Source organism: Nelumbo lutea, chromosome 1 (genome assembly GCF_056320005.1).
Source record: "Nelumbo lutea isolate HS-2025 chromosome 1, American lotus-T2T, whole genome shotgun sequence".
NCBI classification, from domain to species: Eukaryota; Viridiplantae; Streptophyta; class Magnoliopsida; order Proteales; family Nelumbonaceae; genus Nelumbo; species Nelumbo lutea.
This window is the reverse complement of record NC_142684.1, coordinates 170,361,636-170,433,178: the sequence shown is the minus strand read 5'-3', so window position 1 is coordinate 170,433,178 and position 71,543 is coordinate 170,361,636. Positions and strand designations below refer to the sequence as shown.

The following is a 71,543-nucleotide window of genomic DNA, read 5'->3' as shown; positions in this document are numbered from 1 at the left end:
ATAACTAATCGAGCTTACGCTAAGGTTTGAACTCGATTTAAGCTCGATTAGAATCAAACACGAACCCAAACTATTCAGCTGCAACCTTATCTGCTAAAACATCATGCTTCATTTATTTATCTTTATCTCATGGGTTTTGATTAGAAACGTTTTTTGTTTTTATAAATGATTAAAAACTATTGTTGAAATTGCAATATTTACTCGTAATATATAAAGGCCTCTTGATTTTTATTGTAAATTTAGTTATATTTTTTTGCCTAAAAGGGTAAATTTTATAGATTGCATATAAGATAATTTTGGTTAAAACACTTGTTTTATTAACATAATCATTTTTAAGTAGAATAAAAAAATCATTAAAAAACAAAGTTTTATATTATTATCATCATACAATTATAGAGTATAAGCATAATAGAGACAGACCCAATTGTCCTGATTTTCTAGGTTTGTCAGATGGAGACATTGATAACATGTTCAGGACTAATCTGTCTTGACCCTACACATTGATAACTCTAACCACGACCTTGTTCTTTTACATATGATAAATACTAAATCACTGAATTTGATCCCCTATCTTTACTATTTTAATATCGAAGTGAAAGAAACAGGTCAATCAAAACCTACCCTAATCATAAATGGCACAGTAGTTGATATGGTCATTTCGCATCCCTCCAAGTAAGAGGTGTGCAATCAAAACCGCAGTTAGATTCAAAGTATTAATATAATATGTCGCATATCTAACCACCTACAAAAGCCTTTTAAGTATCTACGATAATTTTTGTGCGATTTGTCGATTCTTGGACCAAGGTCGATGGCCTAGGTAAATGAACTGTGGAAACTGGAAACCATTATCCTTCTGTTTCTTCAGTTTTACTTTGAGAAGTTAAAAACAAAGACCGTCAACTTGTCCTTTTTATCATACTCGGATGTTCTATATTTCTTATTTAAAAAAGCAATTAAGATTGATATTTGACAATTTAAGAATTTTTTTACAAAAAATATATATATATATATATATATAATAATAATATCAAGGGTAAATTACCTTTCTGGTTTAGTAAATGGACATAAACCTATTCCACTGTTTAAGAAATTATTTAATGTACCCCAAACATTTCTGGCAATAGACACAATCACCCTTTACCGTCAGTTTGCCATTAAAATCTGCTAGCATGTGATGCTACGTGATACTTTTATTTTTCAAAACTACCCTTTTATGGTCCAAAATACCCTTCCACTTTTGATGTCATCTTCTCGAAGACTTTAGATTGGGGCCATCTTTTCAATTGTGTTTTATTCTTGTTTTTATTATTAATAAATTCTGTAATTTCTTCAAATCTGTAAATTCTGTACTGGGGTTTTTTCAAATATGTAATTTCTTGAAACAAGAATAACAAAAAACCGCAATGGGGTTTCTTCAATATTACATTCTTCATACTTGTACTACTCGCCAAGAGTAGGTTCTGAGGGCATCTACTGCTATCGTTGTGAACCCTCCATCGAGTTTTAATTCAAACCCTAATGGCAAGGGTGGAGATTCGAATTATAATTCTACCCTTCCAGAGATCAGTGAACTCGAAAACTGAATTGATCAACCAATTCTGGAGTAGAATGCAGCGATTAAGGAGCTATGGAACTCTTGTTCTGCTGTTAAGGGTACTCAGATTGATTTGGTTTGATAAAAAATTCAGCAGCACCGGATTTGGGGCTTTCTGCCACATCAGTCATCTGCATATAAGCCATCTTCCGCCACCTTTCACACAGCATCAAATATCAAAGAACAGCGATACTATCAAGTCTTGATTGGGTTCTTGGCAGTTCTGATGCCATCGAATATCGCAAAGCAGCGATACCCAAGAACCATCAAGTCCCGATTTGGTTCTTGGCAGTTTTGATGGCGCCCATCTGTCAGCTAGAGTTGTGTCAGCCACCAATGCTGTTTGCGTCTATGTTGCTGCAACCAACATCTCAGAGTGAGAAAAACAGTGGCCACAACAATGGCACGTCAATCATGATCTGCAGCTTGCTCGTCCCAACCCTCGATCACAAGCCCTGTTTTTCATCACTGAGCTCCTGCCTCTCTACCTTTTAAATGCCTGAATGGTAGTAGCCATTGCAACAACATCTTCTACATATTTCTGCCATTAAAGTGAAACAAACGAGCCAAAGATCCTCTAATTTCTATTAATTCTTGTTGTAAGGTTTTTCCAATTGTACATCCTTCCAGTAGATTTGGTCTAAGCATTAAGTTGGTTAGAGATTTGTTATGGTTTTAGGAATACCTTATTATATTTATGATGTTTGGAGCCTTCAGAAGGGGAAAAATGATAACGCACTTTTCCTTCTCTATGGTTGCCGGGATTTGCAACAGTCACCAGAGATCTCAACAGTCACCCAAGATTTTGTTGGGATATGCAGCAGTCACTTTTTCTAGTGTGTGTTTTTTTTTTTCTCTTTAGATATATTTCATAATTTTTACTTCTTTACTTAACGGAAAGGCATCACGATCATTTTATCTTTTCTGTCAATATTTTAATGGTTTTGTCTATTGTCAGAAATGTTCAGAGTACTTTAAATAATTTCTTAAACAGTAGAATAGGTTTAAATATATAACCCTAATAATAATGGTTGGCTTAATATATATATATATATTTTGGGCACTTGACTCAATTAATTGCATTCTTGGAAACACTACGGGTTGGATTTTAAATGGACCGAATTAATTGGGGATCCAATTTGAATCAAATATCCTAATCCTACTTATTCCAATCAAACCCGGAAAGTGTCCACATCCGTTGACAGTGTTGTCATCATTTTCCTACCCATATTAATTATCACCCTAATTGAAAGATTAGAGTATGATAATGTGATATATAATTGAAACAATTCAACTTGCCTCTCCCATCTTTTTTTTATAATTTTAGGGTAAATTGGTGAAACCTCCCCGACAACCATTTTTATTAAATTTTTTGACACAATTGTAATTAGACCCAATGAAGATGTTCAAAATACTCATACAATTACTATTGAGACTGATTTCTATGGACAAAAAACAATATAAACTTTACAAACAAGAAAAAAATAGAGAATTTAAAGTTGTAGCTTTCCCTTTTGAGCATTTGATATAATGGGCAAATTTGAAAAATAAATCAATTTTAGAAAAAAAAAATGATTAGAAGGGTTTGAACCAGCAATTCATGTGAAGATAAAATTTGAAAACTAAATATTTTGGTCAAAAGTAATTGCATGGGTATTTTAGACATTTTCATATCTCTTTTTAGAGGATTCTAACAAAGGGGGTCTATTTGTAACTATTTCGGAAAGTTTAGGGAAAGTGGTTGCAAATAGCAAATCTCAAGGGAGGTATTAACAATAGTCAGAAACTTTAGGGGAGGTTTCAGAAATTTGCCCTTAATTTTATATTCAGCATTTAGGGTAAATTTCTAAAACATCCCCTGTAGTTTTTGGTTGTTGCTTAAACCTCCCTTGAAGTTTGATAATTGCAATCACCTCCCTAAACTTTCTAACATAGTTGCATGTAGATCCCCTTTGATAGAATCTTCTTAAAAGATGCATGAAAATGTCCATAATACCCATGTAGTTACTTTTGATCAAAATGTTTATTTTCTAAATTTTCTTCTCATATGAATCACTAGCCCAAACCTTTCCAATCTCTTTTCTGGAATTAATTTATTTTCCAAATTTTCCTTTCAAATCAATCATTCAAATGCAAAACTACAACTTTAAATTCTTTATTATTTTTGTTATTTATAAATTTTGTATAGTTTTTTCTGTAAAAACCAGTCTTAATAGTAATTGCATAGATATTTTGGACATTTTTGTGCCTCTTTTTAGAAGATTCTAACATATAGGGTTTGCATGCAACTGTATCAAAAAGTTAAAGAGAGATTATTGCAATTATCAAATTCCAGGGGAAATTTCAACAATGGTCAAACTTTTGGAGAAATTTTAACAATTTACCCTATTTTTTTATATACATGATGGTGCGCAATCCGGGCACTCCTAATTGGCTGTTGACTGGCTCTTTGTTGGACATATAGGGTTTGCATGCAACTATATCAAAAAGTTAAAGAGAGATTATTGCAATTATCAAATTCCAGGGGAAATTTCAACAATGGTCAAAAACTTCTGGAGAAATTTCAACAATGGTGCGCAATACGGGCACTCCTAATTGGCTGTTGACTGGCTCCTTGTTGGCGACGGGCGGCACCTGAGAAGATGGAAAAGAATGATTCCTGGGGATATACCCGGTGGGAATAATCCGATGCTTAAGTCAGAACGCTAGGGAAGGAAAAAGAAGAGTGTGAAAGGTAAGAGTGTAGGTTGCGCTTTTTCACTGTGCTTGAGAGATTACCTCGTGAGCAAATATAGATTTCACCTTCAAGTACGAGGGTGCGGAAATATTCAAATGTTTCGAAAGCCTTTTCCCTTCTACCTCAAGGGCTTTTATAGGGGCGTTCTTGTCAGATCGGGCGTAACCGCCACTAGGCCTATGCCACAGTCGTTACCTATTAGGGCTGCGCAGGTGGCCGTTGCGATGTACCCCTTGCTTGGATGGGTGACACGTCTCCAAAGGACAGGCACACCTTTGCCTGCTAAGAGATGTGGGTGCAGACTGTCGAAAGGACAGGGACTGCGCTGTTAGTCAAAGGACGTGGCGCAGTCTGATTGGTACCGTGTGTCAAATAGAAGATTCCTGAGAAACACTCGCGCTATTCACTTGTGAGCTTAGGAATACTTTAGGGTTACCCTTATTAGAATTGATCTTTGGAATGACTTATCTACTTAGGGGCTTGAGCGAGCTGGTTTCTCTAGCTCGCGAGATAAGGTAGCCTCGGAATATCTCCTTCGGGGTTGCTCGGGGAACCTGGAGCTCGTGTTGTAGCGAGCTCCTTCTTCAACGAGCTATGATATAGCGAGCTGCTTTATAGGTTTGTTACTCAGTCGTTACCAGGCTATGATGCTGAGTTGTTGCTTGTGCTGGGTCAGGTCCGCGTGTCATCGTTTCGTAGGTCGGGCCAAATCATCCTACATCAATTGCCCCCCACTCCTCGAGCTGAGAGCGTTGCCTTAGCGCAAGGAGTTCATGAAGTATGATGGACTAATTTGACCGAAATTTAAACTTCATTGATTACTCACATTAAATGCGTTCGCAGGAATCAGGAGAATTTTTTACTTTTCGAATTCCAAAAACGTGCTGAAGTGGCTCTTAACTTCGGATGTTGTGCAGCCGTCATTACCTCAATTATGGGAGACGTGTAGCCAATCGCCTTTCGGTTTTCATAAGGCGTGCAGTCAGTACACCTGTGAATCGTCGGATCTGCCTAAATCTGGGTCGTTGATTCGAAGGCGTGGAAGCTATAAATAGAAGGGCCCTCTGGGTCTCATTTTCCCTCATGCCATTTTGCTATCTTCGGATTCTGAGGTCGCGCATCTGTCAAGTCTACTCGAGTTCCTCAATTCACTTCGCCCCGTCCCTTCCGGTGAGTCTCGATCACTATGAGGTATGCCTGGGTACCCATACCACACTCGTCATCGGGGCGGTGACCAGGATGATGATGCTCCCACGAACTCGGGGGGAGCTTGGGAACGGGTCCCGGGGGCCCGAGAGACCTCCGGGGAAGGGAGCCCAATACTTTCGGCCCTTCCTCCATGACAGAGGGGGGAGACTTAGGTCTCTAATTAGCTATTTCCACCTTCCCAGGGACCTCATCTACTGCCTTCCCACCGGTAACTTTCCGTGGGAGCATGGTCCCAATGAGATAGTTATCTACCAGGAGCAGTTCGAGGCTGGTCTGCGTCTCCCCCTGCACCCCTTGATAGTGGAGGTGTTAAACCACTTTAACGTCACCATCGATCAGCTTCATCCCAACGCCATTCGAAACATGGTTGGGACTATATCCTTGTGTTGTGAATATTGTCTTCCCTTGAACCTCGACATCTTTTCTACTATCCTTTGTATAAAGAATGCCACTCCCGAGGCTCCACCGAAGAGGCGTCTCTACTACTTCTCTCTCCGTCGTGGCTACAAGCTCTTACACGAGCTTTCGAATAAAATTCCCGCCTGGAAGCGGGATTATTTTTTGGTCCGCAACCCTGAGGGGCGGCCCTTCCCTACTTCTTGGAGGGGTGCCATCTAGGACTCTGGAGTCGAGCTGGACCCCGACACTCAAAAAATGATGTTGTCCTGGGCATCTATTGGCTTCCTCTGTTCGGATTACTTGACCGAGGAGAAGCTCGTGTAGGCCGGCCTGAGCCCAGGTAGGTTGCCTCTTTAGGTCACGTAGTACCTTGTCACAATGTTGTGTATATACATGTACTTTGTTCTTACCGAACTGATACTTTATGGTTTCTTCTTGGCAGCCATAATGTCTGGTGTTGATTCGCGCTGCCTTCTGTCAAGCAACCAAAGGCGCAAAGTAAAGAGGTCGCGCCCCGACCAGACTCCCCCCTCTGGGGGTACTGAGTTCGAGTCTGCCAAGTCGGGCTTCACCTCTCCGCCACCCAAAGTTCCGTCGCCTCCACCCGAAGGGGGTGCCGGCGGGGTTAGCCTCGAGGAGGATGAGCTTCCGCAGCAAGAGGTAGTTCCCCTGGGTCCCTCTCGATCGTTTCTCTATCTGTGGCTCCTAGTGGGGAACTGGGTGGGCGTAAACAACTTCGTCGTGGCTCGCAGGAGGAGCCGAAGAGCGATCTGCAACGAGGAGGTCGCTAAGTGGGGAGTGATGGAGCCTAGGGATCTTGCCGCGCTCACTGCTTCTCACTGAATGGTGGTGAGTGGTCATTCTATCTTCCTTTGTCCTCCTTTCCTTTTTTGCTGTCTTTTTGACTCCTGTCTCTTGTCGGTAGGTAAATACCGCCATACACGCCATGGCCCTCCAGATGCACGTCCACTCCTGTGACGCTCATAACCAGAAGGTCAACATTTAGAAGCTTCAGGGCGAGCTCGACCGAACTCGGGGCGAGCTCCTTCACACTCGCAAGGGGAGCGAGTCTCAGGAGCTGCTCGTCCGAGACCAAGAGGCACAAATTGCCAGGCTTTCTGAAGAGAGCACGTGTTACAGGGAGGAGGAGTCAAGGGTGGCAGCTGAGAGGGAGCTCTTTTGCCAATAGGTTCGGGATTTTGAATCCACTCTATTGGATTGAACTCGAAATTTCGACAACATGGTGGAGGCCGAGCGAGAGAAAGCGGTCTGGGACTTCAAAGATTTCCATCATGACCTCCAGGTAGAGTACGGTTCAAAGTTCGTACCACTCCGGGTTCAAGCTCTACCGGTGGTTGGTTCGGAAGAAATTCTCCGGGCTCAACCTCGACGGCATCACTATGAAGGGCCTATCTCTCGAGACAGTGGACCAGGCGAAGGAAGAAGACTCTCCGGAGGACGAGGACAAGGAGGCGAATCCTTGAGGCTTCGGTGGTGTTTGTCTGGACTTCTGGTGGCCCCCGGGTGCCATAAAACCAGTCTTGAAAAGATCTTTTGCTGGGCAATTGTGCCCTCTCACCTTCTGTTGGACTTTCCCGAGCTATTTAGCTCAGTTATTGCTTTGTCATTTGCTATTTTTCTTTCGTGTATGTTTTTTTTTTTTGAAACAATGATGAATTTTCCTTTTTGCCAAAATGATATCATCGTTTCAAGTAACTCATAGCTACTTACTCGAAGTAGGATCCTTCGGCAATTGTTGTTCCGAGCCATCTTTTGACGTTTTAAGGTATCCCTATGGTGCCACGCATGCCCGAGCAACGTGTTTATTGCGTCGAGATCATGTTAGCCCGGCATTTTGGCCCTTAGGCTTTGAGAGTGACTCATGGTCTACTCAGTCGTTACAGGTAATATTGTCTTAAGTTCATAATATTCCATCCCCGAGGTACTTGTTTCCCTTCGAGGGTTTCGAGCTCGTATGTTCCTTTTCCGAAAACTCGTTTCACTTGGTAAGGACCTTCCCAATTCGGTCTGAACTTTCCAATGCCAGGTTCGGGTACCATAACTTTCTGAAAGACCAGGTTGATAATGCGGATGTTCCGCTTCTTGACCCTGGCATTATAGTATCGGGCCACTCTTTGTTGGTAAGTTGTAGTCCTAATATATGCGAGGTCCCTTACTTCTTCGAGTAGGTCGAGGTTGGTATGTATCTCGTCTTCATTTGTCTTGTTATCGTATGTTTCCAGTCATAACAAGGGAATCTCAATCTCGACTAGGATGACTGCTTCGGTGCCATAGGTGAGGTTGAAGAGAGTTTCTCCTATGGTGGTATTTTCTATAGTTTGGTAGGCCCATAAAACGTTGGTAGTTCGTTTGCCCACAGTCCTTTAGCTCGGTCTAGGCGTGCTTTCAGTCCGCGAAGAATAGCTCTGTTTGTAACCTCTGCTTGACACCAGTTCGCTTGAGGGTGTGCAACCGAAGTGAAATTCTGTTGTATTCCCATATCTTGACACCAGTTCTAGAATTTTATATCTTTGAATTGTTTGTCGTTGTCAGAGATTAACACTTGAGGTAGACCAAAGCGGTACACTATGTTCTTCCAAAAGAAGTTCTTGACATTTCGGGCTGTAATTGTTACGAGGGGTTTAGCTTCTACCCACTTGGCGAAATAATCTACCGCTACCACTAAGAACTTCCTCTAGCCTGTCGCTAATGGGAACAACCCAAGTATGTCGATACCCCATTGTGCGAAAGGCCACGGGCTGGTGAGGTTTTTAAGGTTGGTAGCGGGCTGATGGTGGATGTTGGCGTGCTTCTGGCATTTGTCACACTTTCTAATGAACTCAACGGCGTCCGCTTTCATCGTTGGACAGTAGTACCCCTATCGAAGTGCTTTTTGGGCAAGGGCCCTATCCCCCAAGTGTCCGCCGCACAGGCCTTCATGAGTGTCGTGGAGTACGAGCTCGGCTTCGGAAGGTCGCAGTCAGTGCAAGTAGGGGAGCGTATAGGATCTTCTGTACAACCGTCTGTCTATTATGACGTATTTGGCCGCTTGATGCTCTACCCTTCTGGCGACATTGCGGTCTGCAGGGAGGGTCTCGTGTAGCAGGAAGCTCGCGAGTGGGTCAATCTAGCTTGGCTCTACTTGAATGACGGGAGCGATCTTTTCTGCCCCCCCCCCTCCGAGAATGCTAGACTGAGGCAAGTCCTCTATGTACATGGTCCTCATGGTGGTATCGTTGGTGTTGGCTAACCGGGACAGAGCATCGGCCTCAGCATTCTCCGACCTCGGGATTTTCCTGATGAAGTGTGACTGGAAGTTGAGCAGAGCCTCTCTTACTTTGGCTAAGTAGGCAATCATGGTTGGTTCGTGAGCTTCGTAATCTCCTGTGACTTGGATGACTACAAGCTGAGAATCGCTGCAGATGACGATATGCTTGGCTTTTACTAAAGCTAGCCCAGCTATCAACGCTTCGTACTCCGCTTCATTGTTGGATGCTGCAAACTCGAAGCGTAGTGCGTACTCCAGTTTTGTGTTACTTGGGCTATGCAGAACTATTTCGACTCTGCTGCCATGCTGGTTCGATGAGCCATCTATGTGAAGGATCCAGGGCTCCTCATCCGAGTTCGCACTTGGCCTAACTAGGAGAGATGCCGCACTGGCTGCTACCTCACGGGGCTTGGACTTAGCTGGCCTGGGAGTTCCAGGCTTGCCTGAACTAAGGGCCGCGTGCTCAACCGGTCTAGGGACTTCGGAGCTGAAAGTGCACTCTGCAATAAAATCTGCTAAGGCTTAGGCCTTAATAGCAGTTTGCATCTTGAATTGGAGGTCGTACTCGCTGAGCTCAATGACCCACTTTGTTAGTCGACCAGAGACCTCGGGCTTAAGTAAGACTTGCCTCAAAGGTTTGTTGGTGAGGACGATAATAGTATGAGCTTGGAAGTACGAGCGAAGCTTTCGAGCTGTGATGACCAGTGTGTTGGCTAGCTTCTCTATCTCTGGGTATCTTGTCTCTGCTCCCTACAATACTTTACTAACATAGTAGATGGGTCGTTGGACCCAGTCTACTTCCTTTATCAGTACCAAGCTGACAACTTCGTCACTTGCCAAGAGGTACAACTCTAAAACATTGCCCTGTTCAGGTCGGGTTAAGATTGATACACTAGCGGGGTATTTTTTGAGCTCGTCAAACGCGAGCTGACAGTCTTGGGTCCATTCAAACCCTTTGCTTTTAATTGCCTTAAAGAAAGGCATGCAGCGGTCTGCCAACTTGGACATAAAGCGGCTCAGGGCGGTTATGCGGCCATTCAACCTTTGAACCTCCTTCAATTTATGGGGTGGTCTCATATCTAGGATGGCCTTAATTTTATCCAGGTTGGCCTCAATGCCGCGTCGGTTAACGATGTACCCTAGGAATTTGCCCAATGTAACACCGAAGACACACTTGTTTGGATTTAACTCCATATTAAATTGTCGCATAATTTGAAAGACAGAACGTAAGTATTGTGTTAATTCATGTGAGAATTGGGTTTTGAATCATGTCGTCTACATAACACTCTATTTTTCTACCAACTAATGGGTCAAATAGTTTATTTACAAGCCTTTGAATGGTTGTCCTAGCATTTTTCAATCCAAAGGGCATAACCTTGTAACAATACAGACCAAACTATGTTATGAAGGCAGTTTTTTCTTCATCCGTCGGGTCCATCCTGATTTGGTTGTAACCCGAATAGGTGTCTAAGAAACTCAGCAACTCGTGCCCCGATGTCGCGTCCATTAGGCGGTCGATTCTGGGAAGGGGGAAGCAGTCTTTTGGGCAAGCTCGATTCAGGTCGGTGTAGTCGACACACATGCGCCACTTGCCGTTAGCATTCTTTACCAGAACGGGGTTGGCTACCCAGCTCGGGTAATGGACTTCTCCTATGAAGTCGGCTACGAGGAGCTTCCCGACTTCCTCGTCAACTGCTTTCCATCGCTCTAGGGCTAGGTTGCATTTCTTCTGTCTAACGGGCCTAACTACAGGATCAGTATTGAGTTTGTGAGTTATGAGATTAGAGCATATGCCGAACATCTTTGTTGCGGACCATGCAAAAATATATAAATTTTGAAGTAGGAAACTTACTAGTTTGGATCGCAGGGGTTCTTGGACTGAAACATCGATCTGAACTGTCCGAGTTGGGTAATCCGCTGAAGCTGGAATAGCAAATGTTTCTTCCATGGGTGTAGCTCATTCTTCGCCTTGCTCCGTAAGTCGCTCCAGTTCGAGATTATTGGCCACCTTGGTCTTTACCTTGAGGGTGGCGACATAGCACTTGCGAGACTCAAGCCAGTCGCCCCGCGCTACCCCCACTCCGAAGTCTATAGGGAACTTCATTGCCAAATAATAAGTGGAGACCACCGCCCGTAGGGCAAGGGTGATCGACCGGCCTATTATGGCATTGTACGGGGAGGGAGTCGCGACCACTAATAAGTCATGGTTGAGCCTTCCTATACTGGGTCATGCGCCAACTTCCACAGGTACTGTTATTTTCCCAAGGGTCTGACTTCTTCTCCGCTAAAGCCTACCAAGGGAGTATTCGCAGGCCTCAAGTCACTTCCCTACAGTTGAAGCTGGTCTAACGCGACTTTGAAGAGGATATCCGTCGAGCTACCTGAGTCAACGAGGATGTGCCTGACCTCGAAATTATTGATCCTTACTTTTATGATGAGCGCATCGTCGTGGAGGTAGTGGACCCCGCGCGCATCGTCCTCCATGAAGAAGATCGGTTCCTCTGTCTTTGACCGCTTCAGAGGATTTTGTTCTTCTTTGGCAGCTTTGCGAACTGATGTTCGAACTGCCACCGAGGTACAGCCCGCGATGATCGAGCCTCCAACTATCATGTGGATGGTGCCCTGAACTAACCTCTCTTCCGGGGGGTGCCTCTGTGATTGCTCTGCCGGCCTGCTGCTGGACTCGGGAGCATCCTTATCGCGCTCCCCTTGTCGACCTGCTTTACTATTATCATTATTATTATTATTATTATTCTGTACAAAATTCCTTAGATATCCGCGATGAATGAGTTCCTCTATCTCGTCGTGGAGATTCTTACAGTTCTCGGTACTATAACCATAGTCTCTGTGAAAGCTACAATATAAATTTTTATTCCTTTCATTAGGATTCCCCCTCAGGCGGGGTGACCACTTCACATACGGGGCATCCTTGATTGCCATTAGGATTTCGGCCCGCTTAGCATTCAGTGGAGTATAGTCAGTTCAGTCCGCTATAGGGGCTCGGAATGGCTGACTCGACTTTGCCCCTCGAGCTATGTCCTTCTTCTTTCGGTTGTCTTCTTGGCTGGAAAGTTCCCCTTCTCTTTTTCTCTTTTCGGTTGCGCTCTCGCCCTTTTGGTTGATCTCCTCTTCCATGGCTAAGAACCTGTCTACGAGCTTAAGGAATTCAGTTATGGTCACTGGCTGGTTGACAACCATGTACCACTTGAATTCCTTGTGCGTCACGCCCTTCTTGGCTGCTGCAAGGCGCACTGCGGAGTCTAGGCATGGTATCTACATGTATGCATCATTGAACCGCTTGATGTAGCCCCGAATGGACTCTCTCTCTCTCTCTCTTTGCACTATACTGAGAAGACTTTCCTCAACTCGTGGACACCGCTTGCTGGTGACGAAGTGGGACGTGAAGGCTTGCGCGAACTATGCCCAGCTTCTCATGCAAGACTCACTGGCCATTGCCAGGTGCATCTGTGACTGGAAAGTGTCTATGTGATCATTTGGGTCGAACGACCCGTCATACTTATCGAGAGGGAAGAACTTGAGGTCTTTGGGCATTGGAATGGCCAGGAGCTCGGGAGACAGGGGGATGGAACAGAAAGGAGAGGAGCTTTTACTTCACCCGAGCTTACCTCTTCCCTGCCTCTGAGCTCGGGCAGGTCGTAGGTGGAAGTTCGGTGAGCTCGGCGGTGGCGTCTTTGCTTCTTGGTGGGCTCCGCGTTGGTGTTGCTCGCCTCCGTACTGTTAGGGATAGTTTTTGCAGGAAGCGACTTGGGCTGCTGGTGATGGCTACGGATGGAAGGGTCCTGCTTAGAGTCTACAGCCAGGATCTCAAACCGGTTCTCCAAAAGTGGGGCTTCGAACTTCAATCGCTGGGGCGACACAGGCCTGGCAAGTTGGGATCCTCTTGACCTGACTGCCCGCGGCAAGACTGTAGTGGCTAGTCTTTCCTTCCTGCAGCAGGAGGAGGCTTGGCTCTTAGGGGGGTTCTAGGAAGCCTCTTCTTGGCGAGAAGGGCGCTCATTTTGGCGACGAGGCCTAGTTTGTCGTGAGGCCGGGTGCCGAGGAGGGAGCTGAGGCTGAGGCTGAGGCAGCTAAGGGAACTATTGCTGATAGTGATATTGAGAGACTTGGTGCAGCACCTGCTGCTGGTAGAGCTGGAATTGCTGAAACTGCTTCCTCTGGGCTTGCATGGCCCGCATGGACTGCACCAGGTTGTTGAGTTGGCTCTGGCTTGTCGTCGGAGGGACGATGGAAGGCTCAGTGAAGGTTGTCTCGACTGAAAAAGGTAGGGGGACGCTCAAGGGTGTCGTTAATTGTGGCACGTTCAGGCTGGGGACTCCATCCGCGGAGAGGGGAATAGTGAACTTCCCAATGCAGACCACGAGAACCTGGAGTTGTTCCCCGGGATGTCCATCTCCATGCTGCATCCGACGTTTCTTGAAGAAGCCATGGGTGCTAAATCTTCAAAAGGGAGTTGTAGAAACTAAGGGGAGGCTTTTTGAAGTGATTCCCATAGACGACGCCAAATGATGGTGCGCAATTCAGGTACTCCTATCTGGCTATTGACTGGCTCCTTGTTAGCGATGAGCTGCACCTGAGAAGATGGAAAAGAAGGATTCTCGGGGATATACTCGGTGGGAATACTTCAGTGCTTAAGTCAGAACGTTGGGGAAGGAAAAAGAAGAGTGCGAAAGCTAAGAGTGGAGGTCGCGCTTTTTCACTGTACTCGAGAGATTAGCTCGCGAGCAAATATAGATTCCGCCTTCAAGTATGAGGGTGCAGAAATATTCAAAAGTCTTCGAGAGCCTTTATAGGGGCATTCTTGTCATATCGGGCGTAACCGCCACTAGGCCTCTGCCACGGCTGTTACCTACCAGGGCTACGCAGGTGGCCGTTGCAAGGTACCCCTTGCTCGGATGGGTGACACATCTCCAAAGGGCAGGCACACCTCCGCCTGCTGAGAGACGTGGGTGTAGACTGTCGAAAGGACAGGGACTGCACCATCAGTCAAAGGACGTGGCGCAGTCTGATTGATACGATCTGTTAGATAGAAGCTTCCTAAGAAATGCTCGCGTTGCTCACTTGCGAGCTATTTTGTAGCGAGCTTAGGAATACTTCAAGGTTACCCTTATTAGAATTGGTCTCTGGAATGACTTATCTGCTTAGGGGCTTGAGCGAGTTGGTTTTCCTAGTTCGCGAGTTAAGGTAGCCTCGGAATATCCCCTTCGGGGTAGCTCGAGAAACTCAAAGCTCGTATTATAACGAGCTCCTTCTTCAGCGAGTTATGATGCTGAGCTATTGCTTATGCTGGGTCAAATCCATGTATCATCATTTCGTAAATCAGGCCAAATCATCCTCCATCAAACACATTATTATTTCGTTTTTTGTTTAACTTTCACTCTTCCGATCAGCTCCTATCCGCCCAAGAGATCTTTAGCCAATAACCAAATACAATAATACATAATCCCATGATCATGCATATCTTCCTTCTATTTCAAATAGTAGAAAATAGTATATAAGAGAAAGAGAGAGCGCAAATGGCTGTCATTATCTGATAATGTTGTTTTCTTGACCCAACTGATACTCAATTGGGATGTATTAATATGATGGAGATATTTGGCCTAGAGTTATAAACTTTGCTTCTCTTATAAAGGACAAGGATAGAATGAGAAACTATACAAATGGCGGAGGTATTATGTACATGTAAAAATTTCAACATCAATTAAAGTTCAAATGGATAAAAATATGAATAATGATGCCAGAAAGTTATGATACGGAAAGAGCTTTGAGCAATCACAGCTTCAATTGTGCTGATTGATTTTCACTTTTATGATCCCCCTTGGTTGTTTATAACAATGTTTTTATAATCGAATCGGACCGCATGATAAGATTGAAAAAACTGGGAACCGGTCACTTAATGGGTTTCGTTTCATTCAAGAATCGCTTTTTTATTTTTGTCAAAAACCATTGATTTAATTCGTGAACTGTTGAATTGGACAATGGTTTTTATTTTATTTTTACTTTTTTTTGCCAGAATGGGTGGCCTGTTCGTTTTGAACGGTCACACCATTTGACTCAGGAACCGTATTCCAGAATGGTTCTCTGTCCGGTTTAGTTTTAAAAACCTCGGTTCATAAGTATATGCCTTTCCTTTCGGTATGGTAGAATTAAAAATTCTAAAAATATGAAGGGTATTTTTGTGAAAGTCTGGATATGGATTAAAATTCATATTTGATATGAAACTCTTTTTCCATAGGGGTTATGGATACAACCCTGAAGTTTGGTAATTGCAATTATCTCCTCTTAATTTTCTACTATAGTTGTAAGTAGACCCCTTTCGATAGAATTTTCTAAAGAAGGCATTAAAACATCCAAAATGCCCATACAATTACTTTTAAGAAAAATGTTTATTTTTCAAATTTTTTTTTCACATGAATCACTACCCGAAGCACTTCCAATCTCCTTTTTGGAATTGATTTATTTTTCAAAATTTCCCTTCATATTAATCACTCAAAGGTAAAGCTACAACTTTAAATTCTCTTTGTTTTGTTGTTCATAACGTTTGTATTGTTTTTCCATAGAAATTGATGCTACACAATTTGGTTGCTCCTATCTAGATGGCAGCTCGGACATTGATTGCCTAACCGGTTGGTTGAACTACGAGATAGAAAATATCAAAGAACCTGGGTTGACTAACCTAGCGTAGTTGCTCCGATGCTTAAATTAGTATTCTGACTGTATATACGAACTAAATGCTTAAACGTATGAAAGCTAGTATGATAGAAAATATCATAACGTTTCTCTCTTTTCTTGTTAGATTGGAGGTGAGGCCTTTTATATAGGCGTTGCTTGGCATGGGCTTCACGCATTGTATCCAAAATCTTAATGGAATTGAACCAAGTAAACCCAATTCTGAATTTATCTGCTACATTTTTGTCACTATTATTGGGCAAATGCTAGGGTGCAACCAAAAATATTGGGTATATGATAAACAAGAAGCAGAACTATTGGTCTATTACCGGATCAAATAGGCAGTTAGGCACACATCATGAACACACTGAATATTCAAAAATTTTTTGACACTTAATACCTCGCCCTACATTTGAAAAAGATTTAAATCAACTTTTGATACAGGTATAAAATATTTATTGTATGTTCATTCACTGCACTTACGATTCTGTGTCTACTAGATCTAAACTGAAACCTATAATGCCAAAAGATAGGATACCGAGAGACTTCAACCAATCAACCCTTCCCCCTGGGCCGGGGCTTGTATTTTGATGCCGACTTTTTTTGTATTTTTTTTCTTTTTTTTTCTGGGGAAAATCTATGATACGTAACAAATATGACATGGAAAGGCTTTTGACCAATCAAAATCCATTCATGAATTTTGATAAATAACACTTGATTCGCTATCACGTTTATGATTTCAGTTTATTGGTCAATTATTTTTCAGATATTATATTCTTTTCATATTATAGTTGAACCCTTTTTTCTGATATATCATAGTTCAAGCACCCATTCCAAAAGGTTGTACTGTTTGAATGGCTGGTTAAAGGGGTTTTGGATAGCGTGGTTGGTTTTGTTTTTGACAAAAACAAAACAAAACCGTTATGTTAGCAAAAACAATGCAATTTTATTTTATTGATGTAATAATTAAAATTTTCAATCAGTACCTTGTAATTTGGCTTGAGTGACAATTTGGTTTCCGAACTTTAAAATACGATAACCCAGTACTCGAACTTTCAATATGTGACAATCCAACACTTGTCGTTAACCAATCCATTAATTAGCCGTTAAGTGACATTTGAAAAGTCAAAATGCCCTTTAAATGCCATCTAATTCTCTTTATCAACCATCCAAACATTGACAAAAAACTGAATAACCCCAAATCCTAGCCTCTTCTATTCAAAAAAGTTATTAACTGTTTATAGAATGTAGAATTTGGGACTGTTTTATTTTATTATTAATGCTTGGATGGTTGATAAAAATGATTAGATGACATTTTTAACTTTTCAAGTGTCACTTAATAAACTAATTAATGAAAGATACTGAATTGTAACATTTTAAAAGTTTAAGTATTAAGTTGTCACATTTTGAAAGATACGAGACACAAACTTGGTTCAGTTCGTGAAAACGGTTAAATAAACGAGACGGTATTTTTCTAACGGGGTCCGAATCTGACAATATCAGTCATGATACGATCCATCACGTAATAATCAAATTACCAACTCGATGCATGATGCATCATCCACGACGGACCTTTTGACAGGATAACTCTTTAGCATTCCCATTTTGCCCAAACTGAGATAAGAGTTGAGAGTGCATTCATCAACATCAACTATTTTATTTATTATTACCCTCATCCAGTCCTATTCCCACTCTTACCCAAAAAAAAAAATCCTATTCCCACACATCTAATGTACACTACATTGTGCAACTACCTACGAGATTTCCACATCATTTACGCTTAGGTTGTGTTTTGTTTAAAGAAAAAAGTAAGGAAGGGTACAAGGTTTTTAAAGGTTTTCTTATATTCTCCTTTCTTTTCCTACCTTTTCCTTTTAAATCAAACATAACCTTAAAATCAAAATAATCAATTTATCAACCACTGGTTTAGAATATTTCAACACAGGGATTTAACATGGTTTTCAAAATTAGATCAGATTGGACGGTCGAACTAGAAAAACCAAGACCCAGTCACTTGACTGGTTCCGTTTTCCTCCAAAATTGCTTTTTTCCCCCAAATTCGTTGATTTTGATAAACAAACCACTTAATTAACTGGTTAATCGTTTGAATGGTTTTGACAATTTTCCAATTTTTTTCTTATCAAAATGGGCTGGTCATTTGGGTTGAACGGTCAGACCATTCGAATCGGTAATCGGACCCCAAACCGGTTCGATCACTAGTTCATTTTTAAAAACCATGAGATACAATAGGGTATTTAGAGGATCATCTGTTAAAGGTTGTTCCTAAGGCTTAACCCCCCAAATCTTATCGTCCACAATAAACTATAAGCTTGTGTCTTGAGGCAGGCAGTGGGCTTGTGGGCCCCTAATATAGTGGTATTTGGTCGATTCGCAAACTTGACATGAGGCATCAGCGGATGTATCTTAGCCATCCATCACCAATCAATGTCAACCGTTGCCATCTATTCCCAATTATTCCTCCTCTCAAGTGATTTCGACTATAACAATGGGCTCCTATATCGAGATAAACATACATTGGAATTCAAGTTCTAAGTCTCCTTTCTTGCTTTGTCCAACCCCTCATAGTGTTCACGGGTTGGGTTGGAACGGTTTATTGGTGTTTTTCCAACCGACCCAACTTGGTCGATTTACTTAGAAATGAAATTGAAATCGACCTGGTCGATTTGAATCGGGTTAGATCGGTTTAGGTCAGTTTTGTGAATGATTCTCTCAGTGTAAATGATAAGGAATTCATATTTAAGAAAGCAAAGGTTGGATGCCTAAAAATTAAAAATGATTTGATAGATTAAAACTGATATTTTATATATAATATATATATTTCTGAAATAAAGTTGAAATATATATATATATTTCCACAAATATATATCTGAAATATATATTATATATATAATATATATCTAAGTTAGTTCGGGTCAATTCGATTTCAATTTTCACACATGAAAACCGAAACCGAATCAAACCATCAATTTATGTTTTTTATAACCCGAAACCGACCAATATTGAAAAAAAACCGGCAAACTCGGATTGAATCAGACCAAATTGATCGATTTAGATCTTATTATTAATAGCCCTAGCGGCTAACTTGATCCTCAAAAATCTCTGCCAAGGCCTCTATCATCTTTCTCTCAGCTGAACCCTCGGCCTCAAATGCCTGAAATTATATTATTGCCCTCGGCTCCATATTTGACTTTGGGAATCGGTGATTTCCCAAAGTCATCTCTGATATAAAATATATTGGCAATAGCAATAAAAGGGTGATTTGGTCATTCGAGCCATATTAGGAAACCGGAAGATTCTCTCTCTCCTTTCTCTTTCTTCTGCTAAAAAACCATTTTTATTAATTTGTGTTTTACTAAAAAAACAACCGTCGATTTTTAATCAAACGCCTTTTCTCCGTTCAACGGAAGGAAGAGAAAAAAAGAAAAACAGCTCAGTATTACCAAACAAAGAAGGCGAAGTTCGAGAGTCGAGAGTATTCCTTTGGTTTCCTTGGCTTTCATCTGATCAAGTGCCGTTACATTCGTGATTTTCGGGACTTTGTTCTGAAATTTCTAGCAGGAAGAAGTGAGTCGTTTTGAATTTCTTTCTTTTTCCCCCTTTTGTTTGAGTTTTTCCTTGGATTACCACTTTTATCCCTCTTAATGAATCCAAAAAGGTTGGTGAGTCTCTGTTGTTGTTTCGGTTGCTATCTTTGTTGTTGTGAGATTTGGTTGGTTCTAATGTGGATTCGGTAGTGCTGGTGTTAGAGATCTTTGCGTAATCCTTAGCAGGTCACTGACTTTCTACTGATAAATTGCCATTTAGACTCTTAGAGACTTGGGCAATTTCTTCATGCTTGGGGAACCAAAAATAAATTGTAGAGTCTATGATTGCTCATATCCGTAGAACAGGAAAATACTATTACTAGCAGACTGGTTACAGAAAGATTCTTTTCCTAAGTGAAGGAAACCCAATATATCATTTTTTGTCTGATTGATACGTTCCTGATAGGGAGTCTTATTTTATTTCATTTTATTTATTGTGTTGTTTGGTGGGTTTGCAAAACTTCCTATTCAATTTGTGAGTGGTGTGAAAGGTGGTCTTTTTCTTCCAATCTTTTCTTTTTTCTTTTTTTTTTTTGTTGTTTTTCCTTTTCTTCCAACCCTCCTGTTTTGAGTGTTGGAGAGAAAATCTACTTAAACTTGTGGAGATCTGGGACTTGTTTTCATTCTTATGCCCCATGAAGAATCTATTTCTCTCTGAATCCTGCAAAGAAACACAAATACATGATCTCAATCCACAGTCATGGCTTGAAGTTGAAAGAGGGAAAGTATCCAAATTCTCCACACATTCCTCGTCTTCTATGTAAGTTCTCCTTCTTTGTGGTTTTACTGAACTAAATTGGGTTTGTTCTATTTTCATGAATCTGAGATCGTGCCATTTTTCTGTAGAGAATCTTTTATCAAAGTTCCCGAGCCACCCATTATCCCATTTTTTAAGCCTATCGATTATGTTGAAGTCCTAGCTCAAATTCATGAAGAACTTGAGTTTTGTCCTCCCAGTGAGAGGTCGAACCTTTACTTGCTACAGTTTCAGGTCTTTAGGGGCCTTGGTGAAGTCAAATTGCTACGCCGGAGTCTCCGTTCAGCATGGCAAAATGCCAGCACGGTTCATGAGAAACTCATCTTCGGGGCATGGTTGAAGTATGAGAAGCAGGGTGAAGAGCTTATTGCTGATTTGCTTGCTTCATGCGGGAAATGCGTACAGGAGTTTGTCCCATTAGACATTTCCTCTCAGCTTCCCGCTGATTTATTTGTAAATGCCCTTGAAACAATTGAAACTGTTCGAACTCATGTTTCCAGTACTGTCTTCTTCCATATTGGAGAAGAGAAGATAGCTTGTGATAGGCAGAAGATTGCAGCTCTATCAGCTCCATTCTATTCTATGCTTAATGGGTGTTTCATGGAATCACTTAAAGAAGACATTGATTTATCCGAGAATGGTATCTCCTCTTCTAGCATGAGGGCAATTAATGAGTTTAGCAGGACAGGCAGTCTAGAAGGAGTTTCTCCTAGTATCGTGTTGGAAATATTAATATTTGCCAACAAATTTTGTTGCGAAAGGCTTAAAGATGCCTGTGATCGGAAACTTGCATCTTTGGTTTCCTCAAGACAAGATGCGGTTGACCTCATGGAATATGCACTTGAGGAGAGCTCCCCAGTCCTTGCAGCTTCATGTTTGCAAGTATTTCTGCATCAACTTCCTGACTGTTTGAACGATGATAGGGTGATTAAGATATTCAGCAATACTAATAAGAAGCATAGATCAATCATGGTTGGACCTGCTTCATTCTCTCTCTATTGTCTATTAAGTGAAGTAGCCATGAACCGTGATCCCCGGTCAGATATAACAGCCTGTTTCCTTGAACAGTTGGTTGAGTCTGCAGTAACTAATAGGCAGAGACAGTTAGCCTTTCATCAATTGGGATGCGTGAGGCTTCTAAGGAAAGAGTACGATAAAGCTGAACAACTTTTTTATGCAGCATTCAATGAGGGCCATGCCTATTCTGTTGCAGGCTTAGCTAGGCTGGGTTTCCTCAAGGGCTATAAATTATGGTCGTATGAGAAACTCAGCTCTGTAATATCTTCACACACCCCTCTTGGGTGGATGTATCAAGAGAGGTCGCTATACTGTGAAGGTGACAAAAAGTGGGAAGACCTTGAGAAGGCAACAGAGTTGGACCCAACACTAAACTATCCATACATGTATCGGGCTGCGTCCTTGATGAGGAGGCAAAATGTTCAAGCTGCTCTAGGGGAAATCAATCGCATTCTTGGGTTCAAGATAGCATTGGAATGCTTGGAACTCCGGTTCTGTTTCTATCTGGCACTTGAGAATTATCAATCAGCCTTACGTGATGTTCAGGCAATTCTTACACTCTCTCCAGAATATAGGATGTTTGAGGGACAAGTGGCAGCTTGGCAACTCCGTACCCTTGTACGTGCACATGTAGAAAACTGGACTACGGCAGATTGTTGGCTGCAGTTGTATGATCGATGGTCTTCAGTTGATGATATTGGGTCTCTCTCGGTTATCTATCAGATGCTTGAATCTGATGCAGCAAAAGGTGTGCTATACTTCAGACAGTCTTTGCTTCTCCTTAGGTATATTCAAGTAACTCATTCCCTTTGTTTTCTTTTTTTTTTTTTCGTTTCCTTTAGTATTGTTGTTTGGTAGGATTATGCTTGTGCCAAGGCAGATAGCAATCCATGGTTGTGCTTGATCAGATTGAACTGTCCAGATGCTGCTATGAGAAGCCTACAATTGGCACACCAGCATGCATCAAGTGAACATGAGCGTTTGGTTTACGAGGGATGGATCTCATATGATATGGGTCATTGTGAAGAAGGGCTTCGCAAAGCAGAAGAGTCAATTCATCTTAAAAGATCTTTTGAGGCCTATTTCCTGAAAGCCTATGTGTTGGCAGACTCTAGCCAAGACCCATCATGCTCTTCAACTGTTGTCTCATTTCTAGAAGATGCATTGAAGTGCCCCTCAGATAGGCTTCGCAAAGGACAGGTATGTTTTATCTGTCACCCTACTTCCTACTTATTAACTTTAGGAGTTGCATGCTTTAAATAATCAAGTTTCACAATCCATTATTTACCTTTAGTATCAGTATGGCATGTTTTTGAGGGTGGGCTTTGGCACAATAGTTGAGTTACTCCATTGCGGCCTGGGTGACCAGGGTTCAAATCTTGGAAATAGCCTATCTGTATAGCTGTAAGGGTAAAAGGCTGTGTACATCTCTCCCTCCCCAGGCCCTGCATTGGTGGGAGCCTTGTGCACTGGGTTTCCCTATCAGTATGGCATGCTTTTCATCCTTTCAGGATTTCTTGGTATCATAAGTGTGTCAAGATTTATTTGAATAATTTAGTGGATTATGATGGTTTGATCATGTGCATAGAAGACCATCAACAACACCTTTAAGAAGTGATTAGTTGCATGTTGAAGGGGCTAGAAGGGCAAGGGGTATACCTAAAAAGACATGGGTAGAAGTCGTAATAAATGATTTAAGCACCAATAATTTAACAACGGATATGACATTAAACAGAACGGACTGGCAAAACAGGATTCATGTAGCTGACCCATGATAAGGCTTGGAGGATGATGATGAGTGCCCAGAACTACCATGAAAATCCAGAGAAAGTGATCCATGTTAGCCAACCAATCTTAGTTGTAAAAGTAGTGGTTTGGAAGGGATTTCTCACTGTGACTTTTGGCTTTGCAAGGTGGGGCCCACCAAAGATGCTTATAAGCAAAGTTTGTTAAAAATCCAGAGAGTCAAAATTGGTCATTGTGCAGCCAATCATGCGGATTTCTGTGAAGCCTCTTCTGGTAGCTTCTTCAGAGCAGCTGAAGCAAAGCAGCCATTTACAAGCTAGGATAATTCTAAGCTTTCCCAAACAAGGCATCCTTTTTTTTTCCTCTAGTATGTGCCCATCTAACTTCAATGTTTTCTCTACACCATAGTTTTCAAGGCACCAAAGCGAGGCTAGGTGACAGGGGGTGCCTTGTCACCTAGTCGCCTGGGTGATGAGTTCTTTTTAAGTAAAAAACATCTATCCTAGGGAGTTCCCTAGGTTCTATAACCATATTTCATTAATAATTATCCATAATTTTCATAAGTATAAACTTCATGTCGAAGTAAAGAAAATAACATATTCTAACATAAGAAAGAATAGAAAATTCAAAAAATATAGGGGCTGAACCCCTATTTCTGTTATAGGAAAAGACAAAAAGAAAAGCCGGTTCAATACTTATAGGTTCAGGTTTCAAAGTCTTTGATGGTTCAATACAACATTTAGCAATATTTTTTTTTTCTTTTTGATAATTAGCATTTAGCATTTAGCAATGTTTGTGTTGATTAAACCCTCACAAATAAGAAAATAATAAAAAGAAATCAGTATATAAGCACACAAAATGATTATTTCAGTTTAATAATGTCTATTTTATAATTATAACCTAAAAAAATTAAGAATATAAAGTTTTTAATAACACACTGTAGAAAACTGCTTGGTGATTAGGTGAAGGTGAGCCCCCAAGGGCACCTTGTCGCCTTGACAACTATGCTCTACACTGACGATTATTAGTTATTACTCAATATTTACAATATCCGCCAAATTCTTACGTTTTCCACTTGTTCTGAATTATCTTCTTTACTAAAATCGCTGATTTTAGAATTTTTTGCATCTTATGAGCCTTCTTGTTCCAAGTGTAAAACAACCTGAAAGGAAGTTGTCATCCATAAAGAAAAACTGTAAACTATTGAAACTATAACATGTCTTTGGTGGCCATTCTTATCATGTTGTGATCTTTCACTCTGCATCCCTCCCAAAATGAAGCATGGGATCAAACCCATGTAACTGCAGGCTTTCTGTGGTAAGGTCAGTGGACTTCATGTGCACCCTGGTCTGCCCTAACCCCTTCATCACCCTGTAATGTGTATTATGTAATGCAAAAATTGGTGCATTTTTACTTTAAATTGTGGCATTGCTTACAACACCTAATTAAGAATCAATTCTTTTGATCTTCTGAAAAAATTATAAATGATGAATACAATAATTAGATATAATCAGATATAGATAAGGTTTTCTATTGATAAGCAACAACAATATTAATTAGTATAGTTTTAAAGCAATCAATTTTCTCATGTTGAACTATATAATTTTTTTGCACATCATCATAACTAGAAATTTAGGAAAAGGCTATGTTCATTGTTTTCACCACAAAATTCATTTGTTTGCATTTCTGTTCCCAAATATATTTAAATGGATCTTACCTAGAGTTTTAGAGTGGAGAAATGATTATAATATTGTGAACACACGTGATGATGAAATTTCATTCTTCCTTGCTTTGAAACATGGTTTTCAAGGCACCAAGGCAAGGCTAGGCGATAGGGGGGTGCCTAGTCGCCTAGGTAATGGAGTTTTTTAAGTAAAAACATGTATCCTAGGGTAGTTCCCTAGGTTCCATAATCATATTTCCTAATATCCATAATCTTCATAAGAAAAGTATAAACTTCATATTGAAGTATAGAAAATCAACATATTCATGAGAAGAAAAAGAAGAAAGAAAAGAAAATTCAAAAATATAGGGGCTGAACCCCTATTTCTGTTATAGGAAAAGAAGAAAATAAAAGGTGGAAGAAGAAGAAGAAAAAATTTGTATATAAAAACACAAAATTAGTAAAGAAAAAGAAAAAAATGTGTTGACTGGACAACATTTTATATTCTTTCTTACTTATTGGTTCAGGTTTTGAAGTCTTTGAGGGTTCAATACAGCATTTAGCAATGTTTGTGTTGATTAAACCCTAACAAATAAGAAAATAACAGAAAGAAATTAGTATATAAACACACAAAATGAATATTTTAGTTTAAAAATGTCTATTTTATAATTATAACCTCAAAAAATTAAGAATATAAAAGTTTGTTATAACATGCTATAGAAAACTGCTTGGCGATTAGGCGAAGCGAGACTCCAAGGGTGCCTTGTCGCCTAGGCGTCGCCTTGACAATTATGCTTTGAAAGCAATACATGGTTGGGTTTCCTCAGAAAATAAAAAGAAAAAGTAAAAAACAAAAGAAGGAAACTTAAAATCCTTATTATTGTTTTTCTTGGTAACTTTAATTTGACCATATTGGTACCGTTACATCAAGAAGCAATTATAGCCCCAATTTGCTTAATGCTATTAGCAACATCTCCTGGCCATTCCTTTTTCTCTTAAAGGCAGTGTTCATGAGACCTGGCCTGGGGTATCTCAGTTTCAATGAAAACCTAGTATGCCAGATCATCATATATCAGTCTAGACTCTAGACCATTCATTACAGGTAGCCCCTTAGATCACTTATATATCACCTTTGGGAAAGGTATTACTAACCTTCTGAGCTGAAAACAACATGGTTAAATAAAGTGCAAAAGAAAAGACCTTAAAATTGGCTGGTCAGTTGCTGGCTCTTGGGCTTTAGCACATCTAGATATCACCTACCAAATGAGTAGTCTAGATTGATGTGTTCATGGCACAAATATGAAATAGATGGTCTACAGTCATTTTTCTTCTCTTGTGTTTACAGTGTGAGATGTAACAAAAACCAGCATTCTTGTGACATAGTATCTAATTCTTAAGTTCCACTTGGCACTTGGCAGGCCCTGAACAATCTTGGCAGTGTGTATGTAGACTGTGGAAAGCTGGATTTGGCAGCTGATTGCTATATCAATGCGCTTAAGATTCGGCATACCCGAGCACACCAAGGCCTTGCCAGGGTCCATTACCTTAGGAATGACCGGAATGCTGCATATGAGGAAATGACAAAACTGATTGAGAAGGCTCAAAACAATGCATCGGCATATGAGAAGAGGTCTGAATACTGCGACCGTGAACTCACAAAGGCAGATCTGGAGATGGTCACTCGATTAGATCCACTTCGAGTCTATCCTTATAGATATCGAGCTGCAGGTAGGATTTCCTCCAGTGCACACTTCCCTTTCGTGTTACAGATCTACAAATGTGTTGTACAGGGTGTATTAAATTGTCTTTGTTTTCAAGACTTCCATTCTAAAAAGGTCATTGTCCTATGTTGCTCCCAGCTAAAAAGGGGTATTGGGAGGGGTAGATAGGATGGTCCTGACCTTTGACATTTTCTTTTTAATTTTTTTGGCACACAGTGGCCACTCTCAGACTCAAACCACCACTTGCTAACCTGAGATTTTACCATTACACCAAGTAATGGCCCTAAGACTTACCGTTTATAGACTGCAATTTAAACAACTCTGTTGTAAGTCAAGAGGGTAGTAAGATTGTGCATGCAATGTGTATGGTTACCAATACATGCTATATGTAGTTAAATATATAAACTCAACTAAGCACATGAATGGGGAATTAACAAAAACCAGCATATGGAAAAGTAATAGTATATACTTTCATTTGCTTGTTGAAAAACTATGCTCTTCAATCATTTACTCATGGCAATAGTTGGTGCTAATCCAGATTTCAGTTTTTCCTCTTTTTTGGTGGTGGTTCCAAAAAACACTTCCAAATATCTATTAGTTTATTACGGAAAGCAAACGATGATATATACTTTTGAAATAGGTTTTAGACACCATTAATATTTTAAGTCTTTAACTAGTTTAGAAAAATATAAGAATTAAAAGAATCCTGCAAAATATTTGTGGAGTTTCACACCTTGGCATATCTGAGTAAATTGCACAAGCCTTAAAAATGCCTGTTGGAATAACTGTCATCAAGGACAGTTGTATGGCTTCCAGCCGCCCACTTGTGTGCTTCACTGACCAGGCTGATAGAATTTGTTTTTTGTGTTGTATGGTCGGAGCAGTGCTGATGGACAACCACAAGGAAAAAGAGGCAATCGCAGAACTATCGAGGGCAATCGCATTCAAGGCCGACCTTCACCTTCTACACCTGCGGGCGGCATTCCACGAGCACATCGGGGACGTGTCCGGTGCCCTGCGTGACTGCCGAGCTTCTCTCTCTTTGGACCCCAACCATCAAGAAATGCTGGAGCTCCACAGCCGTGTAAACAGCCAAGAACCCTGATTATCATATAGTGAAAAGCAATTGTAAACTACTTAGATTATAGATTAGATATAGCCTGTAATCAGGATATCCATTAATTTAATTGTCTAAATATCCAAACTTTGCCCTTTCACGAAATTTTTATAACGTGAAAGGAGAAATTTGTTAAAATTTGTGACAGATCCGTTGATTCCGAAGCTGGGTCATCTTCTGAACTTTTCCTATTCTCTGCAACAGATGTGACCTGTGGGTATGGGCCCAAGTCCACTCAACTGAAGTTTCTTACCTTTATCAAGGATGATTGTTATGTTGCGTTTAGGTTTCTTTTGTGTTCGATGTTACATGTTTTAAGTTCTAGGTTGTTTGAAGATGGCATTTGGGAAGACTTTCTTGGTCTTCTGGGTTTTGATATGTTTAAAAGATAAAAAAAACCGTCTTTTTTTATTTGGTAATTAAAGCGCGGAAAGGCACCGAAAACGTTGGAAAGCTTCAAATGAAGTTTTTTAGCCTTTTTGTGTAACGTGTTCTTAAAAGCCTAATAGATCAAGTCGTTTATCAAACGGTTTTTGTTTTTAATGACAATATCTCAAAAGTTCAATATGTTTTGGTTATTTGGATTATTGGAAGATTTTTCTACAAAGATTGCCAAATGACACCTTCATTGTTATTAGAGTCTTTTGTGGCTTTGTGATCTCCATTTGTAGAGGCCTTGTTTGATGACATTCCAAAAGCTTAATTTATTTAGCTTTTTTTTTTCTTAGTTGTGATGTCTAGTTAGCTTTTGTTTGGATTTGCTCCTCACAGCACATCTGAACCATACATCCCGAATATTCATGGGGAGATGTTTCCAATTCATGGTAAGATGTGCTGTGAGGTTAGTGTGAACACTATGAGAAGAAAATCTCGTTTCCCATCAGTGTTGGTGTGAGTTGCATTTCGGTGTTAAAAAAAAAAAAACAAAACAAAAAAATGGTATAATAAAATTGGTAACCAATTAGGTGGCATTAATCAAAATTCATGGGACGGGGTGTGTGATTGATCAAAAGCCTTGATAGACAACTTTAATAGACTCGATCATGATTTGATTTGAATTCAAGTCCAATCCTATTTTGTTGAATTTGAATATGTTTATTTGCTTACTACTTTTGTGATGTTGATTCATTGGTTGTAAGTTTTTCCAATGTTATGTCTTTTTGGCATCATAATCCAACCCATTATTTATGTGCTTTTTTTTTTTTTTATGTAAAAGGACATGTATTCGCTCCTTTTGTTTAAAATATATGACAAAATTCTTATGTTTTTTTATAGACTATTTTGTTTTTTTTCCTCTTAATAATTAAATCGGGTAGGATCAGATTTAGATATTTGATATCCTTAGCGAATTTGATTTCAAATTACTCTTTATAAGATCAGTTGGATCATCGGATTGGATAGCAAATGACTCACCCTGCTAATTGGATTGTCTGAACCGGGATAGACCACACAAAATTAGAGATTCTAGGGTTGCAAATGGATCAATTCGAATCGGATGTAGGTATATCCATATTTGATTGGTTTATATATATAAATACATATTTAATATTTCGGTAAAATATAAAAACCTCCCTTAAAGTTTCTGACAATCATAAAAACCTCCTCTTTATTTTATTTTAACAAATATCTCCCTTGAATTTTTGAAAAAATCAACAAAAACTTCCCTTTTGTCACTGATTGAGATGGAAATCGTCAAAACGTTATTCAAAATATAATAAAATGTAAAAAATGCCCTATTCGATTAACAACACTTTTACAAGTCTTTTTTCAGATAAAAAGACCACAACATTGTGGCGCCACTGCTCAGAATTTTCCGTTTTCTGGCAACTGTTCTTCATGGCAACTATTCTTCATTGATGTGTGCATGCCACCGCAACTTCCACCGGAATGTCATCGTCCTGGGCAGTGGAGGTGGAAGGGGGAAAGCAACCCCAACCAAAACCACATCAACAACAACAAGGTTCAGGATATGGTGGTGGTGGAGATGATGGACTACACGTATACCCAGCCAATGGCGATGGTGGAGTCGCAGGAGGATTAGAGCGAGAAGAAGAGTGTATCAGGACCATGTTCACTGCATTTGTAGCTGCCTGTGTACTTGTTATTAGTTCCATGGTGGCTGAAGCTGGGGAGGTTTCAGAGAAATATATATTGAACCACTGTTATTCTTGAACCAATCATTAAATTAATTCGTCTCAAACTATTTTATTCTAACCAAGATTTTATTTTTTGCAGTAAATACTCAACTGTTTCACATACACACTTGTAAGGACTTTGCCGGTGGAGAACACTCGTAAAATCGTGAAAGTATTGTTAATCGAATGAAGGTATTTTTGACATTTCAATATATTTTGAATGATGATAAATCAGTAGGTACTTTCGTAATTTTTTATGTTTTTCGTTAGGGCCAATGATGGGGAGGTTTTTGTCAGTTTTTTTTAAACTTGAGGAGAGGTACTTGTTAAAACGAAACTAAAGGGGAAATTTCTATGATTGTCAGAAACTTTAGGAGAGATTTTTATATTTTACTCTTAATATCCATATTTAGTCTAATTATAAATGGATTAAGAGAATCAATACTATTGCGGCCCTAAGAGATTCCTATGGATAATTTATCAAAAATAGAGATTCCAAATAATAGGTTTCACTTTTTTTATACATTCCAAATGTACGAGACTTGCAGAAGTCGAGACGGTGCACTTCAAATCTTGATGGATAATTCTTGCAATGCTACGTCTATGCATTTTATCATCCGAGATTCTAGATGGCACCATTTTAGCCTTTCTTGCGGCCCTAAGAGATTCCTGAACTTTCTCCGTTGTTACCCTTTTTCTAATTAATCCGCTCACAAATCTTCATTAGGCCATATGGCAAATCAATAATGGAAAATGTCAATTAAGGCTTCGTGATTTAATAGGGTTAGAATCAACCACGATTCTAAATCACGATTTTCATTCAATCCAAAATCGGATTCCTAACGCATCTCACAGTCTTTCTCTTCTAAGTGAAACACCAACATTTTCTCTTTTCTGCAGTTCAGCCAACTATTCAATCAATAGAACCCATCCTGCATGTAAGGCAAGAATTGTCTCTTCGTTTTTTTCCTTCTAAGCCACGAAGCTCCGCCCCATTGTGTTTCTAACCTATAGTCTTCTCCAATTGCGGTTCAACCATAATTGGATTAAAAGGTGTACAAGCGGCACTACAAAATCCAGCCCATTGTGCTCTACAAATAAGCAAAACTTATTGCGAAAACAGGGGAGTCGTCTTTCTTCCTCTAGGCAGCAAAACAGGGGCTCCGTCCCACCGTGTTTCTAAACCACCATCTTCTCCTCTTGCAGTTCAATCATCCTTTGATTCTCATGAAGTTCAATTGGAAACCACTGCCAAAATACCTCTACCAGTTAAAACCTCCCCCACAGGTGAGTCACTTCGTCAATCATTCAGTTGATTTAGGTGATCACAGACTCACAGTAGCAGTGGAAGAAGGGTTATGTTCATTCACCGGTTTTGGCGTTTTGCTACTACAGAGGTACACTATTACATTCAGCATACCTATGTTAGTTAGGATACATCTACTGTGATTGCCCATTCGAGCGATCACTGTAGATGCAAAGTGGGTAATAGAGATTATTCAAATGGGTCGGATCTTTGCTCTGTCCGTCTCAGATCCGACCCATTTTCTGTTATTTACCGTCTTATTGTGTTATTTTTGTTATTGTGTTCTTCAATAATTTTTGTTTAATTACTTTAGTCCCAAACAAACTTCTAAAGCTAGATTTGTTTACCATAATTTTAGTAAATTATTTAATTAAAAAATATTAATTTATTTAATTACGAATTTTACTATGTTGAAAGTAGGGACGAATTTGAGTCGAGTCGAGCCGAATACTTGGCTATTTGAGCTCGGCTCACAGGAATAGTATCAGGCTCGAGCTTGAGCTCGGCTCAGTGCATTAGCTTGCAAGTTTGAGCTCAACTATAAGCCAAGTTTTTTTTGAAAAATAAAAATTATATGTATAAAATATATTTTTTTTTATTTTTTAGACAAAAAATTAAGAATATAAAAATTATTTACTATTATACATAAAAATAAAAAAATATATATATTAATAAAAATATTATTATATATATATAATTATTTATTATATATATGTATGTATATTTATTATGTATGTATGTATATATAATAAAAATTATTTATTTAATACTAGGCTCGCGAGCCTCATGAGTCGAGCTTCACTGAGCTTTGAGCTCGACTCGATTAGCAAACGAGCCTATATATCATGCTCGAATTTGACTCGAAGATCGATTTAAATCGAGCTAAGCCGAGCTTGAATAGCTCGTGAAAGGCTCGGCTCATGGCCACCCCTAGTTGAAAGTAATTATGTTTTTTTATTCATTAATATTTTCAGTAGTTTTAAACTTTTAATAAATTTTAAAATAAATACCATATTTATTAATAGAGAATGTTGAATATATTTTTTGAAAATTTCTAAAATTACAAATTTTCTGAAAATCACTAAAAATTTACTGAAATTTAAAATAATTACTTAAAATTTATTTTGAAATTATTTTAAAGTAATTACAAAAAATTAAAATAAATACTGAAAATAATTATTTTAAAATGATTACTGAAATTTAATATTATCATTTTGAAATCATTATAGAATAATTACAGAAATTTTAAAATAAATACCATATTTATTCGTTATGGTATTTATTTAATTAATAGTATTTATTTAATTAATTAACAATCTTCTCTTTGGACCCAATTAGATGTATAATATATATATCATGATTTTAGGAATCCAACCCAATATAATAGGAAACCAATCCCTATATAGTAGGAAACCTTCCCACCTTTCAAACTCTCTCTATCCGAATATAGTAGGAAGTCTTTCCACATTTGAAACTCTACAGTCTATTCTCTCTATTTATTTTCTACTCGATACAATAAGAAATCTTTCTACAATTGAGTTACAACTTTATCTAATGTTCAGTTACAATAATCTTGTTTCGTTCCCATAACGTCTTTTCACTCTGTTGTACTCTTTCCTTCTCTTTATCTTTCCTGCTCTCTTTCAACAGTTGATTGACAGAAGGTGGCCGGGTAAATCCAATGGAGGGAAGACGTGCCATAGCTGATGCTACATTTGCATTTGGTCCATTGCATTCTGTCATCTTATTCTTATGTTCTGTGGAGCACAAGTTAGGATATATTTCATTTTATTCTTTTAAAAGGTTTTCTGAAAAAGTTTTACAAAAGATTTGGAAGTTCTTGGGGTTAATTTTTCTTAGTGCCATTAGAAGGTCAGTATTTTTATTTATTTATTTATTTATTTTCATGATCTTCTGTTTTTTTAGGTAGGTCATGCTAGGATCAAAGAGAGGTTAGTTAAATTAAATTAACTTGAGTACCTTAATTAATTTACTTCATTAGCTTAATTAAATTAAGTTAATTAGTTAAAGCTAATTAATTAGTAGTTAGTTAACTTTGTGTACGCTTAACCAGAGTATTTAATAATTTACTTTTATTGGTTAAAGCAGTAATTTATTAATTAAGTTTCTTCCATATAAAATTATATATAAAAATGATACAAATTAATAAAAATATTTTAATAATTTTTATTAATACAGGACTTTTTTATTTAAAAAGAAAGTAAATACAAATTAATACATGTTTAATTTTGGTTTCAAAATTAAATCTTATAATTTGATAATGATACTACATTTTTTTATAAAATTAAAAAAGTAATAAAATTATTAGTTTTACATTCAATTATTATTAATTTAAAATCCTTTAATCCATTTAAAATAATAAAAACTAGTACTAAATAAAAATTTAGTAAAAGTTAAAACAATGTAATAAAAATAAAAACTAATACAATTAATAATGTCATAATCCTTTTTTTTGGGGTACAACTTGGGTGGGTTGAGTCGAATTAAGGGTCAACCCAATCCTAAGTCTCAAACCTCGAGTTTAGGTTTGGCCCAACTTAATGTTAAGCTCAAGTTTACCAACCTAGGCACAATTTCTACCCTACCCAATAGGTACCCACCCCCAACGGAGTGGGTTTTTGCTTGAAGGATGGGTTTTGGGATTCTATAACCCGTACATTACGAGTAGGGTATGGTATTAGGCTAAACTCGACCCTCTGATCCCCAACCCACATATTGTTGGAAAGCATATAAACTTTTGTATACTAGGTGTTGAATTTAATAATATTTTGATTTTGATGTGAATGATAATTGATAGCTTATGTTTTTTTTTTTTACATCTTAATCAAATATTTGAAAACTTTGTTGTTTATTTATGTTACTTTACTTATTTATTAGTTATATATAATAAGAAATAATAGGAAATCAGATGTGGGTTCTAAACCCTATCACCACTATCCTTGAATGTGGGGTTGAGGAGGGTTTTACATTTTTATTTGTGGGGAGGGTTTGAATTCTTAAAATCCAACCCACTATGGGTTTTGTTGTAGGTACGGTTTGGGAGGTTTAGGGAGGCAAGTAGAGCCTAAAATTTACAAAACCCTTCTTGAACCTACTCAGCTACCATCCCTACTTGGGCTAGGCTTGGACTTGGGCATATCTATCTTTGTAGCTTAATTTCCATGTAAAATAGATTGATAATATATAGACATGTATAACATAAAATGTTGGGCAGACTTAGATTGCATCAGATCAGTACCCAAGGCCTCAACCTAAGCCTATCCAAGTTTAGTTAGGCCTAAGCTTTTTGGCCCAAGTCCAACATGAAGTTCAAAAACTCAAGCCCAACGTATGCAAAAATTTTGATTGAATAGGATTGGGGTTGGATTGGATCCACCCAACTTTCACCCTTAGCTCCTTTTGCTTCAAATTATTTTAACAAGATGTATGGATCCCGCTAGTGTAAATGAAATCATACAGGGAATGTTGACATCACATCTCTGCCCCACAATGCCCCACAACACATCCTTGTCCTGTATTGAAAACATCTCTCGATGATAGTACCAATCCCAATGATGTCATCATCGGGAGATATTCCCAATACAAGGTGGGGATGTGTTGTGGGGCAGCTCCTTGTGGGGCGGAGATGTGAACTCGGGAATGTTTGGTTCTCTGGCCATTTTTTGCACATATTCGCAATCTCGTACTCATTATACTGGCAACACCCGTAAAAATCTAATGTAGGCATTTTCTCGAAAAACCCCATCGAATAAATGTCAATGGAAGCAAATAAAAAATATATATATGGATAAGGAGCTAAAAATATATAAAGTCAGAAAGACATTGTACCAGAATGGAAAGCTTTGATCAAAGTTCGCTAGTGAATTTTACACTCTGTTTGAAAAGAGTACAAATAAAAATATATATAATATAAATATATATAAAATAATATAAAATATAAGGTTTTGCAATGGTAAGCCTTAATAAATTCAGAAAGTACGATATAAACCCTGGTTTTTGATATCCACTGCAGATACATCCATGCCCGCCCCTAAATTGACATCAATTCCAAATTGACACCTATCAAATTGTGACCTATGCTGAACCGTCATTCCCCCTGATTTACACTTTTATGGTACCGGTTGATTGGTGATAAATTTTTTTCGGACATAATTTCTTTTCGGTATCATAGTTGAACCTGAACCAAACGCAATCATAGATGGAGACAAACATGATATTTGACGTGCTGCTGTAACATACACGCCACAAATCAGCAGCAAACAATTTCACCGTCCACGTGGTTGAATAAGCTCGCATTGAATATTCGAGATCCGATTCTTCAATTCTTATCTGGCTTTGCATTCACCCTCCCTGGTTGGTACTTTCTGCTCTGGATCGACCACTGACCAGTGACCACACCCAGCCCCAAGTTCAGTGTTCCGAGACTTCAGTCGACACGACACTAGTCGAAAAGACGATGGCGATCGAGGTGAGTGCCGTTCTTATATTTCGAACTCGTATTGATTCCAATACACCATCTGTCGTCTTTACAAATTTGTGTATTATTAAGAATTCGGAAACGAAATCAACGTGAGAATCCAGATTGTGATTGATCATTGATGATTTCTTTAGGCATGGTACATGGAGCAGAACGACGAGGATCAAAGACTCCCTCATCATCGAAACCCAAAAGAGTCGGTCTCCTTAAGCAAGCTTGCAGGTACAGTTTTGTTCTTTCTTTCTAGGGTCTCCTTCATCTGAATATATGAATGATTCTCTGTTTGATGGATGTGTTTCCCCTCTCTAGGCTCTCTCTAGCTCTAATTTTTCTTTTGAACGATTGCAGAGGTGGGAGTGTTATACTGGCATTTGAACCCAAAAGATTACGAGAACGATGAGGAATTGAAGAAGATTAGAAAAAGCAGGGGTTATAACTACATGGACCTTCTGGATTTATGCCCAGAGAAAATGCCCAACTACGAGGAGAAGCTGAAGAACTTCTACACAGAGCACATCCACGCCGACGAGGAGATACGTTACTGTTTGGAAGGCAGTGGGTACTTCGATGTGAGGGACAAGGACGACCGTTGGATTCGCATCTGGATCAAGGAGGGTGATATGATCGTTTTGCCTGCTGGCATCTACCATCGCTTCACCCTTGACACCTGTAACTACGTTAAGGTAGGTTTAAACTACTAGAACAAAATTTATTACAACCATTGGTTGGTTCAGTTTTATTAATCAGATGGGATGGGTTTGCACTTTTTGCACAGTTGATGAGGTTGTTCGTGGGAGAACCAGTGTGGACAGCGTACAACCGACCACAGGAGGATCATCCGGCTAGGAAGGAGTATATCAAGAGCCTGACGGAGAAGGTGGATATGGCAGTAGAGGCCCACTAGCATATCTACTGGGCCTACTTTGTTTAATCTCTGGACTGAAGACTCTGATACTACCAGTATTTTATCAGTAAATGTAATTCTACTGCTATGTTACGTTCTTCAATACAACTAAATCATAAATGTATCCCTGGACCTGGATTCCCAATAAAGTCCCCAGCATGGCTAATATGATTCTATAAGAAGTAATGTGTTGCAGGTTGTTATTACACAATCGATCTATCTATTTATTATCTATCTATCATGAAATAGAGGCATCTCTTTAGCTTGTAAATGATTTTGAGAGTAACTTTGGTTTCTACATCCATGGGGTTTGCAATTCTCGGTTTGGCTATATGGATCAAAGGGGAAAAGGTCTTGTTTGTTTAGAACTCAAAAATACTCCATTCCTCTTTCTCTACGATTTTGAAGATGAAGAAATGGAAAATTGGTAATCGAATTAAGAAAATAACTTATGTGTTTAGTTTTGTGGTTGTTTATAGATGAGTGTTTCTCAAATAAACACTTTTATTGAAATGTGTCACTTTAAAGTTTATTTTATTTACTTTTTTATTTTTTGTTTGATTGAGCGTTTAAGGTAACACCCCATAAACTCATTTGTCACCTCAGTTTACAATTTTTTTTTTTTTCATTTTTTTCTATTTGGTTGGGACATTTCAATCAATGCCCCATAAATAATCCAATATGACAGTGTTTAGCTATGTTGGAGCGCCATCATGCTCATCTAACAGTGTAGAGTGAAATTGAGATTCAACGGTCGATTCTATGTACAAATCACATCCAACAGCTCATAACTGGTGTCCTAACACTAACAGCGATAGAATGATGAACATTGGATAGGGGTTAGTTAGATCTGCAATGCATCGGATCATTTCTTAGCCCTTTCACGTAAGATGTCACATCGGTTCAGCATTTTGACATTTCTCTCAATAGTTTATACACATAAATCTAAGCATTTTTATTTTTAAAAGTTTATTTAATAAACATTAAAACTAAACAGTGATTCATGTTCAATAAACTCCAATGCTTAATGGCGGTTTTAATGGAAATTAGTGAGAGAGATTTTATATGAGAATGCAGAGGGCAGCGAAGAGGAAACATTTATTAGAGGCTGGAGGTGGGCAAGAATCATTATTGAACTTTATTTGGCTTTCTTCACATAAGACGGTAGTGTGGCGACAAGTATTGGGGGTCTTCAAAAGTTGCATGGGAGGCTTGTCAAACAGGGTTCAGATGCTTACAAAGTCTTATATTTGGTTTTATGGTTCGGAGCAAATTGGGCCGGTCTACCTAATGCTTCGACCAATCGAAATTATGGGAAAAACTACCCAAAATATCGAATATATGAACACAATAGAAGTGAAAGCCATCAAGTTTACAATCTAGAAAGAAATGAGTTAAAAGGGTCGCAAGATATAACAATGAATATGGCACTTAAAATATAAACAGAATAGCGAAAACAAGTTTTATGTGCATAAGGGTGCTTGTCATTTCAAAACATCAATTTTTATCTATTTAGGGTTGAAACTTGCATTGAATTGGTCCGAATTCAACCGAAAACTCAGTTTAGATTAAAGTTAGGGTTGAGAAATATGAAACCAAATTAACTTCACACTGGATTAGGGTTGGGGCTTGTGCAATCCAACTCAACTTGATCTATATTTATATATGTATGGACATTACCGGAAAGATATTACATCGGATAAACTTACAGTCAATCAACCAGTATTAATATTCATCAAATTCATTCATAAGGTGGTTTGATTGGTCAAATCTTTTCTCATACCATATCTCCGGTATCATAGATTTTAAGTTTTTGTAGCAGGAAAAAATTTCTAACATATCATAACTAATGTACTCCCACTTTGAGTCTAATAAGAGGTCGGGACACATCAAAGATTGAGGAACCCCCAAGTATGTTGTATAGAGATGTTGATGATACCAGTGTTTGTGACCTACTGTTGATCCACTCGGTCAAACCATTTAAGTTGTCACTTGGTGTGAGAAGGTTGATTCGGTTTTATTTCAAATCCAGAATTTTGTAAAATGCCAATGACTTTGGTAAAAAACTGTCGATCCAAACAACCAACTGATGGACCATTCAAACCATAAATGGATGATGAATCACGGTTCAGATAAATTAAATAAGTATTAAATATTTAAATAATCATAATAATATTTTATAATATAAAAAGAAATAAAAAAAAAAAATCAAAGACAAGGAGGGAAGAGATAAATAGTACTTACCGATGAACAGCAACATCAATAGCCGTGGTAACAACGTACAATAACGGCAATAACTCACCCCTCTTTCTTCTCCTCTTTCTTGGTTTCTTTTTCTTTTTCTTTTATCTTATAAAATATTTTCTTTAACTCAAACCAACGTTCCCTTCTAAAGGTCATATATTAATTTAATTAGCTCTAGTTGATCAGTTCAACCTGAACCGTCAAACCTGTGAACCAGCATATTCAAACAAAAAACCAGGTTGACCTCTAGTTTGGATTTTAAAAACATTGGACAATACAATAAGGTTGAGTTTTATTGCAGTCATTTTCACTACTATAATTGCATGGTAATGCAAATGGAGTGAGTATAAATTTTAATTTCCTCTTGCTTTCATATTTGACCTTGACATGTTTGTTTCTAAAAAAGTAAAATGGGAAGCAACTCGATCACCTTATATCTAAGAGAATAGAGATAGAAGTAGGATTATTTGGTTAGGAATGAGGTAAGAAAGAAAGGAAGAAAGTTCAAAGTTTGCATCAGTTTTTAAGATGCACAAACAAAAGCGAGCTCATCAAAATTCAAGCTCAAAACCTTGATATACCAAGTTGGTAACTTTGAGAGTCTCAAATCTGAGTGGGTTTCTGATTTTTCCTTTTATTATTATTATATTTATACGCATTGGTCTCTCGACCAAATTTGCAGGTTGGTATACGTAGCAATTAATTCATAAAATACCGAAACCCAGATCTTAGTTATATCCGAAAGGATTCTTCTTTCATGAATTGTTTAATTGGTTTTGCCCAAGTAAGGTGGCCCTGTTTGTTGGAATCTTTGCGGAAAGAAGCCATAGTTGGAGTACTGGATGTCACTATTTAAGACTGAGACCTCAGAAGGTGTGGAGGATATTGTAGGCCATTGGAGATGTCGCCTTTTCCTACACCTTCATCCCGTCCTTGTTGAGATACAGGCACAAGCCAATCTTCTAGCGTATCGATTTTCTTAGAAGAAATAGAAAATTGGTGCAAAATAGATCTGTATTTTTTTTTTTTTGGGTAAAAGCTTATAAGATCAGTAAAATCATAGATTTCTGAACCAGATAAATATCTTAAAAGTCACTAGAATCTTTGTAGTTTGTAGGACCACTGGACCAGTAGTAATTAAGGAGTGGGTAAATCGGAAGTCTGTGAAATCGAATAGAAGAAAAGAAAAGCTAAATTAACTTAATAACTATTGGAGATTTGTAGAAACCTTAATTCAATTTGTTTTCCAAATTTGAAGAAAAATGAACGATAAATTTTTTTTTTCCTATTAACAGATATTGACGATTTGTGTGATAATTTTAAGTAAATTTTGAAACGGTAATGTAAGTTTCACAGTGTATTTACTTCAAACATACGTGTAATTTAAGTATTTTACTCTATTTTGACTTTTAAACCCAATTAATTACTGGCACAGGGTCACAGGCAGCCTTTACAGTGACGAAATTCTCTAAAAGAAAATGACAAAAGAAACCCCCAATGATCATTTTTTTTATAGATTCCGTGTCCATTAACCATTTAACCTGGACGGCTTTTTCTTTATGTAGCGTTTCAACTGAAAAGGGTAGTTCTGACTTTTTCACAGGTATCTTTAATCCCCCCGTCCCACCCTCTTGTTTAAAGGGCCTTGCGTTTTCCTGAAGTTTTGGCGATTACAGAGGAAGAGGAAGGCAGACATCTAGCAGAGATGGGCATCGCATGCCAGGTGAGCTTGTCAAGCTTCGCCCGCCCTCCGGCACAAACTAGTGACTATCTGATTAAATATCTTGTTCTTTTTTATGCTATACTAATTACTCCTCTTCACGCTTTGTTGTTTTTTCTTCTGGGTTATCTGATGGGCTATAAAATCAATTCGATAGATTGTGAAGTTGGCTAGATATCATTCGATTATTTGATAAAACTATCTTTTACTCGGAAGTTTCATTTCAATTACGTTTCCCCTTTATTTTTCCTGTTGTTGCGGTATCCAATTGTGCCCCATAAATCACATTATCTCTTTTAGTTTTTATACAATTATCTTGTGTGATGTTTATTTTTTCCAATACAATTCATTTTATATGCCTCTGCAGAAAGCGTTTTGAAAATTTTGGAATCCACTTTGACTCGTTTGATTCACGTGGTTTTGCTTGAACTCGTATAGTTTCATCGGTTTTTCTGGTTTGGCCAAATTTGTTAACGTGGTTCTTGGAATTGAGTACCTTTTGTTGGACATGAATGAAGAATTGTACTGTAATTCAAAAAAATAGAAATTAAACGTGAAAATAATGAAAAGAGAGGGGAAGCTTCTTCCAGTGGTGGTGATGGTAGTAAAACCTTGCTGAATGCTGGAAGGTGTATCACATTGGATTGGTAATATTTGATGGTTTTAACATTCTATTTTGAATAGCTAATTGTAAAGACATCATTCAAATATTAACCATGCAATCCCAGCGTGGACAGAGAAAAAAATATATTTTATTTGTTCCTTGGTGAATGGAGCAAAATAACAATTGATCTGAAGTTGTGTTTTCGATGCATGAAACATCTAACTGGATCTCTATCCTTAGCCGTCCCTGTTTTATATGTATATAATTATGTAAACACTACACATATATACATTTTGTGTGTGTGTGTGTGTGTGTGTGCATGCACGCATGTATTGAAAAGGAATGTTCTATATAAGCTAGTATAAATCAGTCACTATTTACAAAATACTTGCCTCTTTTGATAGATTAAAGCTTATGCTAGAGGCTGGAGTATGAAATCTTTGAGTTTTAAATTTTAATCCATGTAGACTAGGCTCTTCTCCTTATGTACATGTAGTTACACATTAACTTTAAGGAAATAAAAATGGAAAAAAGAAAAGAAAAGAAGACATAAATTGTTGCATGTATGTCAACATTCTGTAATATTTTGAAGCACTTGTCATAAAGAGGAAATCTTCTGTCCTTGTTACCTGCCTTATAAGGTAAATATGCAAATAACGGAATAACAAGTATCTTCTGATCTGCATTTGTTGTTGGTATGTATGCACATGCATTTAAATCAAGTCAAATGCAAAGTAGGCTGATGTTGGGAGGCCAACTATAAGTGGAGCCCTTTTTTTTATGAATTATAAGCGGAGGCCTTTCAAGGTTATCTTTTGCTTTTTTTTTTAATTATTTGATATATTTCATTAAACTGAGAACATAGACGACTATGGATTAGTGTTGGCTTTAGAGCAGTAATCCAAAAGAGGAAGTTCAACTATACTAAAATTTCCTAGATTGATGATACTATCACCCAAAACAGAAAGCAGAAAACAGAGAAGGAAAAATGTGGTAGAGAATAAGGTGGTTAAGTGAAAAAATTACTATCCAATCCTGACCTTCAGATTGGAATGTCACAAATTAAAGTGAGAGTTGATAGTGACTTGGCATCATAGAAGATGGGTCTCACTCAAAGAGCAATAAATATTGCAAAGAGAAAAATGATTCTTCGTTTAAAATTGAAATGAAGGAGGATATGCCTTTTAGAGATCTGACTGGGATCCTCTTATTGGAAAGACTTTATAAAACAACTAATGCAGATAAATAACATATAAAACATCTAGGGAATTTGGCTTCATGCTAACTCTTATATGTCATTTCTTATTAAAGACATGAAATCTTGTAAGGAGTTGATGGTGTCTCTGTTATGGGGCCCGGGAATAGGATCTCGTCACGGGTCGGTCCATGGGGAAAACCTCCTGTTTTCCCTTGTTCCTCACTGCTCTTGATGAACCTATCTTGGCCGCCCTAATGGTAATTTGTCCAAGAGATCACCAACTCTCCTTACTCTCTTCTTGACTGAATATTTGATGCCTTTATTCACTAATAGTGGTTCCTTAAATAAGAGATTACAAGAGTCTTGTTCTTAGGGAGACTCCTTGTTGAATAGGGAGACCTCCAGCTTTATCATGATAAGATAAGACTAATAAGATAAGATAAGTCTCTCTTAATCCTAATCTGATAAGATAAGGCAACCTAATAAGATAAGATAATCTAATCTACTAACTTAATAAGATAAGATAAGAATAACAAGATAGTCTAATCTAATATGCCGAATGGATAAAACTGTTGTTGCCGAATTGGATAGGATGAGAACACCGGATCATTGCTGCTGCTGCTCCCAATACGCGTCCACATCATTCTCCCCTCCTGGACTACGAGCTTGTCCTCAAGCTCGAATTCAGGATGGGTGTATTGAAACACAGTCAAAGGAATCCCGAATAGGTGGAATGACTTCGCCTTCCTAGATCGGGTTCCAGTGAAGAGGGTTCATCCTCATCTTCCTCTTGTTTCACCAGGAGGCAGAAAAGTCTCTTGCACTTGTGCCCTGCTGAGTAGATTTCATCACAATTAAAACATTGCCCCCTCGCCCTGCGTTCCACCATCTCAGCCCTGGACAAGTGCTTAATAGGGGGTGCAACGGCGCTGCTCCCCACACTGGATGCTGATCTGGAATTGTTGCTCGTTTGTGACTTCCGTTCTTGGCTGGCTGCTGAATATAGAGCCATTCCGAGTGGTTCCGAGGATGCCCATGCTGATGGAGGTCGCCCCATAGTGAAGGTTCCACAGCTGAGTTATAGCTTGCGTTCGAAGGCACGAGCTATATTCATGGTTGTGACCAGGTTGGGGGGGTGTTGCATCTCCACGTCCACCCTCAAGGGTTCTGCTAACCCTGCGGTGAACATGTCTACCTGCTGGTCCGGTCGTACCGAAGCTGCTAGCAAGGAGGGTCTGGAATTGGCGCTGGTATTCAGCCACCGTTCCCGTCTGTTTGAGGTTGATCAGTTCACATAAGGGGTTGCTTGTCAGTGGAGGCCCAAACCTAAGAAGGCAGTAGGATTTGAACTGGGTCCAACTAAGCCCGGGTTCTTCCTGTTCCAATCGATAGAACCAGAGTTGCACTTCCTCTGTTAGGTGAAAGGTGGCTAGGCTTACCTTGTCTCGGTTGTCTGTCCGTTGATTGCGAAAAAATTGCTCGCACCGGTACAACCAACCCAAGGGATCTCCGTTGCCGTTGTACGACGGAAATTCCAACCTGTTGTACCTGGGAATGACCGCGGCCCCCTGGTTGACGATCTGCTGCTCGCCGAAAGACTCCGACAGATCCGGTCAGCGGCCGCTAGTGGCTGTCTCCCCTTCTGTGTTCCTCTCCTTGCCATAAAGGAATAACTCCATCAAACGCCATAGCTCCCTGACTTCGTCCTTGATTTCCCGTACTTCCAAGCTGGTCTCCACAAGCCGATGCTCGAGTTCGTGGACCCTGGACAGCAGCTGCTCCAGATCACCCATGACGCCTTGCTCTGATACCAAAATGTTATGGGCCCGGGAATAGGATCTCGTCACGGGTCGGTCCACGGGGAAAAACTCCTATTTTCCTCCCCTTCCTAGCTGAACCTATCTTGGCGTCCTAGAGGGTGATTTGTCCAAGAGATCACCGAACTCTCCTTTTACTCTCTTTCTTGACTGGAAATTTGATATCCTTATTCAATAATTTCAGCTCCTTAAATAGGAGATTACAAGAGTCATGTTCTTAGGGAGACTCCTTGCTGAATAGGGAGACCTCCAGCTTTATCTTGATAAGATAAGACTGATAAGATAAGATAAGTCTTTCTTAATCCTAATCTAATAAGATAAGTCTCTCTTAATCCTAATCTGATAAGATAAGGCAACCTAATAAGATAAGATAATCTAATCTACTAACTTAATAAGATAAGATAAGAATAACAAGATAGTCTAATCTAATCTGCCGAATGGATAAAACTGTTGCTGCCGAATTGGATAGGATGAGAACACCGGATCATTGCTGCTGCTGCTCCCAATACATGTCCACATCAGTCTCACTATCATAGGAGAAAAGAATGTTGCAAAGGTAAAAATTTTATTCTTTATTGAAAATGGAAATTAGTGAAATGAAATTTGTCGATGTGACTACGTATCCTTTGGGGAAGATTTCACTAACCTTTTAAGCTAGATAAAGGAAATCCTAAAATCAAAAGAAACTGCAAAACATCTTGGGAATCTAGCTCCATGCCAACAGTTAACTATTTCTCCTGCCTTGAGACATGGAGTCTTATAGGTATGGGCGCAAACATGTTGATCTAAAGGCCCAAATCTCCATCCAATTGGTGCATGAAGTTATGAATAAAGGTTCCTTTTTGCCTTCCTGCTTGTCTGCATAATGCAGGCTTGGTGATACAAGACCAAGATGTTATTTTCCTTTTCTAAGACAGAAACTCAGGTAATGCTGATGATGGGTTGATGATACTGTGTTGTAGTGCATTTATATACCATGAGAAAGGGTTATATTACATGGGAGGTCCATTAGGCAAAGATCAGTGTTCCATTCTACTTATTAAAACTGACTTCCTTTAAGACAACTTTTTTGTTGGAACCATGATCAAGGATCAGACCTTTTTCTATCTCTGTAATTACACATACGGATATACATATTCTCATAACGTTAGATTCTTAGCTGAAGCCCAGGATTTTCTTGAATCAAACTATATTCCTTCTTAAAAGTAAATGCAGAAAAAATATACTTATTTGGATTTCTTTTCCCTGTCTGTTGCCCACAGGATGGTAGGGACGAAGTCATCCAAGCATGGTACATGGATGATAGTAATGAAGACCAGAGACTCCCCCATCACAAGGATCCTAAGGAATTTGTGTCCTTGGACCAACTTGCTGGTAATGGACAAAGCAGTTTATTATTGCATTACCTCACTTAGTGGATGAAGGTTTGAATCAACCTGCTGAGAAGTTATGCTGACTCTGCAGAACTAGGTGTACTGAGTTGGCGTTTGGATGCTGACAACTATGAAACTGATGAGGATTTGAAGAAGATTCGTGAGTCACGTGGATATTCCTACGTGGTTTGTCATATATATCATATGTTTTTCTTTAGCTTAAATTTTTTGTTGCATGAATGCTGCAGAGATTTACATTTCTTATACCAATTATACAGTACAGCAATAGAAAGTATGTAGATAATATGCTCTTGCTTTTGTTGTTTTTCTAAATGACAGGACTTCTGCGAGGTCTGCCCGGAAAAGCTGCCAAATTATGAGGAGAAGATAAAAAGCTTTTTTGAGGAACATCTCCACACCGATGAGGAAATCCGCTACTGTGTGGCAGGAAGTGGTATAAATTGTTTAAACTTTGGTTCTGCATCTACAACACTCCCCATGACATCCAATTCATTCCTTATAACTTTGTGGTGAAGGTTATTTTGATGTAAGGGACAGAAATGACCAGTGGATTCGTGTATGGGTGAAGAAAGGAGGAATGATTGTCTTACCTGCTGGAATTTACCACCGTTTTACATTGGATAGTAACAATTACATCAAGGTATTGAAACTTTCTGTTATTTGTTTTCCTCTACTACCACAATTAATGCTTGCCTGATGAGTATAGCTTGTATGACCTGATAAACTGGAATGCTGGATGTCATTTTTCTAAACAATCAGAAGTAGACAGCATTGGTGGAGATTTGTCTGCTTGATTAGATAACTCTTGAGCATGAAATGTTGAAAACCTCATATTATAGGTTGAATTTTCCAAGAGAAGTAGATAAACAAGTCTGACATAACTGTGGTCTCATTCACATTATCCAGATCAGTGTTTTAAAAGGCATGGGAAGTGCTCCCAAAACGCCCTGAGGCATATGCCAGAGGCGCTGACACCTTAGAGGCATATGCCTCATGTGCTTTCATGAGGCGTGTTAGAGGCGTACGTCTCATGTGCCTCATGCACACCTTATATAAAAAGACTGAAAAAAAAAAGAAAAAAGAAAAGAAGGAAAGGAAAAGAAATGAAAGGGAAGGGAAAGAAAAAGAAATTAAGAGAAGAAAAAAAAAAGAGAGAAACGCAAGGCAAGGGAAGAAAAGATAAGGGAAAAGAAAGTGGTCTGCCCCTGTCTCCTTTGGCTGGGGGGCTTTGCCCCCCGAACCCCCCCCCCCCCCTCTTTTTTTGCATTTTTATTCTTCTTAATATAAAAGATTTTTATTAAAAATAATAAAAAATAAATTGAGATCCCCCTCCTTTTTCTTCCTCTTGACCCCCTCCTCTTAAGGAAGCTTATGCCTCTGTTCTGAACTACACCTCACTCCTCTAGGTAGTGGAATGCCTCTGCATTTTAAAACATTAGTCCAGATAATATCACTCATATGAAATTTCCAAAATAATACTAGAATGCTACTGAATAAATGTAGAAAGAAAAGTAAAAGGAGAGATTGGATTTCTTGCACTCAGATGGGCGTGTGCAGGGGTGCACTTCCAATCAAAACTGAACACATGTTTACTTAAGCACCCCATGCACATGTGCAGAGAAAATTAAAGGGTAATTTTTCCGCTAGTTTTTTCATAAAATAATTTTTGAAACAAACAAAAAGAAAAAGTGAAAAATAGGCAAGCCAAAACCCAGTTCAAACGGAGGTATCTCAACCAAAGAGACTGGAAGACGCCATTAACGATTGCAGGAAACTCTTGCTTTTGCAAGAAATTATTTTGTTTCTTCACCATTTCTTCCTCTTTGGACGACCCTCTCGTTCTTGTTTTCCCCTCCCCTCTCTCACACTCCTCGCCTCTAGCTCTCAAACCCTACAAGATGACAGAATTTTTGGAACCTTCGTTTCGTGTACAACCTCATTCTACCTTAATGAATCTTTCCTAGACAAATCCCAATCTGAGACCGGCAAAAATCTACTTTGGGTCATTAAGCTAGACAAAAATTCCATTTCAAGGGTTCCAGAACTGATCACTGGAATTGGTTGCTTCCAGATAAAAAATCTTAGAATATCGACAGAATTTTCAAGCTCTACTTATATATTTTAAAAAATAATTTATTGCAAACGGTTTACTCCCCTTGTCAAAGCTTAAAAAAGAAAGAGTTTCCTGCAATTGTTAATGGCATTTGTAGGGTTTTTCTTCATTTTTTTTAGTTTCAAAAATTTTATGTTAAATCGTACCATTTAGTTTTCTATACATGCGACTGGGGTCCCCACATGTGAACTATGATGTGTTTGATTTTGATTGGAAGAACAGCCCTGCACGCACCTATCCGAGTGCGACAAATCCGGTCTCGTAAAAGGAACCTAACTCCCCTGTCTTTTCATCTCTCTCAATCAACATGCATAGAACAGCTCAATAGTATGTAGTTTTGTTTAGGAGGATGAGGCCAAATATGGACTTTTTGCAAATACATGTGCACCCTCTCAGGTTCATCTTTTGCTACTAATACTACAACTTTTCAGTTATCTTTTCTTTTTTTCTAAAAGAAATAGACATTAGGTTCTAGTCTTGTCCAAGGTTTAATATAATGTAGAAGGCCTCCATGGACAAAAGAGAGCATTTGCAGATATGTGGTGTTGGATGGGTGATAGATGCCATGAATGGTCCTAGGTGTAAAGGTAAAGGAATGAAAGGGATAGTACTATGAGGAATGTTCAAAATACCGATACGCCAGTAGGGGTGTATCGGGTGAATCGATACTCATTTTTTTTGTTTTTTTTGTTTTTTTTTGCAACCAGTTCAGGGGGACTGGTTTAGGGCTCCTCCACCCTCTGAACCGGTCAGACCCCGATACACCCACCGTAGGGGCGTATCGGAGGGGTTTTAGAATGATACGTATCAGCCGATACAGGCCGATATGTGTCGATACTTTGAACCTTGACTATGAGTGGTTATGGAGTAGGTCAGTTACTGGGGGATCCGAGAGAATCTAGTAACTGGGTGGGATTGGGATATTGTACGACTGGTTTTCTTCTGCAAGAAAAAACCACTTGATTCTGAATGAGGTTGGAAATAAATGCTATCTTCTAATGACCAATTGGCCAGTGAGGGAGAAATAGAATTTAAGGCTGCAAATGGATATAGGCAGATGCGAATTTGATTTGTTTACATCTGAATTCGTATCTGATAATATCCATCAGATATCTAGCAGATTCGAACCTGAGCCTGGACTGACTGAACCTGAAACTTTACACGGCTCAGCTGGGACCCCCTAAGTTTTTCCATTTTTCAGGCTGGGCGTAGGCCTAGCCTTTGGGTAACTCGGAGCCCAGACTGATCCTACCCTGTTCCTGACCCAACCTGAATCCGGCCTGATTATACATGCATATAAAATATACAATAGTTCCTATCTAATGGTTTAAGTTACTGATATGAATAAGGTTTAACTTAAAGTTATTTTTTTATCCTTTGTGCCCAATAAGCCCGTCTGAGCCTGAGCCCAGCCAAGTGTCAAATTTTAGTTAGGCTGGGATTGGTTGGGTAGATCAGGCTTGACCCCAGCCCCCAAGTTCGATCCAGACTTGGACATAGGACTGGGCCTGGTTTGACCTTAAATTAGGCCCATTCTATCCATGTTGCACCCCCTATGTAGCAAGACTGTCATTCAAAACTCCTTTTGATGTGCGGACACTGGGTCTGGGTGGCAAAAGGATTTTACAATGTTAATGTTTCTGAGTATTGATTTTTATCACCAGCTCCAACTGTCCAAATAATTTTGCAAAAAAAAAATTGCCCAAATAATTAATGTATGTTTGTGCCTGTATGGAACTTGCGAAACTCATCCTTGAGAAAGCTATCGATGTTCTTACATTACACGATGTATTCTTGTAGGCAATGCGACTCTTTGTAGGGGATCCGGTCTGGACTCCGTACAATCGCCCTCATGATGATCTTCCTGCAAGGTAATGTTCCTGGAGAGTTCTACTTCTACTTGCCATTTTGTTGCCGATATGAATGTCTCACTCATCCGTTTCTGGCTTAAAATCTTATGCTTTCAGGAAGGAGTATCTTGAAGCTTTCGTGAACAAGGAGCTCGGCAACCGTGCTGTTGATGCTGCTGCCTGAAATCTGATTGTCCTTCCTACACTTTTATAATAATTAACATAATAAAAATATGATGAGTATATAGGATGTGGCTTGCTGTGCTCATGAGTTGATACCAACAGTACTTATTGTTTATATACAATATCGTGCGTGTATGTACAGCCTTGCTCCGATACTCCAATGCTGGTCTATTTCAGTCGACAATTTGTAGGATTTGGTTAAAAAAAGGTAGCTTGATGTATGTTATCTTTTATGCTGAATACATAATTGGAGAATGGAGATGGATCTTTTAACTTCAAATGTCAGTATATCGCAATGTGAAATTCAATCAAATAGAGATGAATAAGCTACAAAAATAAGGTATAAATTTGTTAGGTTGATTGACCACAGATCTTGTAGGTGCAGCTTCACCGATGTCTAAAGGTTCACGAGCTGAGGGTTCTAGACCTGTCCAAGTTTGATCCACGTAGGCATCAGAAAAGATGATAAAAGCAGCATTCCTGATTCTTTAAACTTTAAACTACTTGCATTTGAGTCATTGTAAGTTGAGTCCTTATTTATTTATTTCATGGGCTTATTCTCCCTCCAAAACTTCTGTTTACATTAAACAAGTATAGGATAAGTTTAGAAAATCTTGAAGGATGATTATTCCTAGGGGTGTTCATTATAAGGTTTAAACTGTAAAACCAAACCGAATCAAACTGAATTTGCAGTTTAGTTCGGTTTACACCTAACAGTTTGGTTCGGTTTGGTAGTTTTTTAAATTATGGTTTATGGTTTTGGTTTGATTTATTAGATTTCATAAACCGAACTAAACCGTAAACTGAAATTTTATATATGCATATTATGTAAATATATAAATATAATATGAATATACAATGTATAAATATTGTATATAATATAGTATATCTAAATTAAATGCATAAAATTATAAATATATAATAAACTCTATTTTATAATAAAATAAAAGTTTTAAGTTTTAATTTTTAAGGAAGCTATTTGGGCTTTCTAATTGGACTAAGCCCAATAGAATCATAGAATGGTTCAAGTCCCCAAATCTTATTAGAAACCGCACCAAACCGTAATAAAATGGTATGGTCTTATTTGATTTCCATACCAAAATGGTTTGATTAGGTTTAGAAACTTCTCAAACCATAATTTACTGGTTGGGTTTGAGATCTTCTCCAAACCGGACCATGAACACCCCTAATTATCCCAACCCTACTGCGAAAATATAGCTAGTTTCAAAAACAAAAAGTATGTTGGCTTTAAGGCGGTGTTCGGAACTATGTATATCACGAGATTTGGTCTTGTTCAGTTGGGTGTGGATGGGATCGATCCATGCCACACCCCAATATAGCATGGACTGGTCCCGTCCACACCCTAAAATATCGTAAACGGTAAAAAATTTTGGTTTAGTCCCTTCCACGGTTTGTTGATTCTGTACCCTGAAAGCTTCTCCACCGCCTCTGCACCCTGCCCGCTAAAGCTTCTCCGCCACCCACCCATCCTGCCCACTGAAGTTTCTTCGCCTCTGCAACTCTCCACCGGTAAGTTTCTTTCCACTCATTGTTTCTCTATTTCACATTATCATTTCTCTGTTTCTCTCTTTCTGTTTCGCATAGATTCATACAACCTGATGAATGTTAGCTCATTTCTGCAGACAAATAATGTTAGCTCATTTTTTTTTTCCACTCATTGTTTCTCTATTTCACATTATCATTTCTCTGTTTCTCTCTTTCTGTTTCGCATAGATTCATACAAACTGATGAATGTTAGTTCATTTCTCTCCACCCGCTAGTATGAATGTTAGCTCAGGAAAAACAGGCATCTGCTATAAAACCTGTGTTCTTTCCTCCTGTCCTCTCCTCCATCCATTGTTCTTCCTTACACTTATTGAGAGCTGATTATCCGGCACATTTTGTATTCCTTGTCTATCACCTCATTTGTTTGATATTTTCCCGTCTGAGGCATCTTTTGATACTTTCCCTTGTATCAGTCAACATGAAACCTGCATCATGAGAATTAATTAAATCTTGAAGACGTTTGCAATCTTCAACCACACTACTTTCTTCTTGAGCTGTCACCAGGTGTCCAGGCATTGGTATAGCCATTACAATGCCTTAAGCTTCCTACAAAGTACAGCATAGATGCATGGATTGAGAAATAAACACCCTTCCAAATGTTGGATAGGTCTACAAAGATTGACAAGCTAAAGAAAATCACCATTGCTGGAAATATTTGCTTGAGACTTCTAGTTGTTGCCAAGGCTTTGAAATCACCACTATTGAGGCAATCATTGAAGTATACAGAGACTGCCTTAATGGATTAGACATAGCCACCCCACTGTCAAGTAGTATAATTTTCCGGACACCCCAAGCCTGCAGGTGGACAATTTACCTACTGCCTTTTGAATACTCACCACAAGCATACGAGCAATCTATCACCCAAGTGTCCCTGCTCCAAAGAGAAGGCACCTGGTAGTTGACAAGATGTTTAGGTTTAAAGATGGAAAAGCATGCCATCTCATAAGTTTTAATTTTTATAAAATTTAATATTTTATTAATAAAATAATGTTTTTAAAATATTTAATATTTTTTTTAATTTCTTAATTATTTTACTATTGTTTTATAAAAAAATAATATTTATTGGTTACTATTAATTCATTGATGCATTTTTTAAACATTTATCATACAAAATGTAAAAATTAGATATTTATGATTAACTATGTATATTATTCATAAAATGTACATGAGATACATAGAATCAAAAAAGTGTGGTGTGAACTGGTCCACACCACGCTACAAAATGCCACTATGGGTGTGGACTAGCCCAGTCCGCATAGTTTGTTCACAATTCAGAACAGTTGTGGACTGTGGTGTGGTTTGGATTGGTCCCTGCCACAAGTGTGATGTGGACCAATCCGCACTCATTCTCATCCACACTATAGAACACCCCTTAAATCTCAAGCTGACATAGCTTTGACTCTCCAAGTATACTTGTTATGACTTGGAGATGTATTACCATCAAAAACCTATTGGTGATGATTTTCGCATCAAAATTCTCTCAGCATTTGAATATGCTTATCCTATCAAATTGTTGTCGCCTTGTGAAGGTAGTTTTCCAAATTTTGCACCACATATAATAAGTTCATTGATGTTAATGAAGCCCTCAGTGGAATAGCCAAGGCATTAAAATTCTCCTTAGGAGCATTTGATAACAGTTGAAGTTGTTTGAACTGAACAACTTTTTTTGCTTTTTAGTAGATGCTAGTGGGAAAGCCCCTGCAAAAAAATTAAAAATGCCATTTTGAGATACAATTTTACACTTATTTGGAGATACAATAATAAGTTGGGTTATGTTTTAAATAAATAAATAAATATAATTGTATTATTATGAATAATAAACAAACACGTAGAACCAGTCTTGAACCGATTATTTAATTGGGATCAAATCATAGACCTCGTTATATTGAAATCAATAGTCAAAATAATACTAATTTATTTTTATGTTAATAAGTTAAACATTTTTACCTAATATTATTTATTTATTATTTATCAAATTTACTATTTCAAACATGAAACATGATAAAAAATACAAGAAAGATAAAAAATTATATATTTCATGAAATGTTTGATTCCAGACTTGAATCAATTTTGGACAAGTAAAAATGAGAATCAATCCAATAATTAATCAAGACAAAATCATGGAACCAAAACCGTTATAATTATATTCAATCAATTTAGCTCCATCAGGATAGACCCAACCCATTTGGTTTAGCCCTATTTTTTCTTAAACAAATTAAATAAATAAATATATAAAAGTCTATTGGGATGGGACTAGTATAGGCTATCTCAAACCAGACCCAACCTGTTGACAACACTAAATATTGGGCTCAAGGGGAGAGAATGATTTGTTAGTAAATTATTTTAAAATAAATAAATAAATATTTAATGAAATCAATCTCTTAATGTCACATCTCTTTTATTCTACAAATTTATTTTATTAAAATAAATAATTTATTTAATTTTATTAAATAAATAAATGTTTAGATAATAATAATAAAATAAATAAATGAATAAATAAAAGTCGAGATAGAGAATAGGAGGGGGGAGAGAGTTGAGAAAGAAGAGGAATGTCATTTTATTTATAAGATGTCATAATCGTAAATAATTATGTGGCACTACTATAATTTTTGAATGCCATTGAGTCAATTATATAAGAAGATTTGTCTTATATGTGACATTTTTATAAATTTTCAAACAAAGAGATGTGGGAGAAAAAGAGAATAAAGAAGAGAAGGGAAAAAGAGACACATGTCAAAAATTTAGAAAACAAAAAAATATAAATATCAATCTTACAATGTTGTCATACACCCTCCCAATGCTTTAAGTAGATAAATAGATAGGTAGATAGTAATAATAGTAAAATAAGGGAAAATTCCCGATTAGTACCATGTACTTTGGGCCTAGTGCCACTTTGGTCCATGAACATTAAAATATGACAATTTAGTATCCGAACTTTCAAAACATGACAATCTAGTACTTGTTGTTAACTAGTCTTTAAGTGGCAATTGAAAATGACACAAATTCCCTTCAAGTGTAAGCTAATTTTCTTTATCAAACATCTAAACATTGACAAAAAATTAACAATCTCAAATCATTGCCTATTCTATTCAAGAAAGTTGGGGGTCACCATAATGCCTACTCAAACATGACCCCAACTTTCTTGAATGGAAAAGGCAAATGTTTGAAATTGTTTTTTTTTTTTTTTTGTCAACGTTTAAATGGTTGATAAAGAAAATTAAGTAGGGGTAATCATTTCAGTCCGACCCAGAAATTCCGAGCTTGGGCCTGGGTTTTGTGTTCAGGCCCAGCCTGGGCCCGGGCTCACATCAGGCCCGCAAATTTTAAGGCTAGGATTGGGCTTAATACTTCAAGCCTAAGCCCGACCCAGCCCGCATATATTTAAACTTACACATTATATACATATGTATATAAGTTATTTTACATTATATTATATATTTTATATATAAATATTATAACATGACATGTATAATTTATATTATATGTAATATTTATATTATATAATATATACAATAGGTTTATATACATGTTATGTCATTTAATATAAAATATTATAGATATGTAATGTTTTATATATATGAAAGACATTGGCCCAAAATTAGGCCCGATTCGGCCCGGGCCCATGTAGACCTGACTAGGGCTTATGTTTCAGGCCTGAAACCCCAGGCCAAGCTGTGCCTGATCCTAAACTATAAACCTTATCATAAGTGAAAAGCCTGGCCCAAGCCCGATCCATGATTACCCCTAACTTAAAGGATATTTATGTCTTTTTCAAATACCACTTAACAGCTGATTAACAACTAATTAACAGCCAAGTACATGTTTTAAAAGTTTGAGTAATGAATCGTTGCATTTTAAAGTTTGGAGAGGTACTAAGCGAAAATTTTTCAAATATCCTTACCGCTTGTGGTACCCTTAAGTTTCCAACTATTGACTAGGTCCACCTCTACGTTAATATTCCGTCAAAATTAATACACTAACGTGATTGTATAAATTTTCTTTAAAACCCAATTTTGCTCTTAGTCCCTCTCCCTTTTTCACCATCCCTCTCCTCGGAGGCAGCTATACCAAACCACTCGCAACCGTTCCACTCCCGTCTCTCCGCCTCCATCGCCACTACTGTCGTCGTCTATATCCGACCACTTTCGATTTAACCTTCTTCCGAACAGAAGCTTTGAAAGAAGAAGGTGAGGTCTACCCTGTTTTTGCAGCAGCAGCGGACCTATCCACATCCGACCTTTCTCTCTTTGTCCCCTTCGCTCTCTCTCTCTCCCCTCATTCCCTGTTTCAGATTCAACAAGCGGAGATTGCGCTGCCGCTGCTGCAACCCCTGTTTCAGATCAAACAACCGGAGATGTCACCACAGCCACCCTTGCTGCTGCCGCTGCAGCTGCTGCAACCCCTGTTTCAGATCCAATGTCAACACAGCCACCGTTGCCGCTGCCACTGTTGCAAGTTGCAGCAGCGGGGGAGACAGTCAAAACCCAGAAAAAGAAGAACTCGTGTCCTTGGTCTTTCTAGTTACCAAACTCAATCGACAATGGGTTCTTTCAATTATACCTGAAATTTCTTTTTTGCATCTTTCAACTAATGTATTTCAATTATCAGACATTAGCTAACTTCCCCTCTTCACCGGCCATCCCCTACTCTGTAATCGTCAACCAAATGCAGACAGCAGTAAAACTAAGCACCAAGCTCAAGAAGCCACTCCCCAACAGATTTTGACAATCGACATGGACAACCCTTTGGTCTTCAACGGCGTTAAGGGGTAGCCCATATCCTTCCTTCCTTCAAATGAATTGGCATTGAATTGGGGGCGGTTCCCAGTTCGGTTCCCCAACAAAGGAGGGCCCCAGAAGCCGATTAATAGAACCATATCGAAAGCTGATAACCTTACCAACGAACCCAAGTTGCGGCTTAAATTGGCGCAATGTTAGGGTCTGCAACTTCATGAACTTGGGAGCAATTGAAAGCACAAGAGATTTGGATTATCAACAATTGCAGGATCAGAGATGATCACGTAAAGCATGAAAACGGAGACGGAGGTGACGATTAATTAAGTACATATTCTTAAAACAAGCATGAGAATATAATATGAAGATTTAAAAATCATAAAACAATATTTTTGAGAGTTCAGTTTATACAGCTTTTATATTTCTATTTTAGTATTTTTAAGCTGCTGTTTATGGTCATATTGATGTTTATTTCCAGCTGTTTATTTACAGATGGAGACGACGATGGAAGAAGAGATAACCACCACAGCGGTGGTGATTTAGTTTGAACCAAAAAAAAGTGAACCCTATTTCAGTGCTCCCCTATTTCACTTCTGTTCGAAGTAGCATAATCCCGTCTTCCAACATTTGCACCCGTGTCTCCTGCAACTCCCGTGCCTGTTCCACCGTCCACTCTTCTCTCCCGTGTCTTCCAACATTTCCACCCGTCAAAAGCTTTCGATTGCTCCTCCTTCCGTTGCCCTCCTTTTTTCTGTTGAATTTGGGTGGAAGCCATGCTGGTGGATCACGAGTTCTGAGAGTATGGATCAATTCAATGACGACATCTGTGCTTATCGAAGATTGGGTAAAGACAATCTGGTCTTTCTTGTAAGGTATAAAGCAACCCGGCTCGTCGCCTGCACCGAGTAAAACAGCAGTCTCTGGGCAAAACAGCTATTGCCGCCGTCATTTTCGACTTTGATTACGTCGGTGGTAGTTCTCTCTTCACCATCAACAAGACGACGAACAGAGATGAGGAAAGAGAAGAGGAAGAAAGAGAAAGAAAAGAAGAAGAGGAAAGAGAAGAAGAAGAAAGTGAAAGAAAAGAAGAAGAGTGGATGAAATTTAAAGACAGTGGAGGACAAATTTAACATTTCGTTTTCTTCGGTTACCGTTTAAAGCAATATCAATTGTTAGAAAACTTAAGAGTATCGAAAGATAATATTTAAACAGTAAAAATACAGTTCGTTAATTTTGTGAATAATAAAGATAGTTTAAAAATTTTATTCTAATAATAATAATAAATTATTTAAAACAATGAAGTTTTTCTGAGGTGCATTGCAGTCTATTTATCGCAAAAAAAAAAAATAACAAAAGTTGTACCATTCCTCTGGCTTCATTATAATGTGCATACGACAGATACCTGAACAATTACTTACCGCTTTTTTGGGTAAATTAGAAAGATCCCCCGTACTATGCGGATGTATTATGACTGTGAGATAAAAACCTCCTTCCGTTAATTTTCCGTTAAAATCCGTCGTAATATTTTTTAATCCTCGTACTACCTTGTATCTATTTAAACAATATACTGTTCATCTTCCCCGACCTCAGGATACAGGAACAGCAGCGGCAATAATCCCTTCTAAGTGCCGTTGTTGTTTCGGTATCAGGAAGGGGTTGATGAGGATAAGCGCCGCTGCTGTTCATGTTCATGTATCGTGAAGGACGGAGACAAAAACCCCCTTCCAGCACCTTCAATGACGATCATGCCTTGCGTGAAAGGGGTTGATGAGGATGATCCGCTCGTGGCTCCGTCCTTCACTTTCCCGATCAGGGTCACCGGATTCTCTCCTCGGTGAGCTCGTGAAACCCAGTATAAGAGGAAGAAAGAGAGAGATCTATATTTCTACTACTGATTAGTTGATCCAGAAACGATGCATCGGACATTTCTGGTCCGGAGGCCATGGATGATAGAGGAAAAAAATCAGAAATCAGTTGAAGAAAGAGGCAACGAGAGAGATTACGATGATTAGACATTTATTAAGGAATAGAGAGAGAGGGGGTGAAAGCCGGAAAGGTAAAAATATAAAGACGATGACAAAGAGAAACACCCACAGGAAATAGGAAGGTTGTAAAAAGATAAGGAGAGATGGACAGTGGAGGAGATGGAAGTGGCGTCCTCTATTTTATGTCTCGACAGTCTATAGAAGAACGGATTGGGATTGGGATTCGGTTAACTCTTTCCTTACTGCCTACTCTTAGCGGTGGTAATCCCAATCCCTAGATTACCGCCGCTGCTGTGTGTGTAGGGATTGGGATTCGGTTGACTCTTTACTTATTGCCAACTCTTAGCGGTGGTAATCCCAATCCCTACTTTTAAAAGGGATTATCGCCGCTGCTGTTTGTATACGTGAGTTAGAGAAGATAAACAGTATTTTTTCTCAATTATCCCGAATAGATAATTATAGGGATAATATGAGGATTAAAAAATATCATAACGACAGATTTTAACAGAAAATTAACGGAAGGGGTCTTTGTCTCATGGTCATAATACAGGGGTTTTATCGCAAAACAAAGTACAGGAGGCCTTTATCACAGACCCCATAGTACAGGAGGGTCTTTGTAATTTACCCCTTAAAATATTAAAAAAAGGGGCCGTTAGTCCATGTTGATCCCCCCTACCCGGAGCACTGGATGAGTGGACAGGATGTCAAACATTATTCTATCAGTAAACATTAGCAAACCCAACAAAAAAGAGTTAGTAACGACTAACGAGGGAGAAAGGGGGAACATGAAAAAAGAAAGACGCATCATAAGACAAACTTTTGGTGCTTTGAAGTATGTAGGGGCAATACCCCCTTTCATACAAATCTTGTAACTCTTAGCTAGATATTGACTCCTCCTTGGCAGATTGAAATTAAGCATGTTAAAATAAGTTGGCAAATATAAACAACAATTATGTAATCAAGCAGGGTTTCTCATAGGAAACTCAACCATGGAAGGCCGCAGTTGTAGAACTTGCAGACGGTTTTGACCAAGAAAAGAATCCCAGCAAAATTTTGAGCCCATTACTTATTGTGGCTAAATAAAAATCTTGATATGCCAGAACCTACGTAAACTGGCAAATCACAAAATCAAAAAAGTCGGTGGTACACCTTCAAATGTCAAGCAGCAGCCTGCGAGGATCCTCCACAACATCCTTGATACGGCGCAAGAAGAAAACTGCCTCTCTTCCATCAATCAGCCTATGATCATAGGTCAATGCAATGTACATCATTGGCCTTGGAACAATGTTGCCATCTACAACCATTGGACGGGTCACTATTGAGTGCATGCCCAGGATTGCTGACTGCAAAATAGTGATGACTATGAGATTTTCCTTCCGATTGAAAGGGAAAGCACGAGAGATTTATAACTTGGCTGAGTATTTAGTTAAATTTTTCATGAAAATAACTTGAAAATATATATATATATATATACTACAAAATGGGGGGAGTTGAAATAAGGAGACATTCATCAACTAGTCAGGAAGAGGGGGGCATACCTGTGGGGGATTGATAATTGGGGTACTCAAAAGGCTTCCATAGACACCTCCATTAGATATTGTAAATGAGCCCCCAGCCATCTCATCAATTGATATGGTGCCATCATTAGCCTTCCTTGCTAGGGTATTGATCTCTTTCTCTATCTCAGCAAAGTTCATTTTATCTGCATTACGGATGACTGGAACAACAAGACCCTTGATAGCACAAAGACAAAAGTAAATCAGTATATTTAACAACCCAAGATTACATTTTTATAGAGTACGAAATTCAGAAGAGAATCCAACAACATGATCTCAACAAAGTGCAACCAAAATTCTCTAGGGAAACTAAGCTCAGAAATTCTGCCAAGGATGAAGAAAAGAGCTGCACATAAAATATAATGACAAAAAAAAATATTCAGCACATTATTCTTCTGACAGGTCATGTTGATGGAGTTTAAGAAATTTTTTATTCTCTAAATTATCCTTTTTCTGGGGGGAGGTGGAGGGGGAGGGTCTTGACTCTTGAGATCCATTTAGAAGTTGAATCATTCTTTCAGCAACCCTGTCCTCAAATTCGAATTACTGTTGAATTCCAAATTATACCAAGACAATCAGCTCATACATATTTATAGTTAGTTTGTATAAAGAAAATCCCATGCGGATTTGTTACGCTTTCCAATATACCCATTGTATCTAGGTTGAACATTTAATCCTCTGAGATTCCAAGGTTAACCACTTGACCAGCTAAATTGGTGGTAGAAAGGGTTCTTTGTATTTAGCAACTTCGACATGTAATCATACACGAAAGACAAATCAGAATCCATGTTCACGAGAGTTCAGCCAAAGTTTTAGTACTGGGCTTGGGACCAGCAGTGTAAGACAAGCTCACACCGGTGGAGTTGGGATAAGGGCTTGGATGATATGACAATGACATGTAATCAAACACAAATAGGAAGTACTCCTTGCAACCCCCATCCCCTTTTTCTTTCCTGAAACTTGTCCTTTTCCTTGTTTTTACAAGCTTTAATTAAAAAAAAAAATGATTACAAAGGATTGACTGATTATCTAGTCAACCAAATAGATACTTGCCTAACAGCTAGTTGACCAATCTGAGATATTAGGTTTTAACTAATTCGGAACACCAAGTAATGTTTTTATTTGCGGTAGTCATTTTTCATATTCTATGTCATATGTTTTACTGGTAATCTGTAGCCTTCATTAGCATATGTATCCACGTCTGGTTATATTACACCAAAGTTGAAAACATGCTAATTATGCAATCAAAACAACTAATCACCAGACTCACCACCTTCATTAGCATGTGTATGTATTGCAAACTAGCTATTGTTTAGAGGCCAACTAGAGTCTAGACAACATCTCTACCAAAACAACTATTCACCACCTTGACTAATATATATGCACTCTGATACTGAGAAGTGGGAAAACCATCCATCAATACCAGTGATTATAGACCCAAATCCCATTTTTAGAATAATAATATCTATTATTGTACAATCAACCAATTTTGAATGTCAATCTGATAAATATGGACCTCTCGTCAATTATCATAAACCTAGAGTTAATAATGAAACAGAACAATGAAGAATGCATCAAAATCATACAGCAACTACAACAATGAGTTATTTACAAACCTTAGGAGTACCAACAGCAATACTGATATCAATATAATCCCTATATATGATATCATCCCCATCAATGACTGCATTGATTATTGGCTGATTCTGAAGCCCACTGACAGCAGCCTGGAACAAAAATTGAAAACCTAAACAATCAAAGAAATATATAGAACTATAGATACAAACACTATACAATGTTCCTTATGCGCATAAGAAGTTCAAATTTCATTTTCTGTTATTTACATACTTTCATAAATCCTGACATAAGTCCCAGCTTCACACCGTGCTTTTCCACAAAGGCATCTTTATAATCAGAACGAAGCTTCATCAGGTTGGTCCTGTATTATCACAAATCAATGTAGAAACATGCATCATCATATGTTTTAGTTAAATTAATAAAATAGGATTTACAGGCTAACACCAAGTCAAAGAGGCAGAAATAGTTAGTCTAGATTCAAAGTAAAAAAAACTACAATTCATCATGAGTAAACTTACATATCAACTTCATTGAATGTAGTCAGCATTGCAAATGTGTTCTGAGAGTCTTTCAAACGTGTTGCAACCCGTTTCCTAAGCCTTGTCATAGGAACCTGCAATCATGGTAAGTTGTCAAACAGTAAAGCAATATAAGCAGAATATCCTTGTTAAAAGGTAGATTTCTTTGCCAAATGCCCCCTTTAAGTCATAAGATTCATAACAGAAAATTATTTTGGGCTCCCTGATATTAAAGTTTCTTCCATTTCACCACCCTTACATTTGAAAATGTCAGGAGCAGTACAACTATCACCCACCTAATGGAGACTGACCATTTTGAGCTGGCTCAAAATTCCTCTTGGATGTGCCATTAAATCCTAATTTTTGTTTGTACAACAATTATTTGGTTGATCTATTAGAATCATTTGCACATTATGTGAGTTTAAGTTTTGCTTGAACTTGATATATTATGTAGTTTTAACTCAAGCCTATAGAACAATCTCGTTGCATGTTATTTTGTCTATTAACCTTAGTTTCTTGGATTTGTTTGATGGTTTGAAACAAGATGATAATCTAGAAAGGTGTGGGACAAAAAGGAATCCAGCCCTTGTAGAAGCTCCAAACCCTATGGGGCCTAACAAGAGTGCTATCACAGTCCCCACAGCTGTCTCTAAAGATTCCTAATCTAAAATTCCCTAGGTTACCCATGTTGCACCCATCAAAGTTAAGAATGAATTGATTCAATGCTGGCTTAGTTTGTTTAAAAGTTGGGCATAGAAGATGAGGATTTTGCCAAAATCTGCCAACATCTAATAATGTCATCCTTTAAGAACTGTAACAAAGATCTCTGGAGCTTTGATCCAATAAACCACATTAATCACAATGCTATCAATAATGGCCTCCTTGTGCAGATGCTTCTCTTTGAAGTTCCATGCATTCCCTTCTACCCAATTGAACCAAAGAATGGAGCCCTTGTGCACCTCCACATAATCTTAGGTTTTTTACCTCTTTTCCTGTTTAGATTGAAAAAAAAAAAAAAAAAAAAAAACGAAGGTCTTGAAAAGGTATCCACATCTCAGGGTGGGAACCACCTACGGCCAAAGAAAGCCAAAAAACAATCCCCAAATAAATGGAAGAATAAGGGCAGGAGATTAGCAGTTGGAAATATGGAATGTAGATACCCGTTTCCATTACAAAGAAAGCATTTGAGGAAAGAAATATACTAAGGACTCTCCATTTGCAAAGTTTCACAAGTATCAATGTTCAAATGATATACCTCCCAACACAATGCCCTTCTCTTGGGTGAGACCAGACCAAACCAAATTGATCTAAATGGAAAAGCCTACAAAGAAGGAAATTGAGAGTTCACAGAATTCAAGAGGAACGAACAAAGAAAAGAATGCTAATCAAACTTTCCTCTCCTGTTCCTACATATCAGTCATATGAAACCATATCTTTCTTCTACTTGAGACCACATGTAACCTCCTAATTATATATTAGATCCAACTTCATTCTTCTTTGCACCAAGAGAAGGAAATTTATGTGGATTGTGGAGAAATGGACGAGAAGCTATACTTTGGAGTGTCTGTAAAGGGAAAAAAAATCTTGAATTTTCAACAAGAAAATGAGGTTATTATATGACTTATTGCTCTCTATGTTGCCCAGTGGATATTCACTTTGGATATATTCAAGGGTGTTCCTTTGGATAGCATCCCACGAGATTGTGGGTGCTACTCATGTTACTTAGAAGAGAGCTATTCAAGAATGAACTGTACAGTGATTTAAAAGGTGTGCCTAGGCACATTTTAGGGTATGCACCTAATAAATATCTTCTTAAAAGGCAATTAAAATTATAAAATCATTATTTTTGTGTGAGAATTAAGAATTTAAGACCCTAACATGGACTTGTTTGGGCTTGCCTTGAGGGGCTTCGTACAGAGGTGGCTCGTAAAATCAGGATTACAATACATTTTACATCACATAAACTACTTGAAGTAACGAAATTGAGGGAGGGAAAAAAAAAGAGATTGTGGATTTTACATGCTTGAAAATGTTTTATATCTTTGATTTTATTTTTAAATTTTCATTTGAATATGCTTTACTTGTTATGTTTATGTATTTTAATTTTAGATAATGAGTTTTTTAAAACATTTATTTTAAAATTTAAGTTTATTTTTTATTAATATTCTATTTTTTTGGCATTTTTGTGTTTTTGTGCCTTGCTTCAAAAAGGCATGTGCCTCGCCTTGCGCTTCGGGCACAAATTGCCCCTTGTGCTTTTAAAACGCTGGAACTGCACCACCATTGATGACAAGCCTCTAGAAACCCAATGCCCTCAGGTTGGTGGGGATCTTCACATATCTTCCCCTTCCCTATTGGAAAATGTACCTTAGCTAGAGATGAATCAATAGCACTATGCAAGGCCTCAAACTAGCTGTATTATCTAGGACAGAACAGAAACTGAAAGGGACTAACATATTGCTATTGACTGAATGTCTTCTGCAAAAAAATGGTATAATGGGTGTGCAGATTGTACACAGAGAAGCAAAGACACTGGCTCTTCCTTGAAGAGCTCATTCAAGTGGATTCCAAGATCAACCAATGCTTTTAGATTATTCTCCAGAAAGAAATGGGATTGAGAGATCATATTTACAATGGAGGGTACCAGACCCTGGGGCAGAATTGTAGAAATGTGTGCTTTTTCTTTTTATTTGTTTCTTCAGCCCCAGCTGTTCTCATAAACCAATGATGTTTCTCCCTGATATTCAGTCATCCTGATTACAGAGTTTCTCTTGCTCAGATGGTTTTAATACAAAGTTCTTTTTTATGAATAATGGTTTTAATATAACGTTTACCATTATTCATCAAAACATCACTGATTTGCAGTCATCTCAGTTTTATGCTTTGACATCAATATTTTGCAAGTGGCTCAACTATTCTTACTTCTTGATTTCACAAATAAGAATGTTATTTCCAGGCAAAACACCCAAGCAGCAGAGTGTTATGTATTGACATCAACAATTTAAAAACAGATCAAGTCTTTTATTTTATCATTAAGGGAAGTATTGAGAATATACAGAATATTAGAAGGATGTACAAAACACCCACAGGTAAGCTAGAACATCCAGCCTACAAATTAATCCCATTACATGACTGCCCAAAATAACTCTTCCCTAGTCATCCCTTGTTTAGTTAAGGCATCAGCCAGCCCATTTGCCAACCTAGAAATCCATTGGACTGCTACTTCCATACTTCTGATTAGCCACTTGATTTCTTTAATCTCTTGTCTGAAATATTGCATCTTTAATTCGCAATTCTTCAGCCAGTTTACTACCACATGTAAATCTCCTTCCATCACAACTCTTGTGAGATTCAACTCCATTGCCGATCGTAGAGCCTGCAGCAAAGCCATCAACTCTGTCCTCAAGGAAATTCCACTTCCTATTGGGCCTCAGAAAAGTGCAAGAACATCGCCATTTTCATTTCTAAAGACACCCTACACCAGAGGGTCCCGGATTTCGCATGCTGCTAACCCCCACTCACATTACAATGAAGGCAAACATGCAGAGATAAATATCAATTAGGTTTCCTCCTTTTTTATCAATAATTAGGTTTCCTCCTTTGAAAGGCATTACAAGTGTTAATCTTCTCCAGGAACACCTCCCAATAAAATACCATGGCCTTCTGCAGGGAGGGGGTACAGATAGAAGCAAAGAAAGAAGCACAAAAAAAAAGAAATCAAAGAGGTAGGCAGTCCAAATGTGAGTATCTAGCAAGAGGTGTCCAAAAAGACCCCTTCAAAACTATAACAAGTGAATAGCAAGGGTAGTTTCCGGTTTACAAAGACCTCTTCTAAAGCCAAAGTCCAGTCCACCCCATAATTAGAGGACAAAGGAAAAAACCTCAAGACAGTCCTAGTCCAACCCAATACTAGAGGATCAAGCGTTCTTATTCATTCTCAACCATCTAGATCTACAAGAATCAAAGAATTTTTTTTGATAAATCAAAGAATATTATTTTGAAACAAACCATCCATCTCCCTTCCTTTATGGATTTCAAAAATCTCAAGTGGAACTTCAAATGCTTGTCCATGCTAAACATGTAGTACTCTAAATTTATGAAGTTTAATCAAATCTAGAAATGTTGCATTTTTGTTTTATGAACGTATTGTAGTTCAAAAGTATTTCACACTTTCAGCCATCTAGATCTGCAAGAACCAAATAATACTATTCCGAAACAAACTATCCATCTTCCCTCCTTTATGGATTTGAAAAATCTCAAGAGGAACCTCAAATAGTCTAACATGTTTCTTGGGAGATAACTCATCACCTTTCTTCTGTATTCTTTTTTCTCTTGTATAAATTTTTCTTTTTATTATCAAAAAAAAGAACTTTATGAAGTTTAATCAAATCTAGAGATATTGATTTTTTTTTTTGTTTTATGAACATATTGTAGTTCAGAAGTATTTAACACCTTGTTCTATGGACCTGCAAGAATGGTGAATGGATGAGTTGTGCATGAAGATCTGTAAAAGGAGATTCACCGTTTTCTTACAAACATGTCAACTTTTCTAATTTCGGAATTTTGCTCCCAAAGCTTATGGCTGGTCTGGGTATGCTATTTCTAGAATTTTTATAATTCATCCTCCTGTACAATGTTAGAACTTAGAAGCATCAGTTCGGCATAAAGAAGAATCTGAAATCATAGAACAGCAAATTTTCGTGGAGAGAGAAAAGGAACATGAAAAAGAAGGGTTCCATCACAGGTGAAGGAGGTTTGCATATCTCTGTATCAAGGAGTGACAGTTCTGACATTAAAAAGATGTTCAAGGAACTTATTTAGAGCCTAGAAATTATTGATGATATGGATTTTGTCTTTCTATGTGATACCAATTACATGGTGTTAGGGTTTTTCAGTAGGTAACGTGTAAGCTTTGTATTGAAATGGAGGTTGAGCTTCTCTCAAAAAGAAACATTTACATCTGGCGAAAGGTAGTAAATAGTATATTATACCCCTGAAATTGCTTTTGCGTGAGATTTTTATCAAAATTTACTTAAATTGAACTAATAAAATATTACTTATATTGCAAAATCCTCCCTTATAATCCATCCACTGCCATTGATTAAAAAAAGTGATGATATGTGAAGCCTTCAAACCCCTTATGTGTGTTGGTCCAAAAGATGAGAAGCCTTTCCATCTTCCTAATCACTGTTTCTTTGCTGGACACGTTTCCATTAAAGATTTTGTTGTTGCATTCAGATCAAACCACAAAGCATAATGCCAGAGGTATCAAAGAAACAACACTGATTGTCCAGCACCATTCCTTTAGATAGAAAATGATTGATGGTAAGGATTTTATGGTATTTAACACACGGTATTTAAAAAAGAGGAAACTCCTTGCAATATAAAAAAAAAAAAATTGAGACACTGACAGTGAACATCAATAAACTTCCAAAGAAAGCAGTCATGGGTTTTTTTCTAATAAATTATGGTGCAATATACAGGAAATTACCAGAATATTTTTGTAAATAAGAAAAATAAAAAAAAGTCAAGAGACTTACACGTCTTTCCCTTTCCTTGGGAGGAAGCTGAGGCTCTGTAGCTGAGGCTTTTGGCAGTGATGATGGTGGAGGTGGTGGAGAAGATGTTTTAGGCTTCTCCTTGACAGCAGAAGTTTCTACTTTAGGCTCTTGCTTGGCCACACTCTCCTTTCCAGGAGGACATGGTTTAGAAGCCTCCTTATCAGATTTCTCCTCTGATGGAGCAGCGTGTATAGCACCTTCACCAGACTTTGAAATAACAGCAATCTTAGTTCCCGGTTCCACAGTGTCACCTTCCTTAGCTACAAACTGCCAATAATGAACAAAGAAATTAATCAAATACATTCAACACATTACCTGACTTATATTAAAAAGCAGAAGAGAATGTTGCTAAGCTTTCATCCAAGACATTATTCATGGTTAATGATATTTTACCTTTTGGATGACTCCAGCTTCCGGACTGGCAACATCTATGGTCACCTGATCATAAACAGACAATTAAAGAACATAAATATTTGTTTTGGTCATGGCCATCAACAAAATTTCAGTATTATGACATTCCAGTCACGATTCACAAACATTAATAGCACATCATTATTACATCATTTAGGATGCATTGCATCATGATAAATACCTTATCAGTTTCCACTTGAGCAATTGGCTCATCAATTTGTACACTATCACCAGGTTCTGCTCTCAGATATATCAGAGACAATGAGTTCCCAAACCAAAAAGAAAATTATGTATACATACATGCACAGACTCAATTATATTACAGTAGTGCAGAATAATAATTCTTATTTCTTAAGGCTGAAAAAAAGAAACAATACAATTGTTAATAAAACATACTCTTCAAAAATTTTGCTAGTGTGCCATCGGTGATAGATTCACCCATGAAAGGAACAACTGCATCAACCAGGTCACCTTCATAAAGAAAGAAATGTGTAAGATAGCATTGCTCTGAGAATAAAGATTCCAAAATGGAGAAACAGAATATCCATATGTGTGTAACAGATTGATAGATTGACTGTGTATATGAATAGGCATACGTGCATGAATAGATATATGTGTGTGCATGCATGCATTTTAGCGTATTTGTGAATGAGTATCTTTGAATGAAAGCATGAATTTATGAGCAAATTCAACAAGGCACAAGTCGCACCATTATCTGAAGAAAATGATCTACTCCATATTTGAATTGGACTGCTTGGTTGCGTAAATGTAATAAATTCCCTGCATATTTTCCATGAAAACATTTGTGAGAAAAAGTCCAAGGAATAGATGTACAAAGGAACAGAATTAATTCCTATAAAACACATATTCCTTTTTCAGTACAATTTCATTATTTTTCTTGATTTAAATGCATGAACATTAATAATTGTTCCACAGCAGAAAGAGAAAAGTTACAGAGGTAGCTGATAAAGGACTGTACTACTAAAAAAACTATTTTCATATCAATACTAGGAAGGTTATTGATTGCAAACATGGGAGCACATTACTAACCTTACAGGCTTTGATTTAACTGAACCACCTGCAATGACATGAAAATTATAACCAAGTTACTACAAAGGTATAGAAGATCACATCAGTAAGCCAACAAAAAAAAAAAAAAAAGTTATTAATTACCAAGCAGAATACAGTGAGTGAAGTTCTGAACTTGTTTCGGTCCTCTGCTAAGTAGTGATGCCTGTGAAAAAATGTTTGTAAAATCAAAGGAGTAAGAAGCTTAGAAATGGATCACAACAAAGAAAGCTTAACTTTAAAATTAGAATAATTGTGCAAGATGGTCCCAGGGAATGAGGGGTAAATCAAGAAAACTATCATGGATTAAGCTATAAAACTTCCAATAAAGGAGTAAAGAATTGAGGAAAATAGATCCACAGGACCACAGCACATCAAAGAGGGAAAAGAAATGGAGTCACGGTGTCATATATGTCTTGTCATTAAAAGGAATTTATACTTTATAATCCATGGGTTCTTAAAACTTATACCAGAAAAAAAGGTTTCTTACGAAAACAAGTAGAGGTTAGTTTTCTTAACATGGAAGAACGGGTAGCAGGTAGCTCACTGTCTCTTTCATGTTATCATTTTATTTAGTTAACCTTATGATCAAACCGGCCCCTCAAAATATTAATAATAATGAAAGAGAGAGAAAGAGATGGAATGACTAAATAAATACAAACCATAGAATAGAGTCCGGATCTCCTCCCCATTCCAACATGACCTGTGTCCGCACATCTCAACATAAGACTGGGACCCACCATGTATGAGATTTGCATACACTGACCATGTTGAAACGTGTTTAACAGTTTTTTGTTGGGAGGAGATCCAAACTCTATAGAATACCGTTTCTGAATGAAGGGCTATCTTTCAAAAAATTGAAGGACTGAGGTTTGTTTTCAGGACACAATGAATAGGAGGAGGAAAAGGAGGAGAATGACTATGACAATAATAGCAATATAATGATTATTGATGGATTGTCTTAAAATATAGAATTGACAGTCCCATGAACGTGGTTCAGTTGAAAAGCTACCATTTACCGAAACCCAAGTTAATATTATCTATAACACACAGGATTGCCCATTTATTATTCATCAATCATCATGGGAACAAAATGCCGAACATAATAACACCCCATCAACGCGAGGATCGAATTATATGTTAAGAACATTTTCTAAAACATTTGTGTATTAAAAAAAAAAAAAAAAAAAAGCTTGAGCATATTCTAACATTCAAAAATGCAAGCTAAAACCAGATGAGGAGAAAATGATAAGTAGATGGAGAAAAGAATAAAAAATCTCACGCCATAAGTACCTTCTGTCCTGCAGTCGAGTAACTTCTTGCTGCAGACACGGCAGGTCGAATCCTCTGCAATGGCTGCCCTAAAATCTGAGATAAAAGGAGACGAGCCAACATGAAACAATTTTATCAAAAGTCAGCTCCCCTAAGCTCGAGCCAAAATACAACTACGAATATATAAAATAACCAATGGATAACAGAAAAGGTTTAGGTTTTACCGAAGCAGACGACCCACAACAAGCAACTTTTCGCCTAATAATCCCCCACATCATTCCTTTGTTCCCTAGAATATGGCCTAATCATCAAGAATACATAAGAACATTCTTAAACCCATCCATTGTATTGCATTTATAAAGCGGGAAAAGAAAATATCATAAAAGTAAAATAAAGTTTTAATATCTAAAGGTGTTTTAATTAATCTAACGATAAACCGATATTCGGTCCAGGAAGGAAGGAACGCATATTTCGACCATTTAGAGCTAACAGTAGTTCCATGAGAGATGAGGGATCGATCTAGTGTTTTTTTCTTTTTTGGAAACTCATGAGGAATTTAAGATTAACGGTAAATAAAGAAGTTTCTATTAATTGCAGAAATGATCTCATAATAACAACAGACTGAAGAAAATTCACGAGAACCCTGAGAAATGAAAAAAGGAGGACGGAAATCAGTAAAAGCAAATAAAAAATAATTTATTAATCTTCCATTGAAATGGATCTGAAAAAGTAAAAGAGAAGAAAATAAGAGGGAACCTGTTGAAGAAAACGATGACCTGCCCAGGAAAGTAATTGGAATGCAGAGAAAGAAGAGGAACGAGTTGAATAGTGGACGCAGGCACGCAGCGCAAGTGAGCAACTTTATTAATTTGCGGGGAACGATCTGGGCACATCACATTTTGATAACAGGACATATCCCTGGTGAAAAAGACAAACAAATCCTTTCGAGTTAATGTATCATATATGGTGTTCCCCGTTCATCAAAATGGGATGTGCCAAGATCATCACTTGTTTACCACCTATTAGCTATTGTAGCTAGCCACTAGCCTATTCGTACATACATGTATACAGTATAAGAATATTCTTTTTCCCTGAAAAATTGAAGGGAAGTAGGGATTTCATTGCCTTCCTCCTATCAAAGAGAAAGAGCTCTATCGTCGGATCTGCATCTACCTAAGGAATATGTCCTATGTTGGGGTTCATCTCGGCCGTGATTGCACTGCGTCGATGTCAACACTAGGGACAACCCCATATTGCTGTTCACCCACTCTGAAAAAACTAGACCCAGCCTGTAATCTGGTACGGACCATACAAAGAACGATTCCCGTTCTCATTTTTCAAGCCTTCAAAATGGAATATATGGCTTTTCTTCTTTCTGCTTTTGGTCCAACGTTCGGTAATGAAATTCTTCGTGCCAATGTGTCATACGGTATCTGGGCAAATTGTCCAACATTTGATTGGCATGGCTTTTATGACTCTCCAACTCTCAAGATATGATGACTAGAAGTTGGAACCGGAATTAGGATGAAGAAGACGGATGGATAAAAGGTGAATTCTGAAGTTGAGGTTACCCTTTCATCTAATTCTAATGCACATCGGGTTGGGTTGGTTGCGTAATGTCCTTGTCCAAACCCGATCCGATTTTAAATGCTTCAATTTTCATGTATCCAACGGCTCAATCCAAAATGATTTTCTTTGGTATGAAATCAAAAAAAAAATGAATTGACTCGCGGTGCGGAGTTCGAGTCGAAAATCAGTGCGGGCCTTAATCGAGTCTTTTGATTGTTTTGTAGAAGCTTCTAAACAGTA

At 38.1% G+C, this 71,543-nt stretch overlaps 4 protein-coding genes and 2 long non-coding RNA genes across 7 annotated transcripts; 4 read left to right on the top strand and 2 right to left on the bottom strand.

The window, feature by feature from the left end:
• Positions 1–19,196: 19,196 nt before the first annotated feature.
• On the top strand, positions 19,197–27,805 carry LOC148879134 (ETO1-like protein 1). Its single transcript, XM_088960553.1, has 5 exons — positions 19,197–20,259; positions 20,346–22,058; positions 22,182–22,473; positions 26,101–26,410; positions 27,288–27,805. Exons 1-5 carry the CDS (start codon positions 20,135–20,137, stop codon positions 27,506–27,508), a joined length of 2,661 nt encoding a protein of 886 aa, XP_088816679.1. The 5' UTR covers positions 19,197–20,134; the 3' UTR covers positions 27,509–27,805.
• Positions 25,935–27,527, bottom strand: LOC148879135 (uncharacterized). Its single transcript, XR_016104135.1, has 2 exons — positions 27,137–27,527; positions 25,935–26,453 (listed from the first exon to the last, which is right to left on the bottom strand). It is a non-coding gene; the product is annotated as an uncharacterized LOC148879135 (long non-coding RNA).
• A 7,348-nt stretch (positions 27,806–35,153) lies between the features above and the next one.
• On the top strand, positions 35,154–36,634 carry ARD4 (RmlC-like cupins superfamily protein). The gene is made up of 4 exons (XM_088960552.1): positions 35,154–35,450; positions 35,594–35,681; positions 35,808–36,142; positions 36,235–36,634. Exons 1-4 carry the CDS (start codon positions 35,439–35,441, stop codon positions 36,361–36,363), a joined length of 564 nt encoding a protein of 187 aa, XP_088816678.1. The 5' UTR covers positions 35,154–35,438; the 3' UTR covers positions 36,364–36,634.
• Positions 36,635–40,272: 3,638 nt separating this feature from the next.
• LOC148879132 (acireductone dioxygenase 2) lies at positions 40,273–49,766 on the top strand. Its single transcript, XM_088960556.1, has 7 exons — positions 40,273–40,330; positions 45,209–45,320; positions 45,411–45,505; positions 45,659–45,773; positions 45,856–45,980; positions 49,254–49,324; positions 49,421–49,766. The coding sequence occupies exons 1-7, from the start codon at positions 40,313–40,315 to the stop codon at positions 49,485–49,487; spliced, it is 603 nt and encodes a 200-aa protein (XP_088816682.1). The 5' UTR covers positions 40,273–40,312; the 3' UTR covers positions 49,488–49,766.
• Positions 49,767–55,080: 5,314 nt separating this feature from the next.
• Positions 55,081–57,045, top strand: LOC148879131 (uncharacterized). Its single transcript, XR_016104136.1, has 2 exons — positions 55,081–56,097; positions 56,278–57,045. It is a non-coding gene; the product is annotated as an uncharacterized LOC148879131 (long non-coding RNA).
• A 1,532-nt stretch (positions 57,046–58,577) lies between these two features.
• Positions 58,578–70,978, bottom strand: LOC148879130 (dihydrolipoyllysine-residue succinyltransferase component of 2-oxoglutarate dehydrogenase complex 2, mitochondrial-like). 2 transcript variants are annotated; one of them, XM_088960554.1, is made up of 16 exons: positions 70,491–70,596; positions 70,211–70,377; positions 69,959–70,035; positions 69,756–69,830; positions 68,568–68,628; positions 68,445–68,472; positions 68,104–68,174; positions 67,791–67,865; positions 67,576–67,631; positions 67,377–67,421; positions 66,963–67,250; positions 61,423–61,517; positions 61,175–61,265; positions 60,943–61,053; positions 59,309–59,503; positions 58,578–59,113 (listed from the first exon to the last, which is right to left on the bottom strand). In XM_088960554.1, exons 2-16 carry the CDS (start codon positions 70,233–70,235, stop codon positions 58,922–58,924), a joined length of 1,485 nt encoding a protein of 494 aa, XP_088816680.1. In that variant the 5' UTR covers positions 70,236–70,377; positions 70,491–70,596; the 3' UTR covers positions 58,578–58,921. The 2 variants fall into 2 exon arrangements, with proteins under 2 accessions (XP_088816680.1, XP_088816681.1); XM_088960555.1 differs by lacking the exon at positions 70,211–70,377 and having other exon boundaries at positions 70,491–70,978.
• Positions 70,979–71,543: the final 565 nt, after the last annotated feature.

Excerpts from the sequence above, each read along its gene's own strand:
- LOC148879130 (XM_088960554.1), bottom strand. The coding sequence starts at position 70,235 with ATGGAACTACTGTTAGCTCTAAATG. Across the intron at positions 67,422-67,575 it reads CTCAAGTGGAAACTGATAAG|GTGACCATAGATGTTGCCAG; the intron begins GTATTTATCATG and ends GTTTATGATCAG. Across the intron at positions 61,518-66,962 it reads CCAAGGAAAGGGAAAGACGT|GTTCCTATGACAAGGCTTAG; the intron begins GTAAGTCTCTTG and ends CCATGATTGCAG.
- LOC148879132 (XM_088960556.1), top strand. Across the intron at positions 45,321-45,410 it reads GTCCTTGGACCAACTTGCTG|AACTAGGTGTACTGAGTTGG; the intron begins GTAATGGACAAA and ends CTGACTCTGCAG. Across the intron at positions 49,325-49,420 it reads CATGATGATCTTCCTGCAAG|GAAGGAGTATCTTGAAGCTT; the intron begins GTAATGTTCCTG and ends TTATGCTTTCAG.
- ARD4 (XM_088960552.1), top strand. Across the intron at positions 35,682-35,807 it reads CTCCTTAAGCAAGCTTGCAG|AGGTGGGAGTGTTATACTGG; the intron begins GTACAGTTTTGT and ends GAACGATTGCAG. Across the intron at positions 36,143-36,234 it reads ACACCTGTAACTACGTTAAG|TTGATGAGGTTGTTCGTGGG; the intron begins GTAGGTTTAAAC and ends CTTTTTGCACAG.
- LOC148879134 (XM_088960553.1), top strand. The coding sequence starts at position 20,135 with ATGAAGAATCTATTTCTCTCTGAATCCTGCAAAGAAACACAAATACAT. Across the intron at positions 22,059-22,181 it reads CAGTCTTTGCTTCTCCTTAG|ATTGAACTGTCCAGATGCTG; the intron begins GTATATTCAAGT and ends GTGCTTGATCAG. Across the intron at positions 26,411-27,287 it reads TTATAGATATCGAGCTGCAG|TGCTGATGGACAACCACAAG; the intron begins GTAGGATTTCCT and ends TGGTCGGAGCAG.